Genomic DNA, 72,089 nt, shown 5'->3' on the forward strand with positions numbered 1-72,089 from the left:
CTTTCAATTTCGAAAGTAATCGGTAAGTGGTCGCTGTTTGTTGCGCAATCAACGACTGACAAAGATTAAACATTAAGGTTGGAGCTTGTAAAAGTTAAATCTAGCGCTGAAAAAGTATGACTGCATACGTATGTTGGGCTTCCCGAATTCTGACATGAAAAATAATTATCATGGACCCAATGCCACAACGGGCTGCCACACTTATCAGTTTTTACTCCCCATGTGAAATGGTGGGAGTTCAAATCAACTGCTAGTAAAACATTTCCTCCACACGTGGTTATCAAGGTATCTAATGACCGAGTGTCATGTATGCCTGAAGGAAAGTAAGCATTTACTAGTGACAAAACCTGCCCGCTCAGGAGAGTTAAGCCTACAACTAATATTTCGTATGCTGGAGAGAGTAACTTTAACATCAGTTTGTCTTTGTGGCAAAGTTTGTTCGAAATCATTGTCACTATTCCACCACCTCTCGTAGGGTGGTCTAGTCTGAACGAACGGTCATTTTTAAATTGAATATTAGTATCAGGAGCGATCCAAGATTCTTGAAGTAAGATTAAATAGGGATTTAGTTTATCACACAGAAAATGTAAAGCAGTAACAGCAGCAAATGGAGAACGACAATTCCGCTGCAGAACTCTTAGGGACGCTATTTTGGTGTAAGAATTGTTGCGGAGATTGCTTTCTCCAAAATACTTTCTCTAAGTAGTTTACTGGATAGCGTCTTTTTGGGATTTGACGGAAGGGAACTTGAGACGTCGTGGTTCAATGGGGACCGGCTGCGTTTCTGTGCCTGAGCATCAAGCTCGACATCAGTAGACACACTTAGGTCTAACACTTGATCTCGTTCAACGTTTGTTATGCACTCTGAGGAGCCCTGGTTGTTATCCGCATTATTCAGCTCATCATTACATACTGCAGTGGCATCACTGGTAGTCGGTATTTTTTTGGGCTCAGGATTACCCAAAGCAGTTGGAATTAACAGTTTAGTAATTCGATGACTGAAAACTTGTGCTATGCATTCGGAAATGCTAGCTACCAATTGGTCGATAACTGTAGCCATAGCTCTTCCTACCGCAACCTCAACTGCCTGCGCGATATTAGTATCCTGACATGAATGACGTGCTGTAACGCCAGCATAGCCATGGGCTCTCTACTTAACAGCTGTAATGGCTTCCTTTCTAGAGCATCTCCTTTTGTCTAGGATTTCTGGTCTTTGAACTTCTTCATGGCGCATTGGGCACTCTGCAAAATCAGCTGCATGATGTACACCGCACAAGCAACAGAGGTCATCTTGGGCCTTGCAATCTTGATCTGAGTGGCGTTCACCACATCTACGACATCGACCCTCCGATTTGCAGGCACGAGAGCTATGTACAAACCTCCAGCAGTTCTGACATTGCAATGGGCGGGACGCTAACTGATCTACTCGAAATACTAATGGCCATGCTTTAATTTCTGACGGACACGACGTACCTGCAAAAGTTGCAATCACTGACTATGTGGCATGTCGTTTGTCGTCAACGAGTCTATTGCACCGGTAAACTGCAACCACACCTGCCACCGACAGCTTCTCGAGCGTCTCCGCAGGGCTTAGTTGTGCGTCAACCCCACGCACAATGCCTTTAGTGCATGCGAGATGTTGTGATATATACGCACTTACCGGGATCGAAGCAAAGGAAGAACACTTGAGAAGATCCTTTACAAATTGCTGATCTGGTGTCCGACATACAATGCCACCGCGACCAAACTGCCGCACGTCGGTTATGCTCTGGTAGTTTGGGGTCACGGCATGGAGTTGTTCTTGTGTCGCCTTAGAATTATTGAGCTTAATGAAATTCCCACCCAAAGGTACCAGAGCGACGGGAATATTGCTCACGCCTCTGCGGAGAAACAAATCGAGAGGTAAGTCATCATTGTGTAGCGAGGCCGTCCACAGGGAACGCTCCTGACCCGGAGAATTCCTCGACATCAGTACAGCCTTAAGACTAGATCAAGGAAACAAAAATTATCCTGCATGAAATAATAAAAAACACACCAAATACCAGGCAAAAATAAAAACTATCTGGTACTTAGCCACTCAACCCGCACCGAGCACCGCCTAACCGCTTGTGTTCACTGCCGCAGTCAGGAACAGCGTCCGAGCAAGCCACCACGTCGCTTCGAAGGTTCGACGTAGACGTGTTCGACGTGTACTTTGAAGGTTCGACACTTCGAAGATTCGACGTGTACCAACCGCACCGACCTGCACGCTTCTGTCGCAGCTCGGCACGAGCAGACGGTAGCAAAAGATCTTCATTAGACTTTTAAGTTTATTCAAAAAGAGGCTTTTATTCACTTTATAGTCCAAAGTGTATGCACGCGTAAATATTGCTGTTTTTTTTCAGCGTCGCACGAACAGACGACAAAAAAAATGCGCGGCAACCCATGTTTTGGACGCCAGCAACCGGTGCGGATGAGGTAAGTTGCAGCGCCACAGGGCGCATAGCGGCAGGCGCCAATACCAGAAAGGGCGTGCTGGCGCTTCACTCGCTGGGCAGGTCAGTAAAATACCGTAGGTCGTGCTCCGAGATTACGCTGGTTACACTGCACTTCGGGGATCATTAAACGCAGGGTCGGAGGCGGGAGAAGGTCACCTCAATGACACAAAAGATAATATATGTATGTATACGTATATAGAAGGGGTCAGGAGTCTAATTTTTTTTTTAACTGGCGCAAGCAGCTGCAGCTGTTTCTTTTCGAGTGTGCCCAGCTGCAGTGCATGTTCACGCCATTTGTTTGTTTGTAGGACCTTTGTCGGTACCAGACGTGCCGCTTTGCTGCACTTGTCTAAGGCTGTTATCGTGAAAGATCGGCATCTGTGTCTATACGCAAATTTCAACTGTCTCTAAGATGGCCGGCCACTGCATCTGGACGGGAAGGGCACGCTTTCTACGGCTTCCGGGGGTCACTCACACAAACAATGCTGCCTACGTGCAGAGAAATTTTTGGGGCAGTGTTTGACAACAAAAAAGAACTGGACCCATCAAGGAGCGACCGCAGTGTCAAACACGAAAAAAAAGAAAGGAAAGGACAAGAAAACACGAGTACAGTAACCGCAAGGCCATAATCAAGCTTTGGTGAAGCCAGAGAACTGTATCAGTAGAACATTACCAGATTGGTCTGACTCAAAATTTGCATTTCTGGGTGTTTGTGTGTGGCTTGTTGCATTGTTTTGCCTTAATTTTTTAGTTTCCATTGTGTTTTTTGTGTTTGACACTGGCTTTTAACCATACATGCGGAGATTGTTGGGTCGCGCGTGCATTAATCGTTTTTATTGGAGTTTAACGGTAACGTAGGTTCTGTCTAGGACCACTGCATGAGCATTGATAGGCTTTTAAAGTACATTGAATACTCATACATTTTTTTTTCATTTTTGTGGTGGATTAGCAGCTATTAGCTCACGTTTGTTACATCTGTTTATTCTTCGACCACGAGTGACAATTTCTGAATTTTTCTACTACATAGTGATGTAGCAAGCATTTGTACATACAGATACACGTACGGTATTGTGCAAATAAAATCAATTTGTCAGCAAGTGGTACGTGCTGTCGAGTGTTTATTCGTGTACTATTTTATGGACGCTGCTGAAGAACTGGTGAAATTTATAGCTACGGCCTAGTAAAAATATCTGTATGCACCTGATATATATTACATATCATGTACTCAATATAACGTTGCATTAAAATTTTTTTCAATAAATCTGTTAGTGCCACATTTGCCTATGAGTCCATCAGATGTTGATAACTTTGTATGATCCACATGTCCAATTAAAAAGTTTTTTTAGATTACGATTTATCACAAATTCACAATGATGCTAACGATGATATGTATGGTTTAACATCCCAAAACCACCATATGATTATGAGAGACGCCGTAGTGGAGGGCTCCGGAAATTTCGACCACCTGGGGTTTTTTAAAGTGTACCCAAATCTGAGCACACCACAAAATCACAAGCCAAGCGATTCCACCCATGAATGATTCGCAAAGAAAAGAATCGGAAATCAGGCTTTGTTTTGTTGTTTTTTTTGTACAGAGGGGCTCGGAAGGTGGGAGTGAAGTCGCTATTATTGCTACAGTGGCAAAATAGCATTTAAACATCGTATCATTTAGCAGGTTTTTTTTTTAACTTGAATGATTTCAACTACACCTCCTGTTGCTGCCGTGGTTGTGTGTTCATCCATGCAATAGCCGCTTTGAAGATCACCCACCCTCCGTAAATCAGTCACAGGGGCAATAATTTATTCGACAAAACACAGAAATGTTGCACACGCGCTTCAGCTTTGAATTATCTTATGCGCGAACGCATTTCAAGCTGCCGGACAGCTTCACGTGATGCTGCGAGCCGCGCTGCCTGTCGGCGACGACATGAAGTGCGTCACTCTCCACCCCTCAAGAAGCACAATGCCTCATTCTATAGACCTTTTCGAAAACGCCTCCCTGGGTGCCGCCATAGTCCTCTTTGGGCTGCGCAAATTGGCGTGGCCCCTCAAAATTGCGTTGACAGGGCTCTGCCCTTGGCCTTTGTACTCGCGCGCGCCGCCCATCATGGCGATGTTTTATCCCTCCTGTGAAAAGGTGTATAAAACACTATAATCACGTGTAAACGTGTCGTTTTGTTTGACTTGGCTTAGCTCGACTTGGCTTAAGCCCCGGGAAAATGCTGCATGTAACTCCTGTGAATCAATTTAGCAAGCTAGAAAGCAGTGGTCGGGCAACAGCAGGCCTCGCGACCACAACACTATGTATCTGTACTTAGGTCTTCACTTTTCAATACTGCTGGCGTCACACAGGCGTAGAATCGCTATCGCGATCCAATTCACTGCTCTTAGCATGTCTCGTCAAGACTGCATATTCGCCGCAAGTCGAAAAATTCTGACTATAAATGTTTTACGGCATTTTCGCGTTACCATTCAGTTATTACATGCTCAGACGGGTAAGCTTTCCGTTGCACTCAAGAAAACAGACACCATCAATATTGGTTGTTAGTCTCTTAAAATGTTTTGTTTCCTATGGTGTTTTATAGAGTTAAGATAAAGGAAGATTGCCAATGCGAGGTCTAGTTTGGAGAAAACAGCGTGAAAGAATTGCAAGCTGGCAGAACATTGCAGCGCCGCCTGCGACAAGCGGTCGTTATGATTTTTTGGGATTGAAGCCAGATCCCAAATGAACCAAAGAAACAGGCTCGCATGATAAAGAAGCAACCAACTCGACACCAAATTAGTTGGCGATTTGAAGCAGATACACCAAGTTAGTGAACTCAGCTTAATGGACGGCTGCAACCACAGAGTTTCCTAAATATACACTAACGGAAACTCGGGTGGTAGTGTCTATGGGAGCTGCAACGCATGGCGCCTCAGCGAGCATGGGAGTGATGGGTGGTATACGGATTTGTTCAATTTTCGTACATCTGGCTGCGTGTGTGTTCGTGTGGCTTAGAGGTATTCGAGAAAGAAACGATAATAAGTGAATGTTTTGCGATTGCACTTCATCTCTTTATTCTTTCAGGCTTACCGTTTCAAATCAGGTCACGAACTTCAAAAAGGTTCATTTATTTCTTCAAAGCGAAACTAAAAGACCGCAATAAACGAAGCCACAAGTACTATTCTCCACCTACAAGTACGAAGAATAGGCAAAGTTATGTACTACCTATCATATTTAGGGTCACTGAACAATCGCAGCGCCAGAGTCCCCTCCGAAAAATTTTAGCAAGCTCTGACCACAACCGATCTCCTCATCAGCACAGCGGCCGGAGAAAAGCTCCGCACTCAAAAATGTAGTGCCAGAACAGGCACCCTACACTGACCAGAGGGAGCTGCATTGCTCACACCGCGCCGATCTTAGTTTGCTGATATTGGCCGTTAGGGGCACGCAGAAAGCAAATGCATGGAGCGTTTTTTTTTTTTTTTGACCGACAACATCTCAAGGTTGCTTTTTTGAGACGCCAAGTTTTGTGTTCTGGCGCTGCAGTCAGACGGGAAAATTCGACTACAGTGCACCTATCCGCCCAGTGCACTGTTGCTTTGAGCGGTACCGATGGCGCCACCATCGGCGAACGATGGCAAAAAACGGATAGCGCGGCTCAACCTTGCGCAAAGTGCTCGCTACCAACCGTTTCTTTTTGTTTCGCTTTATATTTGGCTTTGATGTTTTTACTGCCGAAACTGCTCCGATAGACAGCCATGACGTTTGTTACGTCAATGGTTCTTTTTTTGTTAGAAATTACTCATCCATTTTTTATTGCTGTGCGTGAGCGCGTGCATGCGTTTCTAACGTGCATGCGTTGAACATGTTTGCATGTACAGCTCACACACGCTAAATGAAAGCTGTTGCAACAAAGAAAGGTAGTCTTGTTTCATTGACAACTCTGCACAATACAACAATGCAGTTCATGGTCGTATGCATGCTTGTAGAAAATGTGCATAAGACATAATTTCTTCTTCATCCAGCACTTTCAACTTCGCCACTCTAATTATGAAAAAACAACAAAATAAAAGCTAAGTAGTGTTGTAACATGTGTCAATAATGCATAATAATGTATAAAAGCACTAGAGCAAATGACGAACAAATATTCACAGTTTTGTTTCTATTTCACAGAGCATAAAACAATTGTGAAGAACCCCAAACTGCATTACATACATGTACTTCTGAATATATAATCACTATCACCATTGGAGCCGCATCATCATCATCATCATCATCATCATCATCATCTGCCTGGCTACGCCCACTCCAGGTCATAGGCATCTTCCATGATCCGACAATCAATCTGGTCTTCTGCTTTCTGCTCCCACGTTATACCTGCCAACTGTCCAATCTCATCGGCCCTCTTAACTTTCTCTCTCTCCTTCGAGCGGTTGTCTTCTACAGAAATACAGTCAGTTAGGCTTAATGACCAGCGGTTATCCTGTGTGCATGCCACGTTCTAGGACCTTGTTCATTTCTTCTTGGGGATTTCAACTGTGATAGCCTTAACCATGGTTTGTTTCCTGAACCACTCTACTATCTTCTTGTCTCCTAATGTTACACCAGTCATTTTCATTTCCATCGCTCACTGCGTCGTCCTCAATTTACGCTGAACCCTCCTTGTAAGCCTCCAGGTTTCTGCTCTAGAGGTTAGTACCGGCAAGATGCAGCTGTTAAACACCTTCCTCATGAAGGTTAAAGGCAGATTACTACTCATGGTTTCAGTGTGCTTACCAAATGTGATCCACCCCATTTGTATTATTCTAGTTGTTTCACTGTCATGGTTCAGCTGCGTGTTTACTACCTGTCTAAATTGACATATTCTTTTGACCTTTGCAGCATCTCTCCACCTATCGCAAAATGCTGTTTTCTGCCGAGACTGTTGCACACTATACAGATTTGTGCATATCAATTTTCAGACCTACTCTTCTGCTTTTCGTGTCTAGTTACGTAATCATGAGCTGTAATTCTTTCCATGAGTTCCTCATCAAGGCAATGTCAACGGCGAATCGCAGGTTATGAAGATATTTCTTTATTAACTCTTATTCCCAACTCTTCCAAATTTAGGGCCCTGAAAACGTCGTTTAAACATGCGGTTAATACCACTAAAGAAATTAAGCCTCCCTGCCTTACACCCTTCTTTATGGGTATGCTGCCAATTTCTTTATGGACAACGATGGTGGCTGCAATGTCATAGTATATTTGTTCCAGTATGTCCCTGTGGGGTTCGTCGATGACCTGATTCCATAATGCTTGCATTAATGCTGATATCTCGACTGAGTAAAACGCCTTCTCGTAATCTATCAAAGCTATGTATAGGAGTTGGTTGTATTGCACGCATTTTTTCTATTACCAGGCTTATAGTATGAATATGGTCTATCGTGAAGTATCCTATACACAATTCTGCTTTATCTTTTGATTGATTGAAGCGCCAGTCTATTTTTTATTAGTTAGAAACTTTTTTGCGTTTACTTTTTCATGCAGCACAACCGCCCAAGACCTATACGCTAAACGTAAGAAGCACATCGATGGAGCCGATTAGGTCACAAAACAGGAGCATGCAGCTCGCCAGTTGACAGAAGACTTCACATTAGGAATGGGACCACTCAAAATCAGCAGAACTCTTACATTGCGGACACTTTGAGGCCACAATTCTCTATCAGATGCATTTCGAATTTAGCACAAAAAACTGAGCTTTAAACAGAAAGAATTCGCACGCGTGCCATTTCTCAGATTTAAATAGAAAATGCACACGCGTGTAGTATGAATACATCGTATGCTAGATTCACAAGCGGTTCTAAATTCGGCAGATCCTACGTACCTGGGAAACGATCTTTATGCGAAGCATGCGGAGGGAAGGTGACAGTGCTTCAATTTTTTTCATTGTGTGACACTTCATGAAATAACGCTAAATATGCGTGCAAACGTTGCACGCACAGACATACGTTGAAGAGTTGCAGATCCTATATAACCAGTTATTTGCACTTGCGCGACGATGCCAAATGGAACATACGTATTGGCAACACCAGAAGCTGATATGAAGCGCTGATGCTCGCAAGGATGCTCAGCCTGAACACTGTCACATAAATCAACTTCAGCGCATGATAACTAACCACAATTGACGTTAACCCAAAGTGGTGCATGTATGAAAGGAACACATGTGTAATGTTTATAAATTGGGTAGGCAACACTGTCACCACTATTGACCTTTCACGAGGATTAACGTCTATTTGAAAAGTAGTTCCGAGACCTGGCATAGCTCTGTGGTAAAATGCTTCATTGCCACGCATAATGCTTGGGTTTGATTCCAGCGGGAACCCTGACATTTATTTTTTGCATTCCTCGGGTTGAAGCTACCGATTTCGATTATTTTTTAACGCTTGCACGTTTAAATTGCCCTTGTGTGTTCTCGTCGTTCCTACGTACATACTAAGTGTCAGTCACCTGTGGCACATATCCGCATACCAGCGGCTCATGCCCACCAGTGGGTATGTGCCACTCTCTGGCGGGACGTGTTTGACGACGTACGTGACGGTGTCGTGACATCCTCGAGGTCTTCAGCAGCGCGTCATATTCGTCAATCATCTTACGCTCCCATACTAATTTTGGTTCACGCCACGTTAAGAGGGTGGCCACGAGAGCGCCCAAACCTAAGCGGCTAGATAGATAGATAGATAGATAGATAGATAGATAGATAGATAGATAGATAGATAGATAGATAGATAGATAGATAGATAGATAGATAGACAGACAGACAGACAGACAGACAGACAGACAGACAGACAGACAGACAGACAGACAGACAGATAGACAGATAGATAGATAGATAGATAGATAGATAGATAGATAGATAGATAGATAGATAGATAGATAGATAGATAGATACGCTCAAGGTCACCGAAGTTCGCTAAGAAATGTTTCGCATTTGTTAATATTTGTTGAATAGCGAGATTAGAAGGGCGACTTACAGCCTCACTCACCTTTGAAAAAGAGTATACTTATTGCGATTCAATATTAGCCAGCACAACAGCAATGGTGACACAATTGTTACCACACACGTGTCAAATAGACGAGCAATGCCGAGCGTGGTGTTTCAACCTTAGCACAATCGTGCTCGTACAGTACGGCCGCAAATGTTGCCGTCGTACCAGCGGTACCCAAGATGTAGCACCTGTTTGCCTCCTCGGGTCAACAACCTGCTTTGACGCCGATAACTACACAAACAGCTGACTGCCGAGGAAAACCACGGTCTTGTAGGAGGTCATCTTGCACAGCGGCCAAAGAACAAAAGTGTACGCCTGAACCTTGAAGCATTTCTGTTAGTGCAATAGCCGCTGAGCGAAACCAGGGCTAATTTTTCGAAGTGACCTCTAAACAAGAAAGCCTTGCGTGATGTGAGTGAAGCCGCGGAAATGGTCAAGCGTGTTCTGTCGTACGTAGTAAAGTTTGTTTACTTCATAATATGGTGCGTTTAAATATTTGGTTTCTGAATGGGGCATGGAGAGACTATCAAACGCTGGATTACCACGCATGCTATGGCTTGATACTGATTTGGCTGGTGTAAACCAAGTTATCTCCTTTCACGCATAATGAGGCCTACGAATAAAATCAGCAAAGTGCACCCTAGCAGTGCATCAATGCGAAATTTTCAAAAGGCCTGTTCGCTTTCCGTTGGAAGATATCTTGTCTGTGTATTTCGTATTCGAAAATCCCACGATAACAGGGGGACTCGCTCGCTGGATTCCGTGGCGACCGGTTGTGCCCTCGCGATCTCCGACGTCCGCGTAGCTCTGGCCGACTGGGCTCGCCCTACGTCATCTCCTGACGCCGACCTGCGACGACAGCGTAGCTCTGACCGACTGGACATGTTCTACGCGATCTCCTGACGCCGACAAGAGCTCTCGCAAGTGGTGCTCCGTCCTCGGACTCCTGTGACCGTGTTTCCATCTTTCTTATCTCTCCTATCCCCTCGATTTGTCGTGGCTCTCTCTGGCTCACCTGATCTCTCTTTATCTCTCTCTCTCTACATCTTTATTCCTATCCTTTTATTCCCTCCTCACCCCCATCCCTTGTGAGCAACTTCTGAGGTGTCGCTCCTTGAAGCAGACAGTTACGGGGCTCACTTTTTTTTTCTTTTCCTTTCTTATAACATAAATACTCCTTCCCTCCCCCCCCCCCCCCCCGGGAACAGTAGCACCTTACAAGCTGCGGGATGCAGGAGAACTGCATTATCAGCTAAATTTGTGAATAATTTTGTAACGTGTTTCTACTGCAGTGAAGCATTGTCCCGAACGAGCAAACAGAACGGCCTCGATCGCTGACGGCGCCCCTGACCACAGTGCCACCGCACGGCATTGAATGGCAGCCAACTTTCGCAGCCCGGTTACAGTGTACTCTAAGGGGGCAGTAGAATGAACGAGGTGGCCGCGGCGCATCTCGGCGGATTCTCCTCCGGCGGGTGGCAGTATAGCGGCGACGCTGGAGTTCCAGGGCACTGAATATCTCAGTAGCGTCTGCATCGGGAGAGCGCGCGCTGTATACCTGCGACAGCGTGTAATCGCTCGTTTTTAGCTCGTTCACAGTGTTTGTGAGCCTTTATCAGTGTAGGCACAACTGCTACGCTTCATGGTGCACTGGTGTGTGTGTGTGTGTGTGTGTGTGTGTGTGTGTGTGTGTGTGTGTGTGTGTGTGTGTGTGTTTGTGTTGAAATACAAGTTAAAAATCTGCCGGATACACTTAATAAAAAAACTACATTTATAATACAAAACATCGTCACAAATTTCCTGGCTTGCAATGGCATTATGCCGATAAATTTTCGAAAGCAGCACAATTTCAGCTGTCGATAAATAATGAGAACTGGTCACAGTGAACTTGCGCAGATTAACAGAGGCGCTATATATACAACTGGCATATTTTAATAAGTTAAAGGTAACCACTTTTGCGTAGAAATCATGAGTCGGAGGTACGCGCGTTCTTTCAGCTCGGCTCCCTGGATCGGCCTCCTGGTATTATTTATTTATTTTATTTATTTCAATGTACCTTACAGGCCCCATGGGGGGCATTGAGTAAGGGGGCTATACATATATACAAATAAACTGGAAAAAAATATACAAAACAGACAATTGAGCAAGGGGGGAATACATATAGACACCTCAAAATGAAAAAAAAAGTACAAAAGAAACAGTTGAGTAAGGGGCGCAATAATTATATACATCTCAAACTAAAACAAATACAAAAGAAACAATTGCAAAATATCAAGTCAAACAAAAAGCACCAACATGTACAAAAGTTCAACATGTACAAAAGATACACGCATAGTAACCGTGGGCGAAACACTGTATTTCCTGCGCATGCAGCGGCCACAAGGCAGAATCCTCGCGCACATGAATGTGACAATCACAAAAATGAACCAATACGGACCAATGAATTATGATACGGCATCTACTTGCTGAAGCTTGTGAAGTGGCTTGATAAGATATGACGGAATGTGTCAAAGTTTGTCTGGGATGCAATGTCGTCAGACAAACTGTTCCACAGACGGATAGCACGTGGAAGTGCGGACTGATTGAACGCGTTTGTTGAGCCGTATACACGGGAACAGCTAAGATGATTGTGTAGTCTACGTGAAGTAAGATATGGTTTTTGCAGACCAGTAACGGTGATTTGGGAAGAATGGGTAATTTTATGAAAGAATGACAGCAGGGCAATGTCGCGACGAAGAGTGGGAGTGAAAGTTCCTGTTTGATTTGTGATATACTAGAATGCGGACTGTAGTTATTGGCAATGAAGCGGCTTGCTCTATTCTGGATTCTTTCCAATGAGTCAATTAAGTATTTTTGATGGGGAGACCAAACCGAACAGGCATATTCTAGTTGAGGGCGAACCAGTGTCAAGTAAGATAATTTGCTAATGCCTGATGGTGCAGCTTTTAAGTTACGTCTCAAGAAACCTAGTGATTTCGAGGCGCTGGCAGAGATTGCCGTAATGTGGTCGGACCAGGATAGATTAGGTGTCAGTATTACGCCCAAGTACCGATATTGTGTTGCAGTCGATAGAATGGAATGATTAATACTGTAAGAGAATTCGGATATGCTAGGTTTACGTGTGAACGACATTACTTTGCATTTTGAGACATTTAGTGTCATCAGCCATGCACTACACCAACTATTAAATACGTCGAGGTCGTTTTGGAGTGACAGGTGATCTTCACTGTTCTTGATTGGACGGTAAATAATGCATTTGTCAGCGAACACCCTGATGCAAGAAGAGACATGTTGCGGAAGATCATTGATGAATATGAGGAAAAGTAATGGCGCGAGTACACTGCCCTGTGGTACACCTGAAGAAACGTCAGATAGGGAAGAAGACAAATTGTTAACTGTTGTGTATTGCTGACGATTCGACAGGAAGTTGCGAAGCCATGATAATGTACGGGAGTCTAATTTCAGGGCGGAAAGTTTCGATATCAGGCGACAGTGTGCAACCCTGTCAAACGCCTTCGAATAGTCGAGGAACACGCAATCAGTTTGATAATTATTGTCCATATTTGCATGAAGCTCTGTGGTAAATTCAAACAACTGAGTCTCACACGAAAAGCCCTTTCTGAAACCATGCTGATTTTTGAAAAAGAAATGATTGGATTCCAGATGCCTGTAAATATGTGAAGCGATGATGTGTTCTAGAATTTTACAACAAATACATGTAAGGGAAATAGGACGGTATTTTCGCATGAGGTTTTATTTCCACTTTTGAATATTGGAATTATTTTCGCCAGCTTCCAGTCAGACGGTATCATGCCTGTTTCGAGAGACAGCCGGAATATATGAAGTAGTATTTTGCTTGTGACCGTTACCGTATTCTTTAGCACCTTTGAGTTGATTCCATCCACGCCGCATGAAGACGACAACTTGAGATTATTTATGGCTGTAATTATGCCTTCTAATTGAATATCTATTGGTTCCATAAATTGGTAATCGAACTCAGCTACGTTGGGTATGTTGGTACTGGTCTCTTTCGTGAAGACAGGAGTGAAAAAGGAATTAAATGCTGTTGGACACTGGCTAGCTGCGAGAGGGACGTTGTTGCAGTCATGCAATGAGATGTGTTGGTTTTCGCTGGAGGGGTTTATGACTTTCCAAAATTTAGCTGGGTTGTTTTTCAGTAGTGTGGGTAGATCATTAGAATAATACTTTTCCTTAGCCTTACTTAAAGCTGTGCAATATGCTTTTATGCAGGTTTTATATTTAAGCCAAGAAGAAGAACTACCCGAGCACTTAGCATTATTGTAAAGCCGTTTTTTCTTATTCCGCATTCTCAGAAGCTTTTTATTGAACCATGGATTTGATTTACCATTGCTAATTTTAACCAGTGGAACATGCTTGTCAACTAACGTACACAAAACTTGCTTGAAAAGTAGCCAGTTCTCTTCTACGGATCTATTGTGGAAACACGGCAGGAGAGTGTTTTCGGAAAATAACCTTAGCTTTGTGTTAATTGCCTGATAATCGCCTTTATTATAGTCCCGATCTTGTTTTGTATGTACACCGGCTACGGGAAGGGGTATGTTTATATCTACTTGGAGTAAATTATGGTCACTGAATCCGTCCAGGTAACCTGTATTACGTATTGTTTCCGGAGCGGTCGTGAGGATAAAATCAAGGGTGTTCGTACCACGTGTAGGTTTCAGAACAGTTTGAAAGAGGTTGAAATCTAGAGTTAAGTTAAGAAATTCAGTTGACATGTGACAGGGCGATGACAGTATGGCCCAATCAATGAGCGGAAAGTTGAAGTCGCCTAGTAAGTAAATGATATCGGCTTGGAAAATTTCAGAAGCGTTGTTTATACTGTCACGTAGCATATTAATGAAGGAAGAGTCTGAGTCCGGCGCACGATAGCAGCAACCTACGAGGATTTTGGAGGAAGAGACTGTACAAGCTACCCAAACTATTTCGAGGTCAGAATTAGTGTTGATAAAAAATGAAGTAATGGTTTTCCTTATGCCGACCAGAACACCGCCTCCTCTTTTACCAGTGCGATCACACCTGTAGATTTGATAAATGCTGGCTGAGGTGAATATTTCGTCGTCACTGATAGCAGAATTTAGCCAAGTTTCCGTGAATGCAATGATATCAGATTCACTGTCATCCAGAAAAGCAGATATCAAATCCTGCTTCGACATAATGCTGCGTGTGTTAGCGATTGACAGCGACAATGAGGTATTAGCACGTTTCGGTCGTTGATTCTGCACGCGCGTGCAACGCTGTAGCTATCTGACAGATTCGATAACTGGGTTCGTCGCAGAGTCATAAATGTAAGGCTTTGAAGCGATGCGTAGCTTGTCCACAGAGAGCTTATACGCACTTTTCTGCGTTTTCGCGAATTCAATCAGCTTCTTTCGGGACAGCCGAGTTTCCAGTGAAAAATCTTCTCGTATGAAAAATGCGGAACCTTTTAGTTTGTGTGCAGACGACAGGATTTGTTCTTTATCCTTAAAGAAGGCTAATTTCGCTATTATAGGTCTCCGCTTGTCTTCTGTATATTTGCCTATTCGGTGCACACGTTCAAATTGCCGTTCCGTCACAGTGATGCCTAATTTCTCTGAGCAGAAGTCGATTATTTTCTGCTCAGATTTTGCCCAGTATTCCTTAGGTTCATCGTCCAGTCCAAAGAAAAGAAGGTTAGAGCGCCGTAATCTATTTTCAGAGTTATTACACCGCAACGAAATTTCTGTCACTTGGCTTGATACTGTACGCAGTGCATTGGCACTTGCCTCGGTTACACCTGTGTTATGTGGTGACGTGGTAGTGCTTTCCAGGGCCGCGACTCTAGCCATAAGCAACTGAATTTCCTTGGTGGCTTCAATATGCTTCTCTTTCAGAGCTTTCAATTCGGCTAGTAAGGTATCCTGGCTTTCTTCAAGCTTCCGTATGGCGTCTAGAGCTTGAGAAAATGTGTCGGCTTCAGTTTTCGTCATAGGGCCCGGGTTAGATTCCACGTCACCGGCGAGAAGTAACAATAAAGAGCAGAAAGCGCGGCACTTCACAAAAGAAACATCTTTCATACGCTGTATCTTATCTATGAATTCGGGTGGGCACGACACCGCAACTAGGACATAATTACTAGTTCTGTAGCAAATGGCACCTTTCAGGTAACTAACCTGTAAGAGCAACCATCGTAAGCTTGATATGCTTGGCGCGATGTCGTGCCCGAAGTGGACGGCTCCTGGCTGGCTTATGAATCCCGCGCCGTCTGTGCCACCACCTGGTGCCGCGATTCCAGGTTGCCAGATGGGGTAGTTTGTTCCCACCGGAACTGGCGTGCGGTTTGCCGAAGCAGGCGGCAGCTGAAGAGGGGCAGCGGGCAAGTCACAATTCGGATGGAGATGTACGGAAGGCACCATCCACGAAATGGCAGCCTGTAAGAGCAACCATCGTAAGCTTGGCATGCTTGGCGCGATGTCGTGCCCCATGCGCAAATGTTAAAACAAAACTTTTGCAAGCAAAAAAAAGTAACGAAGACTTCAATGAGGCTCAAACCACCAACCACACCAGTATATGATGGTAAATAAGATGTTGGGTAAGTTGGTGATTGGAAATCAAGATGTTTGCACACCGTAGTTACAGAGTAACTACTCGTAATCTTACACTGCGTAAATATGTTTGTATAGTACGCACTTGGAGCTTGCATAAAAAAAAACTATGGTAAGCACGAAAGCACGCGGTTAAAAGAAGATTAAGCCTCTCAGAAACCATTATTTATTATCTTCCCCAAACCTGGCATGACGAAACTGAGTCGTCACCGATATGAATGTTATGACAACGTTACTTATACTCGGGTTTCTGTGAAACAATCGAGCGCATGTGGAGTCGTATGAGGAGCAAGGCTCTGGATATCGGTGAGACTGCCGACAAAACGAGCTTATGATTTAATCGTGGTTTTGATACTTTTCCTCTCTTTGTGGTTTACCAGTAGCCACTTATGATGTAGCGCAGCTAAAAGCGCTGCTTCAGTGAGAAGGTAGGCGAAGCAATGCAAATTCCTATTGTACATGTTTTTTGTTTGTTTTTTTTTTGGCAGCGTCTCCTGCGCCGCGCAGTGTAGCAGGCAGCCCCACACAGAAGTTGCTTCTGCGCCGCACGGAAGTGACGTCACCTAAAATTATTACCTAGAGCTATTTCTATGTATAAATTATTAATTTATAATGCCTTAAACCTACAAAAAATTTGCTAAGCAGGTTTTTGACGAGTCAATCAGCCTAGATTTGTTAATTAAACGTATATTACAAGTATTTTAAATACAGGAGCCGCTTTAGGCGCTGCGGCTGCGAAATGTAAACAGCGCGAAATGGTAGTTACCTGCGATGTGTGTTGGTGGTGAAAACTCCGGCAAAATCGTGGCCTAGCCTAGATCGCCCCCCAAGGAGGACCCTGTGTCGTCACTGCTTCATGTGATTGCTGGATGTCCAGGTAAACCTGGAGGTTGGAGCTAGCGCGGCCGTCCACCGCGCCGCCGGTTCATCTGAGTGTGTGCGTAATAAAATTTCTTAGTAGGAAGTGCGGATTATTGTTGCAATAATTCACAAATCTAAGCAATAATTCGTAAAACTCTTTATCATAATAAACAAGCCACTTCTGCAAGAGTCATCGAACATCCAATATTAAACGGCCTGTGGATAGGACCACCACAAGCAGAAGCCAAGCTGACGAGAGGCCGGTAAGGAGGCGCTAATGGTAAAACAATACTAGTGCAAGCAAAAAAAAAAGTAACGAAGACTTCAATGAGGCTCAAACCGCCAACCACACCAGTATTGATTGTGCCCCTCTAACCTACTACGCCACAGCTGCCAATCGGTTTGGAGCGATTAACAAGCCGGTTTTGTATTGTCACGCTGGACCTAACTTAGATGTTGATTCACTTTTACGTTTGGACGTAACTTTGACTGCTTCTATCGTTAAGTCTAGACGTACCGCTAAACACTCAGGCTATTCAAACAAAGCGCCTAACCAAAAAGTGCATGACGTCATTTCCGTGCGGCGCAACAGCCGTTTCTCTGTGGGGGGGGGGGGGGGGGGGCTCGTCCATCGCGCGGCGCAGCCGCCTGCCTATTTTTTTTTTTGTCTTGGTTTGGCAAGTCCTTGAAAAGGTGATTGTCTCGACGAAATTTCGGCGTGCATGCATTTTTACTCGTGCACTATGGTGCGTAGCGGGCGTGCATACACCGACAAAGGCTCAGAAACGCACTAAACTCGCTAAAAACGAGCAACTGCACGCTCTTGCGGGCTACTATGCATGTGCTCTCGACGCTGACGCTCCTGAGATCTTCAATACATAGAGACTACTGTGCCTCTGCTACTGTCACCCGCCGGAGTATCAGCCGAGATGAGGCGCGGCCGCCTCGTTCATTCCACTGCCCCTTTCTAGTACACTGTACCAAGGCAGTGAAAGCGAAGAGTCTTGTTGTTGGGGTGAAAAAAATTGCCAGCATATCAACGGAGTGAATGATGGAGGGTGGGGCTAAGCATTCATCCGTCCATCCGTTCTTGCATCCGTCTGTCCATGCGTCCGTCTGTGTGACCGGCCATGCGTCCATCTGCCCGTCCGTGCATGGGTCTGTTCGTGCGTCCGTTCCTGAGTTCGTCCATGCATCCGCCCCTGCGTCCGTTCATGCGTCCATCCATGCATCTGTCTGTGTGTCCATTCGACCATCTATTCAACACTCCAAGTACCATCACCTTGCAACTTTTCATCGTATGTTCTCCACATAGAAGCACCACCATCGAGCGGACATTTCAAGAACTAAACGAGAGGTGCCACACGCACACTTTCTTATGGCTTACGCTTCGGGTCTACTTCCCACCTTTAACCACCTCGAGTTCATGGTATATACATTGTATTCATGGCACTGCGGCTCAATGCTCGCTAAACCTTTCCAAAACTAAGGAGGTTACACCCAGAGAGTATAACGTAACAACCCTTTCTTGTCAGATAGTGCTCAATGTAAATGCCAATGGCTGCTAATGGGGATTGCAGCGATCGCGTTAACTAAAAGCCGAATGCTCCTGTACCTCATTCCCCATTAGCAGACATTGACATGTACATTGAGCACTATTTTTTATTTTTCATGAACGCACAGAAGAAATCTCTCACCGGCACAACCTTGGAGGTCAAAATGTTATACTTGTTACACACTACAACAGCTACGAGGGACGAACGGGGGCCGCTATAAGGAGCTTCGCCCCTAAAACGAACGAGAGATTGCGCTCGCTTGTTCTTTAGGCAGAGAATATGCAAATTTATTTAGAGTGAGGGATCCTTAGGGGGGGGGGGAAGGGTTGGGAGAGTGTGCAACTGCTTTATCTGCACTAGTCGAGCGGCAAGCTGAACGGTGACGCCACCATACCGGCGCATGTATCGGTTGCTCTCTCAACGCTTTCAACTATTTTATTTCTTCAAATCATGAAATCAGAGCGTGAAGAGACCCAACTGAAACCAAGGTATGAGCTAGCCTGCAAACACCGACCAAAGCAAAAATTATGCCTTGAACGTGAGCCGCGAACACGCTGCCCTACCCTCTGATTCAATCTCCTCCTTCGGTACGAAGCCGAGTGTCTCCGACGGCCGCCCCTTGCGAACACAGCAATACTCTCACGGTTGCCTCCGATCAGCCGTGATGTCACGTGACAGAACGTACGATTATGTCACGTGACTGAGCGGCACGGAGGCGAGCTGTCTCATGCGGCAGCCGGTCACAAGGAAAGGCAGGAGGCATGGCCTCTGAGATTGCATGCTGGCAGGAGGCTCCCAATTGAAAAGAGAGTGACGTTTTCCAGAGCATGAGGTCGCCGTGTTCGTCACAGCGTAACTCAAAAGGTTTGTAACCATCGGCAAGAGATGGCGCTTCGGCCGCGACAGCAATTCGGCGAGAAGTTTTTGGTTTTAGAGACACCCTTTTTCGAGCTACTTTAACTCCGAGAGAGCCGTGGAAGCCTCATGAGCTTTCTTGTGTGATCTATGTGCTGCTGGAGCTCAGACAACGTTTGCGACGCCGAAGTCACCGCCTGTGAGCCATTTTCGGTTGACTGCTGACGGTACGCGTCCACGCCGCAAATCGCCCAAGCGAGAGTGACAAAGCCATTTCTTCAAGATATCGACGCTTCGTTTCGGGCCGCTGTCAGTGACGCAGTAAGTAATCTCTTATTAAGAAAAAAAAACAATTATTTGGAAATGTTTAGAGTGCTGCTGCGAGAGCGCAACAAAATAGGGTGGTTCTTTGCACACTAGGCACTAGTCGAGTAAGGATTCCGAACCCAAATGCATGCTGCAACTGCATCGTTAAAGGGGCTCTGTGACACTGTTGCGGCAGCCTTATTTAGCACCGCAACGTGTGTATCAATGAATGCCGAGATGAATGCAACGACTATGATGCAAATTAGTGCATGAAAAGGGATGTTAAATGACTGCTCGGAGTTAAAAATTCAAGCACACGAAAACGGGAAACGTTTTCTTTCGTTTCTTACTCGCCGGCTGACGTCAAACACCGTTTCCAGTCACAGCGCATGTCCCATAAGGGTAAACCTGAACTGTCACTTTACAGGGCCCATAACCACGGCCGCTGGATAAAAAACAACCTTTTTTTTTTATTCAACATGTGGCTGTGTCTTAACACAGCACCTTGTTAGTGCTCTTTCTGACGGTCTCGCTAGCACAGTTACGACGAACCCCGTGCGTCAGGTAGCACACTCTCTCTCAGTCACACTGTGTAAGAATATGCTTAGCCGACAACACTTCTCTGCATTGAGATGAAACTCTACGCTTTTCGGCTTGCTTGCAGCACTGGTCCTACCGCATGCCGGCGCCCACTACATGTCGCATTTTCGGCTCAATTAAAACCCCGCATGCGTTGCCGCCTTTAGTTTTTTACGTACCATTTAGGTACAGTGAACAATGCCCCATAACCGCGTTCACCGACTAACACCCGCATTCGAAATCGCTCCTTGACTTGAACCCCCCCCCCCCCCCCTCCGCGCACTCACTTTCAACGCAGGAAAAACACGACTTGAACGCCCTGTATTGAGGTGGTTTTTAGGCGGCAACAAAGCACAAACGCATTTCAAACGCTCTGCAATGAAGGCGGTAACAAGTCGGCAGGTCAAGTCATGGAGCATTTCCGAATATGGGGGCAAGTGTCTTGTTCGTTGCCCTGAAAATACTTCATTTGAAAACGTAAGTTAATAAATGCGAAGCATTTCTTGGCGAACTTCGGCGACTTCGAGCATATCTATCTATCTATCTATCTATCTATCTATCTATCTATCTATCTATCTATCTATCTATCTATCTATCTATCTATCTATATATCTATCTATCTATCTATCTATCTATCTATCTATCTATCTATCTATCTATCTATCTATCTATCTATCTATCTATCTATCTATCTATCTATCTATCTATCTATCTATCTATCTATCTATCTATCTATCTATCTATCTATCTATCTTTCTATCTATCTATCTATCTATCTATCTATCTATCTATCTATCTATCTATCTATCTATCTATCTATCTATCTATCTATCTATCTATCTATCTATCCGCCCATGACTTTAAGCTCTCCTGGCTGTTTCGATGATGGTATCGATACCAAACTTGGTATGACATAACATGATTGTATGAAGAACATATTTAACTACTTATTACATAAAAATCGTGATATGTATGTCATGAATGTCATGATTTACATTTCATGGCCCTGCGGTTCTTGCGGTGATTTTGTTCACATGGCATGTTGCAAAACTGGTATGGTATGGCAAAGTTGTGTGGCGATCACAAGCGACAGACCCTCAAATGAAAATCATGACATGCGTGTTATGTCACGCTCATGATGCGCTCACGGCCGTTTCGCTTGCGCCACATATATTAAAGTTAGTATTTTGGTACGTGAATGATGGACGAAGGTATGTGACTGGTGCAAACATGATAGTTATGAGATGCGTGTCATGTAACAACATGACTACATGTCACGCTCATGGTGCGCTGGCGGCCGTTTCACCAGCTTAACTTATACCGAATTTGGTATTACGGGACGTTAATGGATGGCAATGATATGATACTGCTGCAAACATGATAAATATGAGATGCATGTAATGTCACAACAAGACTACATGCTACGCTCATGATGCGCTCGCGGCCATTTCGCTAGCTTCAACTGTACCAAACTCGGTATTACGCGACACGAACAAATGATCGAGGTAAGTAAATGACACATCAAAACCTAATAATCACGACATGTGTGTTACGTAGCACCATGACTACATGTCACACTCATGATGCGCTCGCGGCTGTTTCTCTAGCTTCACTTATGCCAAATTTGGTATTACGTGGCGCCAATGGATGACGAAGGTATGTGACTGGTGCAAACATAATTATAAGATGCGTGTCATGTGAGAACATGATTACATGCCACAGTTAATGCGCCAATGCATTTCGACATGACGCAGTGCGCTTGCTCACGGGCGTTCACTTCGTCGCGTCACGCTCGCGTTGCCACGTCAGGCGCCGGTCCTGCCATATATATACTCGCAGGCGTGCGCCTCTCCGCGTTGCTTTGACACATGCGCGTTTGAGCGCGTCCAGCCTCCCTCTGTCACGAAAAGAGGGAGACGCAGTGTTGTCTGGGTAACGCGTCGGCTTCAGTACCGTTACTCAGTAGCATTGGCGTGAAATGCAGCATGTCGCATATCGCGCCTTTTGCCATCGGGCCGTGCTGGCGGACGCTGGTCGCACCTGGCGTCAGACTATAGAGTTCTCGCGTTTTGCTAACGTAGCGTCACTGTGCCCAGCGTGCGCGCGCGTCAACGCTACATTTGAGTATATCGGGCCCTTCATAATGCGCTCGCAGCCGTTTTGATGGCTTTACATATACGAAATTTGGTGTAACGTGACATCAATGGATGACGAAATAGAAATGTATGATTGGTGCAAACATGATAATCCTGACACGCGTGTCATGTAAGAACATGACGGACTACTACGCAGCGTGCTCGCAGCCGTTTCGCTAGCTCCGCATATACTAAATTTGGTATCACGTGACGTGAATAGATGACGAAAAAAAACGACACATCCGAACATGATATTCATGACACGGAAGCCATGGACGGCATCTTTTACGTCCAACTCGTAACATCGTGCTGTTTTTTAGGTGACGTATCAACATTCCTCATTCATGCTTCGCATATCATCGTTTCCCACTCTACGTGGAATCTGCCAATTTTTTTTTTTTTTTTACTGTTTGACAGCCTTCCGCTGTTTGGCCCACAGTTACCACTATATAAATATTGCACGCAAATTATTGCGTGAAGGCAATAAAAAACGAACGCCATTTTTCGTCCCTGTGACAAGTTATGATGTCTTTTGGCATAACAAAAACATAAAAGTATGTCCCCATAGCTTGAAAAATAATAATAATGGTTTACCTGTTGAATTACCACTATAACAGCTTCGGTTTCGGCGTTGCGAATTGCGCAACGATATCAGCGCAATCCAGACGTCCAGAAGAATTGATGAAAAAGACATGCTGAAATTGTGTTTCAGGACTCTTTGCGATGGATAACTTCAAGAAGTTGGGCGCAAAGGATACTATCTCAGTTGGTGACAACAGATTATTTTTTCTCGGGTGGACGAGGCTACCAAAAGTACTAGTGCAAGAAAGAGGTTTGTCGCGAGTGCATCAAAACACCCGACTACAGGAAAGCGCTGTATCTCTTCTGATAAGGCTTCTGCTGTGTCATTCCAGATCACCGAGGTATCGTCAAAGTCAAGTTCGACTCGGGAAAGGCGCATCATGGCAACAAATGAGCAAGAGGATGGCCAAATGCTGAACTGCTTGCTTCAGCAGCCATTAGATCTCAGCCCAGAGTTACTTTCAAAGTTGAATAGGCCTGAATGGTGCGGCTGCTGCATAGAAAATTGGGCAACTTTCGCGGCAAGCAACGGGCGACCCTGCATCCGAAGCGAGCTTTACTCTTACAATTACGTGCTCATTCCAGACGTGAGAATCACGAATGGAAGCAGTGCTGTTCACTTCAACCTTTTTGCGTACGAAAGCTTCTCAAGGTCACCGTTCGACGTCCCCCCAGAAAAACACTTGGAACTCTGTTTTGTTCATGCGAGCGATTCGACGAGAGACATGGAGTTTTGCGTGGATGTCTCTTGGAATAAATTGTATCCTCCGATGAAAATTAACGGCGAGGAAGTGTATTTCATGGGAACTATTAATTTTTGCGTGGACGTTCGAATTTTCGAAGCAGGCAGTTTCGTCAAAGACGACAGGCTACACCTGCTCTTCAAAGCGAAACCCTAGCTGGCAAGTTACTATGAGAGTCACCTCACCAAAAATAAAGTGCATTTGCCAGTCAAGCTATTATGTTTTCTCTTTCGTGTGTGCTAGATTTAAAGTCTGAGCATAGGTTATATGTGACCCCAGATATTTTTGTAGGTGATTTTTTGAATTCTGGTGACCTGCTGGAGCACGCAGGAATGCAGCCCTTTTCTGAGCCAGCTACACCAGATGTGGAAGACGGATAATAATCGTTTTTTGATTTTTTTTTCTGATGGCCCAGCCAAAGATATGTGTAAGCTAGCATGTTCAAAATATACTGATGTAATACAAGCTACATCGTGATGGACCTCTTATTTTTCGCCGGAATATTGTTCACGCAATGGCTGCGTACACAGACCCATCTTCTCAATTTTACACGCTCTCTATAAATACCTACTTTTCTACCATATGTCACAATTTTTGTCTGGAACATTTGAGAAAGGCATCTGGACACCAACCGAAATTATTTTGAGAACGAATATATTTGGACGCTTGGGTTGCAGCACGAGAAACATATTCACAATGAAAAAGTTGTTTAAGCTGTTCGTCTTTCTTTGGGCGTGGCGTATAACGTGACTAAAAGACCTAACATACAGTGGAGGAAGAATACCCTCATTTTTTGTCGATGTCCATTCGGTACCGGTAAATCATTTTGGTTGGTGTCCGGATCCCTTCTGAAACGTTTTATTCTGGCCAGACGAGCTTCCAGCGTTCCCTGAACTTCATCCACTTGGGACTACAGTGGCGCCTCCTGCTGGAGAGAACACGGGAGTGCTCGGTGGAGTGCTTACTGCGGCCGAGATTGGGAAACGTGGCGCTTGCGCATTGGCTTATGAAGGCGTAGCGTTCCCCGCGTCATGTGCTTCTTTTCTGTGCATGCGTTCGACGTGCGCTAGTGAGCCCTGACTCAAGGTCGGCTTCTAAGGTCTCAAGGGCCACTTAAGAATTTCGCTGCAATAAGCGTCAATAGCCTTATGTGTGGTTAAATATGGCTACTGGCAGCAAGTAGTATGCCAAAAATATAATTGGCTTGTTGGTGACAGCTTGAAGAAAATTTCAGCAATAAATAAAAAAGATACATGTTTTGTAAAGGATGTAAATTATATATACAGCAGGCAGAAGGATGTCACGTACGTGCACACTATGGCGGAATTTTTCCGCGTGAGTGCTCAGGCGACAAGGGGCCACCTGTATGGCACTCTGAATATTTCTGTGGGCAGTCTACTGTGTTTTCTAAGGGCCAGGCAAAATTGTTGGTAAAGCTGGACCAAGCCGATCCTCTTAGACACCTTTTGCGTCTTGCAGAGGTATGAGTAATTGCTTAAAGGGTAGCAAAGATTCGAATATAGTTTTGAGTACAAAACCTGGCATGTAAGCAACTAGTTTCAAGTAAATGCAGGTGAGTCACCGCACGCTCGTGCCATGAGAAAACGGCAAGCTGTTTAACCCATGCCCACGACTTAATATTGGCGTGTAATGTATTCGTGGTGCTTATCTGTATTATTCATAAATGCCTAAATTGGCGCAACCCTCTGTCGCTGAGCTGTTGCAACGCGTTCACAGGCATCCCTCACAATTTTCAGACTGTATTGCTGTTAAACAAACCGTTTTCTTCCGGCATCACAAAATACGCAGATAACTCCTACACATGTAGCCGAAACGATAAGTGAATCACTGGTGCACACGATATAGCTCGCCGCTTTGCCCGACAAGATGAAGCGGTTGAACACTTTTGTTCAAACTTCGTTTGTCATAGGAACCTTTTTTTAGGAGGCGTTGGTCATAGTCGCCGCAAGTAGTGGGCCAATACAGTTTGACGCCACACAGCGACTACCGTTACTGCAGTCCCGACTCCCGCTCGGGGCTTTGAATTATATTATGACTGTTAATTAGGCGTGGTCTTTCCTTGACTCTGAGAAAATGTGGCTTCCAAAAAGTGTGGAGCCCTGCACTTGTAGTGCTTGGCTACTAATAGCTGTTGATGTTTGACGTCCCCAAATAACCACGTGATTTTGAGAGATGTGGTTGTGGAAGGTTCCGGAAATTCAGACAGACATAGGTTGTTTAACGTGCACTAAATAGAAGAGCCTGTAGCATTTTCGCCTACATCGCAACAGCAGCCGCCGCGGCCGCGATTCCATTCTGCGACCTACGGGTCAGCAGCGGAGCACAATGACCACTACATCAGACCACCGGGGCGGATTGCGCTCGAGTACTGAACTAAGGTCACTGAAACGAATTGCAGCCGTGATGGCAGCGTTTCAATGAAGCGGAAATGCTAGAGGCCTGCTGTGTACTATTGTGGTGGTGTAAATCTTCGTGCTGTACTGCGGTTGAAATAGCGGTTTCCTTTCATGAATTCAAAAAGACACAGAATGTCTAAACATGCATGACGCCGAAGTGTGACGTGAACCTTAAGCCTATAACAAAAAGTTAATTAACAATATGTTGTTAATTCCATTCTTCAAAGTTTCTCCAGAAGCAGCACAATGTGTTAACCCGGAAGCAGATTTTCTCTAAGATTACCATTGGTGTCGGCTATCTCACCATTTTTTAAATCGTTATTTGCCTAAAAATGCATCCCTATCATAACAAGCGTGTCTAAAAACACTAGGCTGCCGTTTCGCATACATATGACGTTCGTCTCCCCACTTTTTTCTTGTTTTCTCATTCAGTACAAACACTTGTAACAGTCCGTAAAACTGGGAAGGACGACAGAGACGGGCGTCTTGAAAGCGCTGCCTGAGTGCATGTCACCGTTTCGAGTTTAAGCATTGTTACTTGAGTTGAAGTCAAGCACCTATATCCCAGTTAAGCAACCATGAAACCTTATTAGGCATGTTCGTGAGCAACACAGGACTGACTGCTTTAAGACATTTTGTCTCCGTAAGGCTCCTCCCGGGTTCCCCTTGTTGACCTCGTTGTCAAACATCACCGTGAAAAAATTATCTTAATTTCACGACTGCCATCCAGATTTCACTGATTTTTTCGGTATAATGGTACACTCTAAGCCGAAAGAGAGCAACGAGAGTATAGGGGTTGCTCCTTTCAGGGAGCAATTGCCTTGCCACTCCCATTACTTCCGAAAAAGGAGTAACTGCAGAGGGACGAACCGTTGCTCTCCTTTCAGTTCTTCCTTGGGAGGATGAACAGTTACTCTCTCCAGTTGCTCCCTGCGGACCAACAGTTACTCCCACCAGTTGCTCCCTGCAGACCAACCATTACTCTCACCAGTTGCTGCCCTAAGATCAACGGTTACTCTTTACTGTTCCTCCCGCGTGTTCGCAGTTACTCTCTGAGGACCAACTGCACATACTTACAGTTACTCCTTGTGGAAATGAATATTTATCTCGAGTATAACACATATAACGCTTAACACATGGTGAAAGCTCCTTGGAAGAGTACTGCTTGGGTGCTTCTAACACAAAAAGTGGAGAATATTGAAAGGAACAAAATGCTTTACTGTTTTTTTTTAGGCAGCGTGTGAGTACACGTAGAAGTAGACTTCGCCGCACCACTGCCAGCAGTAACCAAGCGCCATAATGTATCAAAAGTTTTCTGCGTCTTCCGTGGAAAAACAATCTTGTATTTCTCGCACAGGGCAGTCTGTGTCACCATTGGAGAGAGAAGGGCTACTTCTCCAATTCTCAAGGACTCGAGTTTCGCAGGACTAGTAATTCAATCATGCTAGCGCAGCGGAATTTCACCGCAGGCATATGTGAAGCATCTCATTACTGCAAGAAAAAATAGAATTGTGAGGTTTAACATGCCAGAATCCGTACATGACAATGAGCCACACACACTGCAGCAGCGCTTACATTCTAGGATGTCTCCTGCAAAATGAGATGTGAAAAAAAAAATGGTAGGTTCGGCCAAACGTTACTTGGCTAGCCATATAAATGCTGATGTGGTATACGCTCTTCACACGATGTCTCAAATAGCAATATTCTGGAAGAAAGTGTGCAGCACCTCAGGAAGGCATATTTGTAGCAGTTAAAAATACTCTTAGGCTCAGTTAACTTGTTTCCTATACAGAGTTGAGTGACATTCCCATGAGCCCATTCACCAATGGGCATTCTAAGCGAGATCATGTGTGTGGCAAATAACACGTACCGTCCGCTCATGCTAAAATTCATATTTAGCTCGTGCACATAGTTGCTCTCGATTCTAGTGTTTTATCATACGCTGCTGCTTCATGAATTGTGCAATACCTGTAGGCACAAGCCAAGCATGCAAAGCCTGCTTGAAAGCAACCATTAGCAGATGCTACATAATAATCTTCGGTATATTTCCTTGTACCTGACGTAAACAGCTGGACAAAAACTATAGACAAATAAATTTAGACAGTGCTACCTTCAAAAAAATTTAGGAAACTGCTTTGAATTTAGGAAACTAGGGTGCACTTGTTCACTTGGATGACGAGTCACAGCCACGAGATACGTGAACGAAGCAATATATCTCAAGGCATGCACTGATATTCTGATTCTTTGTTTGACGGTGTAACAAATAGCTTGCCGATACACATATATCTGAGCGCAACAATATGTGAAGCTTTTATTAGTTCAACGTCTTGTTGGTTCACAGCTGAACAGGTTACTGCTCTGTTGGACGAATTGGAGCAAGCGCCTCATGGTTAAAAAAAAGCATTATTAAAAGTTAGCGCCCGTTGGGAATGTCTGCCTATTTATTTTGTACTGGCTTCTACATGTGCCACAAAGATATTTGTTAAGGATGTGCTAGCATTCAAGGCAACATTGCATACTTGGTCAACGTGATGGAAATACAAACATTAGGAACACTGCCACCTTAGTGAGAGCATAACACTTCAGGATCTTGGAACAGCAAGGAGGTGCACAAGAAAGCTAAGCCCAATCCTGCAGAACTTTGAACGAAAATTTTTCAGAGCGGGAGAGGTCAACATGCTGTGGCACTTTTAAAGCCATGAAACATCTGTAGAAAACAGGGTAAAGGCGAGTCAAGAAACGCTGCTATGAAGGCCTGCACCGGACAGCTTTGTGAATCTAGGCCTAAGTGTTATGCTTTGTGCAAACCAAAACGCGTTTAAATAGGAAAAGCGTACTTTCAGTAGCACGAGCGTAAACATATCTTGGCAGTTGGCTTTCCAGTACAAACAGCAATTCCTGCAATAAAAACAAACATTTTATGTTAACGGTAACAGTGTAAGCACATACACGGGCCAGAGGAGCCATGTCAAATTGTCAGTGCCAGTGTAACCATGTGGCATGATAAACTATTCGCTGGCCAACACATGCGCAGTTTGCCCCGGAAAAAGCGATGCTTTCATATACGTGGTACAAAAAGCCTGCACTTACCAAAATTCACTTGCTTTCTGTACTTTATATCATTGGAGGAATAATTCTCTGCAGTATAATCAAATTTGTGTCATACACGTGAAAAAAGTAGTAAAAGACATTCATCAAGCATTGTTTTATATGGTAGCAGGGAAGTCTGGTTAAGAACAGCCAAGTGGGAATCGACCTAATTATGTGTATGCGGCAAATCCCAAACGGCGTTATTGAGGTTGTCGAAATTTTCGTCGATTGGTATTAACATCAAGGTGTGACTTCAACGGCTTTCCAAGTTTTCACAGCGAATAAAGATTTCACGATGCAGAACAATGACAACGCTAACGTGAACGTACAGCATTTATGATTGTCTTTCACAATATTCAGTTTTGCGAAGGTTTTGCATCACTGAAGAAATCTGAAAGATTTGGATCATCCCTCCTCCCATTGCTCTGTCCATATGTAAAGTGCTCGCTTGATGGTGCGCTTATGAAATAATACGTTCAGCGTAGAGGTGAAGCAATTGACTCAATGATGTAGGCAGATTTTTTTTTAGGTGAGCGGGGAGGGGGAGGGGGATCCGCTTATCTGGATAGGAGGCCAGGCAATCAAATATGATCGTCAAATTGGGCTCCCTACGCCCAGCCAAAAATATCCTTGCGCCACCACCTGGCTATGCCAGTTAACTGATGCGAAAATGATTTGTTCACTTACTGGTTTACATACAATTTAGAGCTTTAAAAAATACGGCCAAAGGCCCCAACACCCAGCCGTAAACGTCACATAAAGCCAATGATAGACAAGTACCAGCATGAAAGCAGCTACAACCCCGCCCCAATGTTTTTTTTTTTTCTTTTCAAACGATGTATTGTTGCGGAAAGCAACTTTTAACTGCAAAAGTACACTGGCACTGCATTGGTGACAAAAGCAGCAAGACGGTATGCAGGCGGTATTAATAGAAGTAATTTATTCCGATACGGCTTGCAATGAACACGATGTATATATATGCAAGAGCAAGAGCAAATCATTTGTCCTTTGATAGCGGAACCACTCAACAATGTATTTGGAGAAAAAACAATGAGCCAGCTTTTCGATAACTCAACATTTTTCACCAGCTGTGAACAAGCAAAAATTTCCAGGGGTTGAAAATGCCCCAACCAATTTTGGAGTGTAATTATCCACACTGTAAGAGCAATAAATGTTACTGGAAATGCCAGTCTTTTGTCCGACGAGCGAACAGGCTTGCAGATAGCTGAAGACGTGTTTCCGTTGTGTTTGTCCCATTCAGCAGCAAAATCCACAACAACATTGTGCTCTCTAAAGACAAATATACACTAACCTTCATTACGATTAGGTAGAAACGCAAACCTGCGACACACACGAACGATCAAAACATATCACACAAGCTCGCATGTTCACGTGCTCGCCGACTGCAAACCATGTGAATATGAGTCGTGCGAACGCGAACCTAGTTGCGCAGAAAAAAAAAAACGTCGATCAGTGGCAGCACAGGCGTCAGCGCAATGCTTTCAATGTGTTATCCTATACACTTATATAGAAATTTAGGTATTCTAAAGCTCATAATTTTTATGAAGATTGAGTTCAATTTTCATTTAGTGCTAGTACATATAAACATTTATAATGATCACTTTGTAAATTACATCACTTGCTATACTAGCGCCACACTTTTCGTGCGGGCACAGGTGGCGCAGATTTGTCATTCTGCCCTTAAACTACACGTTGAAGCGTGCTACTGAGTTTTACGGCTGATGAAAAGTGCGCCTGGGTCTGCGTTTTTTTTTCTACAATATATTAGGGGGGGGGGGGGGCGCTCCTAATGCACGTGTTTTGGTGCTTGATCGGCTTTGACGCCCTGCCCTAGCAGACGAACGGCGTGTCTAGGCTTCTTTTTTTACATCTTTGTTTTGAACGTGTTTCGGCGTTTGGTCCGCTTTGACGTGCAAACTCTCCAAACTGCTGCTGCGTGTGTTAGGCACTTGCGGTAGCTGTATTCTCGAACTTTCTGTGTTCAGCCAGCACTGCTATTTTATTATCTGCGAATGCTAAAATAAACGTCTATTTTGGTTTGGTGAAGTTTGGCACACAGAACAAACAATAATCTGGCCCATGAATATCAATGTGGGCGGCATGCATATTTGTGTGCGGTGTCCTTCAGGGGAGTAAGCGTTGCGTGACGAGAGCATTTACAGTGGTTCCTCCTTCCGTTCCTCCTTTAGAAACTTAAGACTAATAGTTGCTCCCCCGTTTTCGAACATGTCAGCCATCTTGTTCCACTTGGTCCTTTCGGGGAGTAACAGAGTGTCCTTCAAAAATTATCTGTACGTGATGTGGAAATTTTTTCTATAAAAAGTCAGTGTTTAAAACTTCCTTCTGCCCCCTCACTCTGCACTCGGGTCCCTGCGGTACCGAATTGCGTGACTGCAACCCGCTGCCTGAAGTAGTTTTAGGCGCCGACTTTACGTATAGCCCAGGGTTTAAGAAAGCACAATGGACCCGTACGCGTTCAACTTCGTTTTATATGCATACGCAGTACAGTGCTGTTAGTTGAACTCGCTCGAAGAAACGTGCTATTGTGTAGCAACAAAACCGCAACTTCTTCATTTTCGGGCAAAGTCGTGAAGGATTGATGTGGTCATGGGGTGCAAAGACAGCTAGTGAGACCAAGCAGAGTGCTTCTTCTGGGAACATGAACGATGCTGCGCTTTCGTTGTGACTAATCAGGCCGAGACAAATGTGGTTCACCACTTGGTCTCTTGCCAGTCTAGGTTCCAAAACGGGCTGTTTTGTGATGGCAGCCTGACTATAGGCTCAGCAAATGCTCAAAATATACACGCACAGGTAAGAAGAGGGGGGATCAAAATTTTTTTCAGGCTACGCTGCCTTACGAAAACATTGGACCTGGAAACGTTTGACCTGCCCTGTGCGTGACGCAGTCGCCACCTGTAAGGGCACTCTGCCTGGCGAGGTCTGCCTGCATGCGACTAAGTGAACTCGGCGAATTTCGCAGCTCGTCGGGAAAATAGGCTTAGCACTTGAATCACAGCACTTGCCCCAATGCAACCAGCGCTTCATGGCACGAGCAAGGTTTTGACAGAGTAGGCGCATATCTCACTCACTGTGTAAGCGCCGCCACACCGTTGGAAGGGATATGCGACTATATAATTTTTATGGTACCACATGAGTCCTCAATACAATACTACAATAATAGAGAGTGAAGGCACGTCCTCGGTAGCATATATTGTAAAAACAGACAGTAATGATTGTGGACCTCGCTAAGCACGAACAGCAACACAGCAACAAGGTCCAGCATTAAATCCTGGGTAGCGCTGACGATACGCCTGCGGAGCTCTGCAGGGTGCATTTCTTCATTATATTTATAAATATGTATATATATATATATAATTATATATATATATATATATATAATTATATATATATATATATATAATTATATATATATATATATATATATATATATATATATATATATATATATATATATATATATATATATATATGCGTGTGTGTGTGTATGATTGTGTGTGTTTTTCTCACTTCTTATATCTACTTCTCATAACCATCCCTGCCTTCTTACGTCACAGGATTGCCCCTCCCCCCGAAAGAAGTAGCGTCAGAAGAACAGAAATGAAAACTGAACATGCAAGGCTTAGAAGTGAACACTGTCGTTCCACGTCTCGTTCCATGTCTCACGAGGTTTCCGTAAAGGTGGGCGAGGCTGAATGTTGCATGCTGGAAAACATAAGTACACCTTGAACGTGGAAGCTGCAAATGATGAAAGTGCTTGTATACTTGCGAAGAATCAACGTGGTGTGAAGTCTTTGGAACACCAGCAGCATGACTTGAGTAGGCGTCGTGCTCTTTGCCTTGATTGGTACACATGCAGCGCCACCCGTCTGCGTGTTTGTCGACCAAGAATGATGCAGTGGTTTCTGCGTCCTTCCAGAATACAGGGTGTGCTTTTGTGCCTTCTTCGTCACTTTGTGTCCTGTTGTCTCAACAGCTCTGATTGTAGACTTATACTTGATCTCTTCTGTAGAAAGCTTGTGCCATGTTCCTTTTTTGCGAAAATGTCTTGAATTAGATGACTCATTTGTCTTAAACGAGACATATTCAATTTGTTTTCGCTTCACTTGACCCGCTTGTAGACGCCTTTGTTTATTCCTTGAGTGTTCTTCTAAAGATGTTTCCATTCGTCGTCGAACTTGTTGGTGTAGCCCTTAGAGACTGTGTAGTTCTTGGGCTTGCTTTTGCTGGCATCGATAGCGTTGCTGCGGAAAGAGCTTAGCTGGCAGCCGTTTTTGACCATGGCACTGATTTTCTGGGCAACTTGATGTGGTGTCCAGGAGAAAGATGGTAGTCTGTGGACTGTTATGCTGCATTTCGGGTAATGAAGGTTGTGCGCCAGAAATGACTGGAGGATCTTCGGAGGCTCCTGTGATGCCGTTCCTAATGGACACTTCTGGCTCTCGGCAACGTGTGTGATTTCATGCTTCCGAGCCTCCTGTGTTGTTAAGACTCTCAGGTGTCCGTGCACTGGATGGTGACACCGCAGCAGGAGTGGTTTGGCCAGATTTCAATCGAAAATGTTCGTAATTCTGTGTAACTAACAAGTTGAGCTGTTCTGACACATGCATCTCACAAAAGGGCCAGAGGCTGGCTGAGTATCTTCCGAGTTCCTCACCTCTATATCAACCGTAGTGAGCATGTGAGATGCGAGGTGAGCGTTGTGAGCAACTGAAGAGCCAAGCGACGGAAAAGCAGGAGGTGGTTGAAGTGCACGAGAACGAGAGTACAACGCACAGGGTCGCTCCCTACAGACATCCCCTAGACGTCACGTTCAACAATATTTTATATGAATTAAATTGGCTTTACTTTAACCTTACTTTTACAACAGTTAATGGCTGAAGTACCATTATAGTTTCCATTTATCGATTGCCTTCATCTTCGCATTCCGACTTTTTCTCTCCGTTAAACAGCATTGCAACCTAGTGAAAGGCGGGCACGCCAGGTGGCGAAGAGTTTCGGACTCTTTGTCTCGGCGTGGGACATGCTCTGTACACCTGGCATCTAGCCGAGTGTCCTTCAGGACCCCTTTTTTGGGCAATAAAGTTTCACCAGCACCACCACGAACCTAGTGAAAGAAAATAAGAACGTTGTCTTATCTGGTAGTTTTAACCTCTGTAGCATTGATCCTATAGACCAGCAACCCTCAAATTTTCGAACTGTTTATGCTGTGCCAGATTTACTTCGCATATTTCAGCACCCACTAGAAGCAACTTACAGGTTCAAATACATCATTAGATCTTATATTCTCGATTATTTCAACTGAAGACACCGCTGGTGTGATAGATAATCGTATTCGAGATCATAAACCTTTTTTATCTTAGTTTCAAATACACCAAGGGTAGTTACATTTTCGCAAGCCGCCGATTTGGTACACATAAATTGATGCAAATTATTAGTGCGTTCTACTGGAATTTGGTGACTGATGACGACTTAATAGAAAAAGCTTTTTAATCTTTCTTGGAAATTATTTCTTAAGGTATACAGGTGTGCACCATTTCCACTGATGTCATGAAGTAATATCGTTCACCTGGAAATTCACGTACAAGCAACGCATTGCTAAAGTTCAATAATAAAGAGAATAACCTTCGTAATACACCAAAATCACTGGCTCTTAACTAGCTTGCAATGAAATTCAGCGTTGAAACTTATTCAGTGATATAATATTCTTGGTAATGCGTGTTAAGGGCAATCACTGCCTGGATATTATGGTAATGAATATGGGAAACACGAGACCTGGCTGGCCAATTATCAAATAATTTCTTAACAAAAGGAGTCCTCTGCACACACAATAAAAATAAAGCAAGGTGCAAAGATGTATACCGACCCTGCAAAACTGGCCATGGCGTTAAGTCCACATTTCAGCGCATCTGCGGATAAGGAGCAATGAGCAGATCATGGGTGGTATGTACCACGGTGTGGTCATTCTTTTTTTTTTTACAGTGAAAGCTGTTGTGAGAAGACAACTCAAATCACGGGCAGTTTTCCGCCGCCGCTACAACCAGTGTCTATAACCACCTCATGCGAGATTTGAAAAAAAAAAGCCTAGCACCAACGACACAGTGAGGCTCTAACCCGGGTCCGCTGGGTGCCAGCCCCGTATTCTACCCCTGAGTTACGGCGTTGCTTGTAATTTGTGAAACGTGCTTTAGGCAAGCTTGACTTAGCACCAATGACACAGTGGAGCTCGAACCCGGGTCCGCTGTGTGCCAGCCAAGTAATCTACCAGATAGTTACGCCGGTGCTTGTAATTTGTCAAACTTGCTTTAGGCAGACTTGACCTAGCACCAAAGACACAGTGGGTCTCGAACCTGGGTCCACTGGGCGCCAGCCCAGTATTCTAACACTGAGTTTCGGCAGTGCTTGATACGTCAAACTTGCCTTAGGCAGGCTTGGCCTAGCACCAATCAAACAGTGTGGCTCGAAACCGGGTTTGCTAGGCGCCAGCCCAGTATTCTGCCACTGAGTTACGTCGGTGCTTATAATTTGTCAAACTTGCCTTAGGTAGGCTTTACCTAGCACCAATGGCACAGTGGGGCTTGAACCCGTGTCCGCTGGTTGCCAGGCCAGTATTCTACCACTGAGTTACGCCGGTGCTTGTAATTTGTCAAGCTTGCCTTAGGCAGGCTTGACCTAGCACCAATGACACAGTGGGGCTTGAACCCGGGTCCGCTTTGTGCCAGCCTAATATTCTACCTCTGAGTTACGGTGGTGCTTGTAATTTGTCAAGCTTGCCTTAGGCAGGCTTGACCTAGCACCAATGACACAGTGGGGCTCGAACCCGGGTCCGCTGGTTGCCAGGCCAGTATTCTACCACTGAGTTACGCCGGTGCTTGTAATTTGTCAAACTTGCTTTAGGCAGGCTTAACCTTGCACCAATGACACAGTAGGACTCGAATCTGGGTGCGCTGGGTGTCAGCCCAGTATCCTACTAATTATTGAATTACGCCAGTGCTTGTAATTTGTCAATTTTGCCTTAGGCAGGCTTCCACCACTGAGCTACACTGGTGCTTGTGACTTGTCAAACTTGCCTTAGGCAGTTTTGATGTCGGGAAAGCAATCGCCTTAACGACTTACAAAGCGTTTAGCGAAAGAACAACATGTCGTCGCACAATGTAAATAGCGTAACGAGTGGGCCATCCAATGATCAATGCGCTATGTCCAATGCGCACCAGAGTCACAGCGATAGCTAGAAGAGCGGCCTTTCAGAGTCTCTCCTGAACACTCATTGGGCAAATACTGCAAGAACACATGCTTGATGCCCACTAGGTCAATATAAGAAACTTATTTGTGTAGTAGGCCGGTATTCGCTATTCTATTTCGGTCGTTCTTCCGAGAAGCATTGTATCCGCTAAACACTTGCAAAGAGTTTTGCGCCAATCGCTCATGCAGTGGCTGACGATGATGAGAAGTTATGGCTGAAGTGGGTATGCGCCACAGTTATTCCTCTATTTACGGTGGCGCTCACCCACTTCAGCCATAATTCCTAAGCGTTGTCAGCAACTGCATGAACAATTGGCGCAAAATTTTTTGCGAGTGTTTAGTGGATATCGCATTTTTTTCGCAAAAATTCCTTGCAAGTGTTTAGCGGATAACCCATTTCTTACAATGACGAAAAATAGCATAGCGGCGGACAACTGCGCGTGGCCGGAGTGGTGATTCTACATACTAAGTCCACAGATAAAGTCTATCGAGTCATCGATTAGTTTGTATTAGGTATGGAGAGCGGAGGTTCGGGCTCCTTCCATCCACGATAGGATGGAGTACAGAAGTGGGGCAAGCTACTCGCTGATGTGCGGCGTCAGGTGAAAGAGGGGTCGCACGTAAAAGAAACTGATGGTGGGTTATGCTATCATAAAAAGCAGTTAGACGGGAAGTAGTTCCGCCTGTCGGTAGTATCAAAATCGCGCCGAGCTGACGTTTTAGCGCACGACAACACTTGAGGTGGTAACTTTTCAGGAAAGAAAACAAAACACGCATTAAAACATATTTTGCGATAAAGCGGTCAGCATTGTGGTTCCGAGGTCGACCGAGTGGGTTGTACGTCTTGATTGATTGATTGATTTGTGGGGTTTAACGTCCCAAAACCACCATACGATTATGAGAGACGCCGTAGTGGAGGGCTCCGGAAATTTCGACCACCTGGGTTTCTTTAACGTTCACCCAAATCTGAGCACACGGGCATACAACATTTCCGCCTCCATCGGAAATGCAGCCGCCGCAGCCGGGAATTGAACCCGCCACCTGCGGGTCAGCAGCCGAGTACCTTAGCCACTAGACCACCGCAGCGGGGCGGTTGTACGTCTTGCGTATTCCCCATTCAAAAAAAAATACTCAGGACAAAACCATCGCGTGCTGTTATGCCTGCGAGTCCGCAGCAAACGTCCATGCCTCGGAAAAAAAGAAATCTGTGTCAAGGCCAGCACGCGAGTCCGCCTGACGCGGTGAACAACTCAACGGCGTCAAAACGCGACGGTGCCTTTCTGTCGCCCACGTGCAGTGAGTCACCTCAGCCAGCGAGCCGGCGCCTTCCTGTCTGGGGAGTCTGACGCAATGCGTGGCGATGTCACTCGTCCTTGAGTGCAGCCACGAGCACCGCAGTGGCTCCAGATTTGATGAGAACGACGCGGCCCAGCGGTGACCCCAATCGAGGATTCTGACCTCACGACCAGTGGCGCTTCTCGTTGGACATTTGTTTATTCAAAGAATCCACCCGGTATATATAAAAGAAGCCCAGTGCGTCGCGAGCAGCAAACCTATGGGTTAGATAGGAGATCTCGGCTCTTCGGGTTTCTACGCTGTCGGCCCCAGTGCCGAATTCGTAACGCCTCTATATATATGCTGTACATGAACCTTGTTTAACTCACCGTCGTCTCGTCCGCTCGTCTACCAGCTCTGCGCAGAAGCAGTCGCGAGCTGAGAAACCTACGCTACCAACGGATGGTGACCTTCCCGGCGGAGTAGGAAGCAGTGGCGCTTTCGGAACCGTGTTGGCGTTGCCGTTTTTCAAAACAATAGTTGCACCGGTGAGATTCGTGGCGCCCTTCGTAACGTCGTCGGAGGCGCGCTTCGCAACAGTGCTTGGCAGCTGCTGGATCGGCCGGCGTCAGCGACATCGATGCGGTGAGTGCCTGATGTTTTCCCCTCAAATCACCAGACTACTCTAGTTCAGGTTGTAGTAGTTTAGAGAAGGGCAGTGTGAAGCATTGAAGTGAGCTTTGATCGTTTCAGGCAAAGTCGAAGTGCTTTGAAACCAAAGTAAATGCGGAGGGCGTAAACACAGGAGTGTGAAAAATTGCTTGCGCGTCTTGCTAGTTGACTTATAGTGGGTACGGCAAGTAAATTGTTAACAGGGGCAAGCAGAAAGAGGCTAGTGTGAACGATGGATAACCTTAAAGTGAAGGAACTCATCGAAATTTGTGAGGAACTCGGCATTACTTTGCGCCGTGCAAAACGAAAGTAAGCGATCCTTGAGATCATGAAGGATGAGAGAGTGTCGGCTGAGGAAGTCGATGGGGCCTGGGCGGATATCAAAGCACGCCGCGAGGAAGCTGAAAGGCGTGAACGCCGTGAGGAGGCCGAGAGACAGGAGCGCCTCGAGTTGAAACGAAAAGAATTGGCAATCCTACAGTGTTCGCAGGCGCCTAGCGTAGCTTCTCCGACAATTCAGGTCAGCGGTTATAGAATTCAGGACCAATTGCTACCGTTCGTAGTAGGCGAGGACATGGCGAAGTATCTCGTCAAGTTTGAACACGTCTGTGAGCAAAACGCTTTGGAGCGGTCTCTTTGGGTGCAGAACCTGTTAGCTCTTCTTCCCGGCGAAGTGTCCGACGCGATAACTTGCTTGTAGAGGGAAGCGTTTGAGAGCTATGACGAGGTTAAGGAAGTGCTCTTGAGACGTTATAAGTTGTCACCCGAGGCTTTCAGGCAAAGGTTCCGGTATGCTAAAAAGGGGAATGAGTCACACGTTGACTTCGCGTTTCGTCTTAAAGCCGATTTAATTGAATGGCTCAAGGGCGAAGGTGTTTATGACGACCGCGATAAAGTGGTGCAATGCGTTGCATTGGAGCGATTCTACCACTGCATCGAGGAGGATGACAAACTTTGGCTGCAGGACAAATTTGGTGAAGTACAGCTAAACAAGTCAGCAGAGTTAGGTGAAAAGTATTATACTCGCTGAAAGTTGCATAGCAGGGCAGTGCGCGTAGAAAAGAATGAAAGCAAAAAGGAAGGGCACATCGCGATAAACTGTAAGCAACAGTTTGCAACTATCCGAGAATCGGAAAACAAACAGAAGCCGCGAATCTGCTACAACTGCAGAAAGGAAGGGCACATCGCGATAAACTGCCAGCAAAAGTTTGCAACTATCCTAGAATCAGAAAACAAACGGAAGCCGCTAATTTGCTACAACTGCAAAAAGGAAGGGCACATCGCGATAAACTGTAAGCAAAAGTTGGCTTTGCAACAATCCGAGAATCGGAAAAGAACATGCGGTTGTTAAAGCCGTATCTCCAAGAAATTAGTGTGAACGGGCAAACGTGTCGAGCACTTCGTGACTCAGCGGCAACCATCGATGTTGTCCATCCTTCATTGGTGTCTCCGGATGACTACAGGAGAATGCACGTGGATGAGGCAAGTCGCCGAGGAGCAGAGTGCTTGCTTACCAATCGCCACGGTTGTCATTGAAGGCCCGTTCGGTAAGCTTCGCACCGAAGCGGCTGTGTCTGCTGCGCTTCCCGATCGTTTTCCTTATCTTTTCTCCAACAACTCAAAGCAGCTTCTCAAAGAGCAGGGTAAATCGTTCTTCCCCAACTTAGCGTACATGGCCCTCACGCGATTGCAAGCGCGGAAGCTTTCGCAGAAGCTTGATCTTGTTCAATGCGGTGAACTTTCAAGTGACCTTGTCGGCGGGTCGACAGAACCTCAGAGAAGAAATTTTCCGCGTGAGTCATGTGAGCAGTCACGCGAGCGGCGCGTCGCCGAAGCGACCGGCGCGGTTTCCGTAGCAAGGGGAGACGACATGGCGCCATTGAATCAGAGCGAGAGGGCTGCAACGCTCTCGCCTGTAGTGGAAAGTTGGAGTGAGCTTTCGAGGGTTTTTTGAATTTGAATTTTTGAATTTTTATTCATCAAGCGTGAACATGGAAAAGTGCATGGGTACAGATTCACTGGGAGGTCCCAAGGTAAGAACCGCAGGCGGGACCTCCTATGATGGAAAAAAAAGGTAATCATCAAGCAACACTGAAATACATTGTCAGCAAATGAACACAGCATAAAAAAGAGAAAGATGAATAAAAAACAAAAGAAAACAGAAAAACCATTAGATTAATAAGCAGGAACACTAGAAAACAGGGAATACATCGTCAATCTAAAAAAAAATGTAGATATGAATACCACAACAAAAAAGACATGATAATACAGTTACAATTCAATCAAACAGAAGGGCCTAACAAGAAAGTCTTTAGTTTGGAGTTAAATATGCAAAGTGATTTAGAAGATTTAACATCAGAGGTTAGTGAATTCCAGAGCGAAATGGCCGAGAATAGAATCGTTTGTTTGCCGTAGTTAGTGTGTATACACGGAAGTAAGAGATCGAGAAACGCTCATTCGAGAGCAGCGTGAGGACCTCTCGATTAAAGCGCTAATGGAAAGCATGAACTTGGTAAAAAAGAAAAAGAATGTTTCTTTTTTTGAGAAAGCAGGGCTTTTGTGTCGGAGCTACACAAATGCGCAAGGTCGCAAGTATGAGCATCTCTTGGTGCCACAAAAGGATCGTCGCCAACTATTGGAACTGGCGCATGGCAGGGCATCTCGGCATGGGCAGGGCATCTCGGCATAAAAAAAAACGAAGGCTAGACTTTCCATTGAGTTTTATTGGCCGAAATGCTGGAAGGATATCGACAACTTTGTACGCTCATGCCACACTTGTCAGAGAGCGGGGAAATTCACGGACAAGGGGAAGGCACCCATGAAGCTTGTGCCAAATATCACAGAACCTTTTCGGCGCCTAGTAATTGATATAGTCGGGCCATTGCCAGAGTCAAGGCAAGGTTATCGGTGCATCTTGACGGCTCTCTGTGTAGCCACAAAATTGCCGGAAGCGATACCACTTAAGGAGCTCAATTCTTATGTCGTGGATGCACTGCTATCTATCATTGCACGCGTCGGATTTCCTTCTGAAATCCAATGCGACAATGGTAGTGTCTTCACCAGCTGCCTAACCTCTACCCTTATGGATAAATGTGCTATAAAAGTAGTGCACAGCTCGATCCATCACCCGCAATCTAATCCGGTAGAGCGTATGCATTCCGTTCTAAAACGGATACTGAGAGCTCTCTGACTACGAGCACAAATGCGACTGGGAATCGTGTATTCCTCCCGCTATGTTCGCTTTGAGATCAGCTCCTCATGAGAGCACTGGTTTTAGCCCTGCAGAGCTTGTGTATGGCAGAAGTTTGAGAACACCATTGCGAATGCTACGCGAGTCCTGGGAGGGATTTGATGAGGACCCTAATGTAGTTTCGTATGTTTTAGACCTCCTTCAGAGGCTTGGAAAAACGAAAGATCTTGTGGAAAGCCACATGAAGGCTGCACAAGTGTTGTCGAAGGAGTACTACGACGAATCGGCGAAGAAGCGCACATTTGAAGTTGGTAGTCAAGTAATGCTGCTGCGGCCGTCCAAAAAGAACAAGCTTGGTATTCTTTGGGAAGGGCCCACCAAAGTAATATCAAAGCTTTCTGATACCAATTATTAAGTGAAATTAGGAAGGCGGCCGAACAAAATTTACCACAGTAACTTGATGAAACCATACGTTAAACGTCAAACGGTCGTAAATCTGCTGTTGAATGCTTCAGGGGAAGAGGGAGAAGAACGTTTGAGTTCTAGTTATGTAATCGAAAAGGGATCGGAGGTAATCTTGGAGCGGTAGAACCTAGAGCCTAGGTTAAGTGAAGTCCAGAAGGAGGATTTGAGAAGGATTGTTTCCGAGTTTCAGGACGTGTTTTCGGACCGTCCCGGAAACACGAAGGTGGTTGAGCACGATATCGAGCTAACATGTGAGGAGCCAATCCGTAGCAAGCCGTATCGTTGTTCCCCCGTGCAAAAGCAGATCATGAAAGAAGAGATCGATAAAATGCTGGAGTTGGGAGTCATAGTACCGGGCGAGATTGACTATACATCCCCTCTAATATTGGTTCAGGTGCCAGGAAAAGATCCGAGGCCATGCATCGATTACCGGCGTCTTAACGCAATAACTCGAGACCAAACTTACGCGATAACAAACCTAGAGGAGAGGGTGGAAACTGTGTCACAGTCCAGCTATATTTCCACGTTAGATCTCGTGCGAGGGTATTGGCAAGTCGCCTTACAGAGCGTGCTAGCCGCTATACCACATTTGTTTCTCCATTTGAAACGTATCGTCCACTTAAGCTGAGCTTTGGATTGAAAAATGCACCCTTTTGTTTTTCAGGCCTAATGGACCGCGTTCTTAAAGGCCTCTCTGATTTCGCTCTGCCGTATCTTGACGATGTCGCTGTCATCTCCAACAACTGGGAAGAACAAGTCGAGCATTTACGCGTCGTGCTGAACATGTTCAGAGAGGCTGGCCTCACCGTGAATCCTACTAAATGTCACCTAGGGTGTGGCGAGGTGTCTTACCTGGGGCACGTCGTGGGGCGTGGCCGGCGTAGACCTTCAGAAATTAAGGTAGCCACTGTCGCGAACTATCCACGACCAACCACAAAATCTGAGATAAGGGCATTCTTGGGCCTGGCTGTATACTATCAGCATTACGTGCCAAATTACTCTAGCATTGCCAGCCCTCTAACTGACGCACTTCGAAAATCCGAGCCGGTTAAAGTAGTATGGGACTCAGAAAAGGAGAATGCGTTTTGCCAGCTAAAACAGGCCCTAAGCGAAAAGCCTGTTTTCATGGCACCCGATTTCTCTAAAAGATTTGTGATTCAATGCGACGCGAGTAATCGGGGCATGGGAGCTGTATTGTGCCAGGAAAACAGTGCTGGTAACGAAAGGCCAGTTTTGTATTTACGTCGAAAACTCAGCGGCAGGGAAGAGGCGTACAGTACCTCTCAAAAGGAATGCGCTTGCCTCTTGTGGGCCGTTCAAAAGCTAGCTTGTTATGTCTCCGGTTCGAGGTTTGTGGTTGAAACGGACCACTGTCCTCTAACCTGGGTAAATAACATGTCGCCTAAATGTGGCCGGTTACTGAGGTAGAGCATGACACTCCAACAGCACAACTATGACGTTCGCTGCAAAAAAGGAAAGCTAAACGCTAATGCAGACGCATTGAGCCGTGCGTTTAGTTAGTACCTTCCCCACCTTTCAGTTTCTCGCTGGTGATTCGGGGCAAAATTTTGTCCTCATCACGGCCTTAGCTGAGCGCACTCGTCCAGAATGGGCTCAAGGATCCTACTTTATGTTCTATTCTATTTCGTTACGTTGTTGCACGTGCAAAAAAATTGAGTTCTCTTTTAAGAGTCTTGTGTCCCACATGTGCCTCTTGATGTAGAGGGAACAAAATTCCGATAGACGCGTAGCTAGGTCTATGTTGTACTATACTTTGTCTGGTGTTCTGTCGGGTGACCGAGGGCACTTGCTTGTATCGTGTGTGGTCTGTTGTCGATCCGTTCTTGACAAGTTGCAAAACCATCGACAAGTGCTGAAACCAAGGATCGTCAGAGACGAGCGAAGCGGGCCGGCAAGTTGTGGCGACAAGCCAGTGGAGCTGGATCCGTCCTCAAGAATGGGATGTGTTCCCGGATCAGAGTCTGGAGCTGCATTCTCCCCATGGCCCTGGAGGCGAACCTGGAGGGACCTGGCGAACGAGCGAACCTGACATCCGAGCCCCGTGGAAGCAGCGCGTCTTTCCGGCGCATTGTCTGGCGGCGGGGGTGCTGTTATGCCTGTCAGTCCGCAGCAAACGTCCATGCCTCGGAAAAAAAGAAATCTGTGTCAAGGCCAGCACGTGAGCCCGCCTGACGCGGTGAACAACTCAACGGTGTCAAAACGCGATGGCGCCTTTCTGTCGCCCACGTGCAGTGAGTCACCTCAACAAGCGAGCCGTCGAGCAAGCAATCGGCGTCTTCCTGTCTGGGGGGGGGGGGGGGTTGACGCAATGCCTGGCGACGTCACTCGTCCTTGGGTGCAGCCACGTGCAGTGCAGCGGCTCCGGATTCGATGAGGATGACGCGGCCCAGCGGCGACCTCATTGGAGTATTCTGGCCTCACGACCAGCGGCGCTTCTCGTTTGACATTTGGTTACTCAAAGAATTCACCCGGTGCATATAAAAGAGCACTGCGGCGCGTGGAGTAGATCTATGTGTCAGAGGAGAGAGCTCGGCTGTCCGAGTCTCTAAGCTGTCGGCCACAGTGCCGTATTTGTAACGCCTCTATGTCTTTGCTGTACATAAGCCTTGTTAACTCACCGTCATCTCGTCCGCTCGTCTATCAGCTCTGCGCAGAAGCAGTCGCGCGCTGAGAAACCTACGCTACCAAACGGCTGGTGACCTTCCCGGTGGAATTCGAAGCAGTGGCGCCTTCGGGACCGTGTTGGCGTCGCCGTCTTTCCAAACAGTGGATGAAGCGGTGAGATTCGCAGCGCCCTTCGTAACGTCGTCGGAGGCGCGCTTCGCAACAGTGTGCAGTTGAAGTGTGAATTGGAGCCATAAGCTCTTTAAATGATCTAACTACCGAATCTGTGGAAGGTAATCTTCTTTTGGGTTGTCCATTTAGCTTATAAACAGTTTTCATTGCGTTATCTCCGTGAATAATAGGTGCTCTTAAGAACAAGTTGTTTTTGTTTTTTTTTAGCATTTGGTATGGCGTGTCACTTCTGGCTGGTGACGTTGTAAAAGGCTTTTAGTGGAAAGTCGGGTGTTAATAGAAACGGCCATTTGAGTGTGTCTACCATACGGTTTTCAAACAAAGAGGCGTCAAACGTTAAGGCACAGCTTGCATTTGATTGAGTTAAAAAGGCTTTCACTTCCATTCCTGGGTTGGCAGTACCGGACCTAGCCCATAGTTCTTTTTTTGGGGGGTAGGGGGAGGGCGGGGGGCTACGAACGCATCGGAAACGGCAATTAAAGCTTGGGTTTTCAATAACGACAGCTGAACGCGAATGATCAGTCGCGTTCCTAAGTAAGAGGCTCAACCATTCGCAACAGGAGGAGTCCACACTTGAATAAAAGACGAAAGTGACACTCAAATTGTTCGTAATAAAGGGGCGCTGGACAAGGCTGCTGATGGTTTTTCGCGTGTCGAATGGTCATCGGGCTGTGTGGTCGTAACTGTATAGCAGCTGTGCCTTTTTGTGGCTGCCTCATAAGGTTGTATTTCATGTTGTGGTTATGTAGCCATGCACTGAAGCAGCTTACGTGAATAGAATGACCATAAAAGAGGTTGCGTCGCACGTTCAGATAAATGTAATGCGTGATGATAAGTGCTTTGAAGAGACTAGTAATTTTTGCTTGATGCGCAAATGTCTCGTCAATCATATCAGGCATTTTCTCTTTTATTGTTGTGGTTGTTGCAACACGAACTTGCGCCTCATCGATAAAACTGTTTTAGGTGCAGTATATGTGTCTGTAGAAACAATGTTGAAGATGAAGGAACGCAGAATTCAGGAAATGAGTTTCTTTTTGTCCTTTGTGCTTGGTGCGATCTGTTGAGACTGAGATATAAATGGCACTGGTTCCGTTACTCTTTTTGAGGGTGTTACGCAAGGCCGGGGGTTGCGTAATATAAGTGCATAACTCACGTTTTGTGACAATGACCGTGTGTTGTGAATATGAAAGACAACCTATACCGCAGGACTCTACACGGTGCGCGTGCCCTGTTTCGAGCTAATGCGAACCTATTAGCACTGTTGATTTTATTCAGAGTTCGTCTAAATTGTTGTTCATTGCGAGATTCTTGAAGGTGACCATTTTGAGTAATATTGTTACGGGGAAGATTTACTCACCGATCTCGGCTGCGGCGGCTGCATTTCCGATGGAGCCGGAAACGTCGTAGGCCCATGTACTCAGATTTGGGTGCACGTTAAAGAAACCCAGGTGGTCGAAATTTCCAGAGCTCTCCACTACGGCTTCTCTCCTAATCATATGCTGTTTTGGGACGTGAAACCCCACAAATCAATCAATCAATCAATCAATCAAGATTTATTCACCAACAGAAGGTTTTGCTAACGGCTTAAAGAGCGCAGAGTCATGCAGGCCAACTAGGGAAGCTCGTGAGACCAACCCACAACAACCACGCTGTCGTCTTCCTCCTTTCGGGTGCCACTTCAGCTGTGACGAAGCGACAGTTCCATACACGTATCATCACCCCGGCCGGTAAGGCGCCGTCTTGGTGCCTGCTAACTGAGCGAGTCCGCGTCGTAAAGCTTGAGACGGGAAACGTGGACTATTTCCGTTCTAGATGCAGCCGCCGATGAGTTTATGGTAGCGGCAATCTCGTGGGTCACAGGTTTGACCTTACGAAGGACTTGGTAGGGCCCAGCTTATCGCGATAATAGTTTTTCGCAGAGGCCGACACGTTGAGATGGGAGCCACAGGAGAACAAGAGATCCGGCAGAAAAAAAAATTGCCCGCAGCTTCCCTCGGGGGAACACTGAGGAGGATGCGGACCATATAAATGGTTAACGGGGTGTTAAAGTGCGACTTACTTGGGTCGATGGCTAAATTGGTTAACGTGGCTGTGAAATGGGGTGTTAAATTGCGACTTACTTGGGTCGATGGCTAAAGTGGTTAACGTGGTTGTAGGAGGGGGTGTTAAATGAATGAACACGTACACACGTATGCGAAAGGGCGGCGCTGGTCGAAGGGACGTCGATCATTGTGTTTGTGGATTCGTTGGAATTCATTTCACCGCGAGCTTGGACGTCGACGTGCCGTACAAACCAACCGACGAGCGGCAACTGTGCGAGCGAGCGCCGACCTTGAGTATATATACAGCACGACGGCGCATGCACTGTCAGCTGTTGAATGTTCTCGAAGCGCGACGTTACATGCGCGTCCACTGGAGAATCAGGAGAATTGTAGATGTCGAACGCGGTGTGTAGAGGAGGAAGGGTGCACAGATGGTGGAGGAGTGAAGCGCGCGCGGTGTGTAGAGGAGGAAGGGATGCACAGATGGTGGAAGAGTGGGCGACGGCGCGACGGCGCTTGCGCGCGCGTCAGCTGTCGAATGTTCGTGAAGCGGTGCGGACGGCGCGGACGGCGCACTACAAGGCGCGAGTATAAGATGCTCCGCATCTAAAAAACGGCATCCCTATGTCGATGGTCGTAAAGGGACTTTTGTGCTGTCAGCGATGACAAACGAGCGCGGGCTACCGCGCGTGCCATGAGAGCATGGGTGATCGCATCCTGAGCGTACGAAGTGGAGGATGGTTGGTCTGATGAAAGCAGTGTGTCGACGGGAAGTAATGGATGACGTACGAAGAGTAGATAAAATGGAGAGTAGCCTGCTGTTTCATGACGCGATGAGTTATAGGCGAAGGTGACGAACGGCCGAGCTAAGTCCCAATCAGTGTGGTCGGTAGATACGTATGTCTGTCAATGTGCGGTTTCGGTGCTCCTTAAGGCCGTTAGTCTGAGGGTGGTAAGATGTGGTGAAGTTGTGACGGGTAGCACAAGATCGGAGTAGATCATCAACAACACGAGATAGAAAGTAGCAACCATGGTCTGTGAGCAGGTGAGACGGAGCACCATGCTGGAGATTAATGTCGTTGAGCAGGAATTCGGCAACGTCTGTAGCGCAGCTGGTTGGTAGCGCTCGAGTGATTGCATACCGAGTAGCATAATCTGTGGCCACTGCTGTTTATTTATTTAAAGTTGTAGAAGCAGAAAACGGCCCCAGCAAGTCCAACCCCACTCGATAAAACGGCTCGGCTTGAACTTCAATAGGTTGAAGAAGACTGGCAGGGGGAGTCGTAGGCTTCTTTCGGCGCTGGCAGAGGTCGCTAGATGCGACGTAACGGTGAACGGAGCGGTAGAGACCCTCCCAGAATACTCGTCGTCGAACGCGGTCGTAAGTTCTGGAGAATCCTAGATGTCCAGAAGTTGGAGCATCGTGGAATTGTCGCAGAGCATCCTTTCGCAGGTGATGTGGTACGACGAGTAAAAGTTCCACGCCGTCGGAGTGTAAGTAGCGGCGGTACAAAACGTTGTGTTGCAGCAGGAAGCCGCTAAGGGGAGGGTAAGTAGGACGCGATCAAAGGTGGTCAATGATAGCGAGCAGCAATGGATCTCGGCGCTGTTCGTCGGCCACGTTCAGAAAGTCAGTGATGGCTAAATCGCCGGCATCAGATTCCAAATCAGTGGAGTTAGGCTGATCAACGGGATTCCGGGACAAACAGTAACCATCGCTGTGCAGCTTTCCAGATTTGTACACAACCGAGAACGTGTACTTCTGTAATCGAAGTGCCCATCGGCCGAGTCTTCCTGTAGGGTCCTTAAGCGTCGACAGCCAGCAAAGCGCATGATGGTCCGTGATGACTGCGAACGGACGTCTGTATTAATACGAACGAAATTTTGCAATGGCCCAAACGAGGGCTGAGCATTCCCGCTCAGTGATGAAATAACTTTTTTCCGCTTGCGACTGAAGGCGGCTAGCGTAGGCTATCACACGATAGGTGTCATTCTGTAACAGTGCGAGTAAAGCACCAATGCCATGACCGCTTGCATCGGTGTGAAGATCTGTTCGAGCAGCAGGATTAAAATGAACCAACACAGGTGGTGATGCGAGGGGGTAATCAACGACGCGAAGGGATGATCTTGGAATGTTTCCCCAAGAAAAGGCCACGTTCTTTTTGAGAAGATCCGTGAGGGGCCTAGCAATATCCACGAAGTTATAGACAAAGCGGCGGAAGTATGAGCAAAGCCCAATAAAACTGCAAACTTCTTGTGTGGAACGCGGAACCGGGAATTATCGGGCGGCACAGACTTTCTCAGGGTCGATTTGAACACCAGTGGCGTCAACAAAGTGGCCGAGTAGTTTAATCTGCTGGCGTCCAATTGAGCATTTCGACGAATTCAGGTGGACACCAGTGCAACGAAAAACGTCAAGAATCGCCGAGAGACGAGACAGGTGGCTTTCGAAGGAGGGTTCAGATAGTAAAGGCAGGTCGACCATTTGAAACCGCGGAAAAGAGAGTCCATCATACGTTCAAAAGTAGCCGGGGCATTGCATAACCCAAAAAGCATGACCTTAAATAGGTAAAGGCCGTAAGGTGTGACGAATGCATTCTTCTCGCGGTTTCGGTCGTCGACCGAAATCTGCCAGTATTTGGATCGAAGGTCAAGGGACGAAATATAGTGTGTGACGTGGAGGCAGTCGAACGCATCATCGATTCGGGGTGGAGAATAAACGTCCTTCTTGGTGATTCGATTCAGTTGGCGATAGTCGACGCAAAAGTGCCAGGTATTGTCCTTCTTTTTAACTAAGACCACAGGAGATGCCCAAGGACTCGATGAAGGCTCAATGACGTCTTTGCTCAGCATTTTCTCGACCTCGGTCTGTATAACTTGGCACTCAGCATGTGACACGCGATAAGGGTGTTTGTGGAGTGGACTGGCGTCGCTGGTGTCGATGCGGTGGGTTACGGCACTTTTGCGCTCAGGGGACGGTCACCGACATCAAAGATATCCAGGTAAGCAAATAGAACACCCCGGAGCGCTGCAACTTGGGAAGGTAAGAGGTCGCTGGATATCATTTTGTCGAGGAACGCCTTATACTGCGAGGCGTTGACAGGTGTTGCCATGGTCTTAGTGTCAGGGGTAAAAGAAGAAATCGAACGTTCATCAAAGGTGGAAAGTTCGGCTAAGGTGATGCCTTGAGAAAGAACTTGGGTCGACGTTTCAGTACTGGAAGTAGCGCCATGTTGTTAGCAAAAACCACTATAGTATACAGCAGTGTGAAGTGGTGCATAAGGGTCAAATCAAAGAGGGGAGCCACCTGATAGTCTCCATCAGGAACGAGCGGAAAGGGCAACACGGGATTGTACATAGCAGCCTGGGGCGTTAGCCGTATTGACTCCACAGATCGTAGCCGAATGCGACTTGGAGGAGTGAAATCGGTGCAAAAAGATAACTCGAGCCGTAAGATACCTGTCGAACAATCGATGAGGGTGGAGTGGGTGGTTAAGAAATGAATTCTAATGATGACGTCATGTGGGCAAGCATCAAGAACTGCAAAGAGAACGGAAGTGTGGTGGCCGGCAACAGTAACGCGAGCACTGCACATGCCAAGCACCAAGGTTCAACTTCCGTTGGCTGCTCGAATAGTAGAGAACATAGCAGTTGTGAGAGCCTTTTTCAGGCAAAATCGAAGTGTTGAACTCATAACACTTAGGCATCAGTGTCAATCAGAGCAGTAACAGCGTGACCATCAACGAACACTCGAAGTAAATTGCGTCTTGAAGTTGTAGCCGGTTGAGGATTTTTGTTCCGAGTCGTCAACGCAGCGCCACCTCTAGGAGCTGCACTCGTCAGTTTGCCGGGGGATGACCAGAATAAGCCGGTGACGGAGAGCGGCTGCGTTTTGGGGAGCGTGACGGCCGACCCTGAGGTGACGGCGAGCGGCTAGACCAGCTTCTTTGGGCGACGACGTCTGTGTAGGATGGTTCAGAGCGTGGAGATGAACGGCGAGGTGAAGGGTCCTGAAGATGGTGATCCGGAAAAGCAGGTTGCGAATAGTGTCCACGGTCCTGACGGCAGTCGACACAAGGAAAGCTTGGCCGGAAATACCGCCTTTTGTGGCAATGGCGGTAGATGTGCCCAACTCGAGAGGAAGAAAAGCAGATGGGTCGATCATCGTGCGTGTGCCACTCTGATGGGTTTCGGTAGCGTGGTGGAAACCGAGGAGTCGAAGCTGCCGCAGCAACAAGTGGGGCAAAGTGGTGGTCAGCGTTGTTAACGAGAGTGTTCATGGGCTGCGGCATTATCCTGGCGGGCTGGGGAACATGGACGCTTAGGTTAGCAACCTTGTTACGTACGACGGCTTGAATAAGCGAGACTGTTGCTCAGTTGTCTAGCGCTGGGGGATGATAGGAAGCGGGCGCCATAACCTCCAGCTCCTGGCGAACAATTCTTGCAATATTGGCAGAAGGCGCAAGTGGGTGGGGCGCTGCGGAATCCTCTCGAGATGAATTCGCAGCGGTGTTTGGTAGTCTCGTGAAGTGGTGGGTTATGTGCCTTCTTTTAGCTTGTTCAAATCGTCAGCATTCGGATATGATAAAGTACACAGTGGTGCAGTTCTTACGCATCAGTATGTTGAAAGCATCCTCACCATTGCCTTTCAACACGTTGCTGGTCTTGTCCGCCTCGGACTTGTTTTTGTCAGTCTTTCGGCACAATGTAAGTTCGTCATAGATGTATGTGACGTATGACTCCGTCGATGATTGAACATGCGACGCGAGTTCCTGCCTCGATGCATTATAATGAGCAACTGACCGACCAAACAAGTCGCGAAGCTTTTGCTTTATGTGTCCCATCTGCTTAATTCTTCATGCGTCTCATACCAGGCACGTGCCATACCCCATAGGTAGAATAGAATATTTGCCAGCATAAGCGTCCCATCGCTCCTGTAGTGCTTGCTGATGCGCTCGAATAATGCGAGCCATTCTTCGATGTCCATGCTCTCCATCCCGGAAAACGAGCCAGGGTAAAGAAGATGGGGGAGAATTACAGGTGATGGAGCCGGCGCGGATGGCGAGCCCTGAGTGCTGGTTTCAGGCTTCGCGGCTGGAGAAAGCTGGCGTCCACTGCCGAGTCCCAGAGCCGGGTTGTGTGAAGACCCCGCATATTCCATCAAAAGATGTTACGGAGAAGATTTATTCACCGACAGCAGGCCTTGCTAACGGCTTAAACAGCGCACAGTCATGCAGGCAACGACAAAGCTTGTCTTGTCTTGTCACCAAGGAGATCTTCACTCATACCCACATGACGGATTGGCCACACTGTACCTTATAATAATATTTTTTTACAACGCTTGCTAAAAAATGAAAGAGAAATGAGATAGGAACAATAATATTGTTCCTTTGAAAAACCGTGAAAAAAGTGCAGAAGAATTCGATAAACCAGAATATACAAAGCAGATTAACAAGAATGAGAAAGCGGCACAAAGAATTGGATATATCTGGCAGTACCACTAGCAGCGTATCCTCCCGGTCGCCTGAATGAATGTATGTAGCGCTGACAGAATAGCACTGCGGCCCACACCCAACTGACTGGCTCCAAACGATAATAGGGTGGATGTATTGACGGGCAATCCGAGCATACCAATCGGTCTATCAAGAATTATTTGGCACAGTGAGGCGAAGCGGCGACATGTGAGAAGAAAGTGATCTATTGTTTCTGGTTCATTGCCGGGGGAAGCTCGAGAGACCAACCCACAACAACCACGTTGTCGTCTTCTTCCTTTCGGGTGCCATTCAGCTGTGCCGAAGCGACAGTTTCATTCACGTATCAATGTGTATATGTGTTTTTGTGTCTATTTTGCAGTAGGACGCGAAAGCTCACCCTTTGAGATAGAAGTGAAAATTCGCTCACGCATGTGTGCGCACCGAGAGTGAGTTACTCATATTTATTGATCTTTTTGTTGTTGTTGTTGCTGCTGCTGTTGTTGTTGCTGTTGTTATTGTTATTATTGTTGTTGTTAATTTTGTTCTTGTTGTTGTGGTGTTTGTTGTTGTTGTTGTATAGTGACAGTCACCAGACATCGAGTTTCCAGTAACACTTTTGAGGGGCGAAGAATAAGTATGAGGCATAGAGAGCGGAGCTTTGGGCTATGACCTGAGCAGACGTCTGAGTGCTGCATTAAAGCATCTCTTCTCTCGACTGCGGCTCTTCAATCGTGCTGCCAGTGAGAACTCGAGTCATCGAGGGGCACCCAATCCGAACTACAAACACCTTCCCTCCTTAGGTAGTGCAGAATGCAGCCGAAGAGTAGGAAACTGAAGGCTTTATTGAAGACAACCAGCGCTGGGTGAGATCATAATGACCCTTTTAAAAGATAACTAGTTTCAAGTATAAATTTTCAACCTTTGGGACATGCTGCTAACAAGCTGCTTTCTGAGGGTGCGTTTCCGAGTTGCCTGAAGGTTGGTAAAACAGTTCCTGCTTTCATCAAGGGCGCTGGAACTTCTGTCCAGACCTCTAAGTATATCTGTATCCTACTTCTTTGTCTTGGTGAGGTAATTGAACAACTATTCCACATTAGATCATAGCGATGTTTCAAAAAATGACCCATTTTCTCCACGACAATCTAGATTTTGTCCAGTATATTAAAGTAAGCTGGCACGAGCTAATTTTACTGAACAAACTAAATAAGCTATTGACAGCGGATTGCTAGTGCATCTGTTTTTTAGTGAGTTGACGATAGCGTTTGAAAAAATAAATCATTGTGCAGTGCTTGAGAAACTGCAATCATTTGGGATGTCTCGCTATCTGAGCTTCGTTAAAAGCTATCTCAGTAATCAGTCTCAAATCGCACGCAATAACGGCCATCTTTAATCACCCGAATTCACTAACGTACGCGTGCCACATTAATTAGAGTTAGGCCCACTTTTATTTTTGATGTTTATAATGAACTACCTACCATTTCTAATAGGACGTTGTGCAAACTGTACGCTGACGACACAACCATTTTTACTTCATCTAATTTAGTTTCTACTCTCCAGACTGACCTCAACTTATATATAGTACTATACCCCGCTGCGGTAATCTAGTGGCTATGGTACTCGGCTGCTGACCCTCAGGTCGCGGGATCGAATCCGAGATGCGGCAGCTGCATGTTCGATGAAGGCGGAAAGGCTGTCGGCCCGTGTGCTCAGATTTGGGTGCTTGTTAAAAACCTCAAGTGGTCGAAATTTCTAGAGCCCTCTACTACAACGTCTCTTATATTCACATGGTAGTTTTGGGGCATTAAACCCCACATATTATACAAATATATTACCGTGACCTTAAGGTGTGAGGGCAGTCAGCTGCATATCTATGCTCCTAAAACATCTTCAAGATGTTTCATTTCCCGCGAATTTCCTTTGATATAACACCTTCTGTTCACATTGGCAATAGCGTAGTTATTCTTTACAGTGAAGCATTATTTCTTGCGGTCCCACCACATCTTAAACACTGAACTAAAATTTCATGAATATGACACTTCACTCGTCAAAAAGATAGCATTTCGAATCAATGTTAACATGAAGAGACGTACGTATTTATCGCCTCACAACATATTTTTTTTGCCTACATATTAGCAGTCGTATATCCCATTGTGTATCTTCAGCGACCATAGAATCACGTGGTTAGACTAGTGATTTTGGCCCTTTTTACTCGTCCTGTAGCTCATTGTTTCGAAACCTTAACATACTATCATTAAGACAATTATTTTGTCACAGACTGTCCATAGCTGCCTATAGGCTCCTCACACATGAAGTCAGTCATCGATCCACATCACTTTACTAATAGCCGTCCACAACTCCAGAAAACACTCCTTATGCTGAACACACTGGCCCCCCCCAAAAAAAAGATGGCGGCGCCTTACAGAATTAACGCGGCACTTTTGTTTGGCGCTGTTCTGAAGTTTCTTCATTGTGGCGTCGGAACATGTTGCTTTTTCAAAAGAGAAAGGCAGCTGGTCGCGGAGCACCTCATTTTCATCGGCATACAGTATTTTACTCGCCAAACAGCGGAAATTGTGGCGCTGTGGGCGTAAACATCTGGCGTCTTCGACCAACCGCATCAGATATATTTCAAGTTGCAGAACTTTTCTAGCAAGCTAGCAAGCCCGAGGTTGAAGAAGGATCTTGTGTAACAGGACCGTTAAAAAGTGCTAGCACGTTTTGCTCTGCATTGCTACACTGTTACAGCCAAAGGCTTAACAAGTAACTATACGCTTCGACTCGTGCAATCGATTGCACGTTTTCTATTGAGTTCTGTCGGCCTATAAAAAGCTGAATATGCGTGCTTTTCACTTGATTATGCAAAGAGTCATGCCTGGGCCAGTGCATCTCGAGGTAAGGCGAATCGTAAAATCGACTTCAAAAGGAGTGCTGCCGTCTTTTCATTCGTTATCCATGTTAAAAAATAAGTTTCTAATGAATAAGGCGTGCTTCCATACACTCGCTTATTTGAGTTGGCAGTGTATTTCATTTTCAAGGCAGATATATGCACACCCACTACTCACGCTATCAATGCACGGACACACGAGCATACATACACACATGCGTTTGTGTGCGTGTATTGCAAAGACAGGCTCAATTTTGCGCAGCGCCGTTGGCCACCCTAGCGGCAAAGCTGAGATGGGCTGCGGTTGCTGGGTTTTCCCGTTGCGTGCACGGAAAACGTGTTCCTTGGGGCACTTAATCTCGTGTCTTGTGTGCTGTAGGCAGTGCTCTTTCGTCATTCTGGAAAGCTGGCCGGTGCTATACCGCTGCACTGTTAGCTGCTGCAAAATTTTAAACATGACGAACACCTGAAAACTCCTTGTCAAGTTCCACCGTTTTCAATGCAAGCATTGCAAGAATTAACCACCAAGAGTAGATTAGGGAAGTTCACCGATACTCAGCGGTCTCCTTACTTGGAAATATACAGGTGATGGCCGGATTCATACTACAAGAAATCGCGTTTGTAAGCTGAAACTACACCAAATAGGCAACCGCTGTAACTACGCGATTCGGCTCTGGCTTTCCGAGACAACAGCTGGTAGCATGAAAGCGCTGGACCTTGCTAGCCTAATACATCACTGTTAAAATACCATACTAGGAGCCCTGCAAGTGTTTTATTCAGCTGATGGCAGTAGCTCTCTCGTCACAGCTCAGTGTAAACAGATTTAAGCAGCGGCTTCTCGCTAAGCGCCTTGCAAGACACTCACCGATAAATTAGCATAGTGAGGTGTTGAGATGCTAGGTTCGAAGTGATGAATTCGATCCCCGCATACTCCAGCTTCAATTTCATGGGAGCGAAAAGAAGTAACAATGCGTCCAGATTTCGGCGCAAGAATAGAAGACAGGGCACAATGGTGTTGCATATTTGACGCGTATGGTCGTATGACGCTCAATGTAAACAGGAGGGACGCTCGGTGTGCGTGCACCCTCTGCCCATTGTTGTCGCGCCTTACACTTTTAAGCGATTTAGGTGCACGTTAAAAAAGATTAGGTTGGGCGGAATCAATCTAGAATCTCACTCCATGGCGTGCCTCCTAAGGATATTGCTACATGCATGTATATTGATATTCTAGGGGGCGACCCGCCTGTGTGCCTAACGAGGAAGACAAAGAGTTGTGTCCGCTTGATCACTGGTGAACCGGTTACGCCAATACCGCTGGTTTTGAGTATATCTCATCCCCAGCCTCTTCGTTACGGCGTATCTTGTTTTCCGTAACATTTTTCGTGGAAGTGGAACGTTCCCCGTCTTCATCACGAAGCTTCGCAGTGGCCGCACCGTTCAGTCTCCGGCCATGGCTACCAATGACAACAGCCCGTCAGCGTCTCCATCTGTAGCTCCAGCCACTACATACCTGATGATGCCCACCCCACGTGATCCGGGTATATTCTCCGCACAACCTGGGCTTAACGTTGACTACTGGCTCCGTGTGTACGAGCGTGTTAGCGAGACACACCGATGGGACCCTACCATGATGCTCGCCAACGTCAGATTTTACATGGACCACACCCCACGGGTCTGGTTCGACGCCCATGAGACCGAGCTCACCAGCTGGGATACCTTTAAGGAGTGACTACACGACATTTTTGGGAACCCTTCCGGTCGCCAAATGGAAGTGCGAAAGGAACTCGCCACTCGTGTGCAGTCCTCAACAGAGTTGTATGTCTCGTACGCAGAGGACGTGCTGGCGTTGTGCCAAAAAGTCGACAAACAAATGACAGAGAGTGACAAGGTGGGCCACATACTAAAGGGCATCGCGGATGACGCCTTCGATTTGCTTGTCTACACTAACGTCACGACCATAGATATGACATTCAAGGAATGCCACCGTTTCGAAACGGCCAAAACCCACCGTGTTCTGCCTCAATTTACGCGACTACCAAAGACGGCTGTTACATCCACCTGCACCGATCTCAGTGCCACAACACCCATGCAGGACAGCGTGACATGTTCGACGGGAGCTTGAGGCGTCAAGTCTGGCACCATTTCCTCCACATCCGCTCGACCATGGCGCCGCACAAACGTCTTCGGTGGTCTCCGTTATTCAAGCCTTCGTGAGGCAGAAAATTGCAAAGCTCGGTTTTCCTGTGGCCTGCTCTGTCTCCCGACCCGTCTCCAGACCAATGACAACAAATACACCGTGCCATACCTTTTATTCCGCGATCCCGTAATCCAATGGAATAGAGGACTGCAGATGACAAGCTGATCTGCTTCCGCTGCCACCGAGTTGGCCATATCTCCCGCTACTGCCGCAGCAGTTGGACGCCCTCAAACTGGAGCCCATTTTCCTCTACTCAACCATATGAGGACTCCCTTCGGTGTTCGCTCTGTCGTGTGTACCCTTCTCCTGACGTCCCTAACAGCCGCTCCACTGCTCGTTCACCGTCACCTCAAAGCCAGCGTTCCTCATCGCCCAACCACGCCGCTATCCGTCGCCGGTCAATTACGGATCCTCTCGGACGAAAAACTAGATCATGCAACTCCGGGAGTTAGTGTTGCATCACTTGCAACTCATCCAAATCCTCCGTTAACGCTCCCCGCTAATATGAACTTGATTGAGGTGTATGTCGATGGCATTTTTTTGACGGCGTTAGTCGATACCGGAGCTCAAGTGTCCATAATGAGTGCACATCTGCGTCGCCTGCTCAAAAAAGTCCTCATGCCTGCAGCAACTAAAGCCCTCCGTGCCGCTGATGGTGGAACTCTGGCCATCACAGGAATGTGTACCACTCGTGTTAGTATATATATATATATATATATATATATATATATATATATATATATATATATTTATTTATTTATATATATATTTATATATATATATATATACAAACGTTTGTTTGAAAAAAAACAAGGAAAAAATTGATACTGGGCTCATGTGGACGGGGTCCCCTATTCCAGGGCTCCACTGGCTTTAGCGGCCCGCTGCACCTGGTCGAGGAGCGCTAGCTGCACTCCCAGATCCTCGCTGGCGGCCAAAGCCTCCCACTGCTCGCTTGCGGATATTTTCCCGAATATTTGCGGCGAGTTAATTACGGTTGGCCTTTTCCGACAATCCCACGTTATGTGGGCGAGAGTGGGCCTGCCTCCGCACCACGGAACACTATCGCTGTGCATCGCAGGGTGAATAGCATGCTTCAACGAAAGATTTGGATATGTGTTAGTTTTTACACGGCGCCAGTCATAAGAATTCCGGCCGGGTAAAGCTGTGTGTGGTACACTGTACCTTCGTCGCTCAAGCCGTTGGTTTTCAAGGATATCTCGCGGTAAAAAGGGGCTGTCATCGGAGTGGCAGGCCGCTCGGTTGGTTAAAGCACGAGCTGCGTCGCACGAGCTGCGCCGCACGAGCCGTCCGCTCTCTCATTGCCATCAAATCCTGCGTGACCCGGGCACCAGATGATAGCATGGTCCTGCGTTAGGTCCAGTCCTAGTAGGCGAATGGTGTTGTGTGGTTTCTTCCCGTGAGAAGGAGTCTACATGCGACCATGGAATCGGCGAGAACAAGGGACGATCGTCCCAGAATATCCTTAGCTTTAATAGCAAGCGCGATAGCTAAAATCTCAGTGTGATTTGCGGATGCGGCTCGTGCCGTGGCGCAAGTCATAAGGCCTTGACCCGGGGCCGCTCCTACGACTGCGAGCACGTACTTGTTCGTGCCGAATAGGGCGACATCTGTGTACACCATGTCCGGATTGTTCCCGAATTGCCGCTGTACCTTTAGAGCTCGTGCACTCCTATGACCTTTGTGATATCGGGGGCTCATGTTTTAGGGGATAGGGGATACTAGAATCTTTTCACGTAGCTGTTTAGCCATGGACTTCAGTTCCTCTCCCGAATACTGAGGGCGAGCTGGGTAACCTACTCGGCGGAGCAATTTTCTCCCTGTAGTGGTTAAGTTAAGCCTCTCCCGTTGAGAAATGAGCACCGCTGCGCGTAACTCCTCATAGTGATTGTGTATACCGAGGGCTTCGAGACGTTCTGTGGACATTCCAAGTGGTATGCCGAGAGCCGCCTTCTACGATGTTCGTATCAACGCATCTAGTGCAATTAAATCAGTTTTATTTATCTCCTGGAAAGGAAGACTATATGTTATACGACTGAGGACAAAAGCCTGAACCAGCCGGAGCGTCTCAGCTTCCTTGAACCTTTTCGGTGATACGTGACTCTATAAATCAAACGGGAGATTGGCTTCACGGTTGTTCTGAGGGTTTTTATTGTGTGGTACACTCGCTTGTTGCTTTGTAGCCACAGTCTGAGGACTCGGATTTTCTGTACCTCTTTTATCTTGTGGTCTCCTAGAAAGAGGATGACCGGCTCTTGAATGCGGCGGCCTCTGCCTCGGATTCTAATAAATTCACATTTATCAGGAGCACAGCTCATTCCGCTCTGATAAGCGAAGTCGTCAACAGCGGTCACTGCGTCTTGTAGGATTTGCTATTTTTGTGCTAAAGAGCCACTGTTGGCCCATAGAGTAATATAATCCGCTTAGAACGCGTACCCTAGCCCTGAAACGCTGTCTGGTCTTCTTGCTAAGCGTCTCATGCCGACGTTGAAGAGCAGAGGAGATAGTATCGCCCCTTGTGGTGTTCCTCTTTTGGGTAAAGGAAACGGATCTGTGCGTCTATTGACTAGCCCTATTGTAGCAGTGCGAGAGGTTAGAAAAGGGCGAACGTATTCATAAATTGCCGCGAACTATGCATTGGGTTTGTTTATTTGTGTTTTGTTTTTTCGGCCTTGCTGCGCCGGCCTGTGCTATCACTGTTTTCACAGCGTTTTGAACAAACGCTATCACAGCGTTTCGAACAAACACTATCGAACAGCGTTTCGAGCGTTCCGAACGAACAGCGTTTCGAACAAACGCTATCACGGCGTTCTCGATACAATTCGACTACTCGAGAAACCCTCGCGCCGATGGATATAAATTCCCGCACAGCCGGTGCCGTGACATTCGATCGCCGATGCTCACTAGCGTGCCCGTCGTTTTGCCGGCCGCTGCTTCGCCGCCTGTGTATTCTTTCAGTATTTAGGGGAGCACAGGTTCGCTCCAATAAACTTGTTTTCCTTATAGACAACTGTGTCGTCCTTTGCTGCGTGACATCTGGTGGAGGTGCGGGGTACATGAACCCTATGCCATTGCCAAGCCGACAAGCAAGCGCAACACGACAAGCACGCCCAACTCGTGTCAGCCGCTGACAGCAAGGCCTTCAGCCAGAGTTTGGACTGCTTCCGGATAACAAAAGGAAAGAAGACGTAAAAACCACGATGATCAACGCAGGCACCATGACCAGCACTACCAACCCTCCCGTCGTTCTGCAACGACCTCGTGAGCCCCCATCATTCCGAGGATCTCCTGGTGAAAACCCGGAAGAGTGGCTGAAGAAGCTGAAGCGCGTCCGCATCTTTAACAGGTGGGATGACGAAGAAACGTTTCGTCATGGCTTCTTCTATTTGGACGACGCAGCTCGAACGTGTTTTTTGAGAACCATGAAGGCTCCCTAACCGACTGGACTGTCTTTAAGAGCGAATTCCTCAAAATATTCGCTATGGTTGTGCGGAAAGAACGAGCCGCCCTTTTGTTGGAGAAGCGAATGCAACACCCTAACAAAGGTGTGGTACTGTTCGCTGAGGAGATGAAGATGCTGTTCCGCAGAGCTGACCTCGAAATGGCAGAAGAGAAGAAGGTACGCTTTCTGATGCGGGGAGTTAAACAAGAGCTCTTCGCTGGACTCATCCGCAACCCCCCTAAGACTGTCGCTGAGTTCGTCAACAAGGCTTTGATGATCGAGAGGATCTTGGATATGCGTTCACGGATATACGATAGACCACTCAACACCCTTTCGGTGAACGCGGTAAACGCCCTTGGATTGGCGACGAAAGACTTGCGGGAGACCATCCGCGCCGTCGTTCGCGAGGAACTGAGGAAATTGTTTCCAGCAACGCCGCAGCCCCAAGGCGCCTCCCTCACTGACGTCGTCCGCGAGGAGGTTCAGCAAGCACTGGGGAATTCCACGCAGCCGGAAGCATCTTGCGAACCACAAGCGATGACCTACTCCGCTGCTGCTCGTCGACCCCGACCCGTCCCAACCCGTTATCAAGAGGCCCCGCCGTACCGCCGCCCAATGTCGCACGCCCGACCCCCTGTAACCCGAAACCAGGCGCCCAGGAAGACCGAGGTGTGGCGAACGCCAGATAATCGTCCGCTGTGCTACCACTGCGGAGAGGCCGACCACGTCTACCGCCGCTGCCCGTACAAGAAGCTGGGTTTGCGTGGGTTCTCTGTCGACGCACCCCACCCGCGAGCCGGCCAGCGCCCATGTGAGATCGAAGAATACCTGTCGAACACCAGCCGTGGACCATCCCGTTTCAACCGTTCGCCGTCGCCCTACCCGTACCGATTCCCCAACCGTCGCACCAATGCTGACTCCGCCCGCGGGAGGTCCCCCAGCCCACGAGGGGGAAACTAAAAGCAGCGACTTCTGGAGGTGAAGTTGCACAACGGCGAGAAATTGAAAACCCTCCAACGACGCAAGACCGTGATTCACGACAAGCCCTCATCCCGACGACCCGACGACACCCTGACGAGACCCCCGAAAACGACGGCAGCTACGCTGCGCGACGCGTACCCGAAATGACGAAGCCTGCCGCTGAGAAGACGATGATGACGACGCATAGTGTCCGACCATCAACACGCGGAGGCCGCGATACAACGCCCCGCCGCCCCCGAAATTCAAGGAAAGCGGCATCCGACGTCCAGTTCTCCAACGACGGCCTTGACGTAGTCACCCTCATCGACACGGGAGCCGACTACTCGGTCATAAGCGGGTCATTCGCGTTAAAGCTAAAGAAAGTTACGACCAGATGGGACGGTCCGCACATACGCACAGCAGGAGGCCACCTCGTGACCCCAAGGGGAATGTGCACATCGCGCGTCACCATAGACGGCACTACGTACCCTTCGGAGTTCGTCATTTTGCCTAACTGCTCCCGCGACATAATTCTCGGAATGAACTTTTTGACGGACAATAGCTAAATAATTGATCTGCAGACAAGGTCTATAACGTTTTGTTCTGATCACTCCACGACGCCGCAGCCGAACCTCGGACACCGTGCTGCTGTAAGGATCGCCGACGATCACGTCACCCTGCCACCCCACGCAAGCTTGATGATCGCCGTCTACTGTGAAGGTGCTGCTCCTGACGCCGATGCTATCGTGGTGACTGACCAAAGGTTGCTTCTACACCACGGTGTGTCTGTCGCAAGAGGCATTGCGTGGTTTAAGCAACGCAGATCCCATGTTTTGGTCACCAATTTCACCGAGGAGTACCAGCATCTAAACAAGGCGCTGCGATTGCGTTCCTCAAAGAAACGCAAGAAGCGAGTCAAGTGATCGCGGTCTCCACCTTTGAACGCGCACGCGCAGATGCTTCCAGGCTGCCACATCCTTTCGACGTGAACCCGGCGCTGTCGCAAGAAAATCGGGACAGATTACTGGAGTTGCTCCGTCGCTACAGCGAGTGTTTTTCCTCGAACTCGAAGTTACGTCAGACACCTTTGGCGAAGCACCAGATAATAACCGAAGATGGAGCCCGACCTACCAGACAGTCATCGTACCGCGTTTCTTCACACGAGCGTGAAGCCATCCGGACTCAAGTAGATGACATGATCAGCGACGACATAATACAGCCATCGAAAAGTCCGTGGGCTGCGCCGGTTGTACTTGTGAAGAAAAAAGATGGCACTTTAAGATTCTGCGTTGACTACCGGAGACTAAACAAAATCACCAAAAAGGACGTGTACCCCCTGCCACGAATCGACGACGCCCTCGAGCACCTCTGCCACGTCAAGTACTTCTCATCCATGGATCTGAAGACCGGCTACTGCAAATTGAAGTGAACGAGAGAGACCGAGAGAAGACTGCATTTATAACCCCGGACGGTCTATACGAGTTCAAGATGATGCCGTTTGGGCTGTGCACGGCGCCCGCAACGTTTCAGAGAGTCATGCACACTGTGCTAGCAGGCCTGATGTGGCACACTTGCCTCGTATACCTCGACGACGTTGTCGTATTCGCCCGGACTTTCGACGAACACCTCACAAGGTTGGAATCTGTACTCGAGGCCATTCGTACGTCGGGGTTAACGCTGAATCCTGAGAAGTGCTGTTTCGCGTACGAGGAACTCAAGTTCTTGGGTCACGTCGTGAACGCCGCGGGCGTCCTACCTGACCCGGCAAAAACATCAGCCATTGCGAACTTCCCAAGGCCGAAAGATAAGAAGGGTGTGCGAAGGTTTCTCGGACTGCGCGCATACTACCGGCGCTTCGTCGCAAACTTCGCACGCATTGCAGAGCCACTCACGCGGCTGACGAAAGAAAGCACCCGTTTCAGCTGGGAAAACGACCAAGAAAAGGCAATCTGCGAGCTGCAACAACGCCTGCAAAACCCGCCCCTGCTCGCTCATTTCGACGAAAACGCCTAAACGGAAATGCACACGGACGCCAGTGATATTGGTTTGGGTGCCGTCCTCGTCCAAAAGCAAAGCGGTTACGAAAAGGTAATCGCCTATGCAAGCCGTGGTCTGTCGAAGGAGGAGAGAAACTACTCTGCCTCCGAGAAAGAGTGCCTGGCTATCATATGGGCCATTTCAAAATTTCGCCCATACGTCTATGGTAGACCGTTTAAGTTTGTGACAGACCATCATGCACTGTGTTTAAAGGACCCCTCTGGCCGTCTTGGGCGGTGGAGCTTGCGCCTGCAAGAGTTCGACGTTACAATATTCTACAAATCCGGCAGGAAACACTCCGACGCCGACTGCCTGTCCCACGCCCCCGTCGACCCACCACCACAGGACTCCGATGAAGACAGCGCGTTCTTCGGAGTCGTGACAGAGAGCGACCCAGCCGCCCAGCAGCGTGCCGACCCTGACCTCCGCGCCATGATCGATTACCTCGAACGACGCAACGTCGCCGTGCCTAGGGCGTTCAAGCGCAACTTACCAGCATTCAGCCTCAAAAACTCCATCCTAATGAAGAAGAATTTCAACCCCGGAACGAGAACGAATTATCTACTTGTCATCCCCGCAGACCTTCATGACGAAATTTTGGAAGCGTGCCACGACGACCCGTCTTCCGGACATCTTGGAACAGCTCGCACGATTACAAAAATCAAGGCGAAATACTTCTGGCCCCGCCTTACACCCAATGTCACCCACTACGTGAGGAGCTGCCGTGACTGCCAGCGACGAAAACACCACCCACGAGACCCGCCGGACTTCTGCAGCCAATCGCCGTCCCAACGAGGCCCTTCCAACAGATCGGAATGGACCTTCTGGGCCCGTTCCCTACATCCCGATCCGCGAACAAATGAATTGTCGTAGCGACAGACTACATGACGCGCTACGCAGAAACCACCGCTCTTCCTTGGGGAACTGCACAAGAGGTTGCAAAGTTCTTTATTAACCAAATTGTGCTGCGACATGGAGCCCCTGAGGTCCTATTCACGGACCACAGAACGACCTTCACTGCGGAGCTCATGCAAGGAATCTTACGCTACAGCAACACAGATCACCAAAGAACGACGGCGTACCACCCCCAAACGAACCGACTAACGGAACGGCTGAATAAGACAATCGTGGATATGCTGTCTATGTACGTCGACGTTGAACATAAGACGTGGGACGAAGTCCTCTCGTACGTCACGTTTGCGTACAACACGGCTATCCAAGAAACCACGCAGATGACACCGTTCGAGCTCGTCCACGGAAGACGGCCGACTACGATGCTTGACGCCATGCTTCCGCACGTAGAAGACGGCGACCTCAACGCCGACGTCCAAGGATACCTCCAACGTGCGGAGGAGGCCCGCCAGCTCGCTCGAGTTCGTATAACGGACCAGCAACTGGTGGATGCCGGACGCTACAATCTCCGACGCCGAGACGCCGAGTACCATCCTGGAGATCGTGTGTGGGTTTGGACTCCCTTTCGACGACGTGGACTCAGTGAGAAACTTCTACGACGCTATTTCGGACCCTACCGGATTCCACGACGTGTTGGCGAACTAACGTAAGAAGTGATCCCCGATGGTGATTCCTGTACATCACGACGACGCACGTGGCCCGAAGTCGTCCATGTGGTTTGCTTAAAACCTTTCTACGGACGATGACGAACTTTTATTTTAATTTGTTTGGACACTCCCTTATGTTAGCATCTGGTCGATGCACTCTTAGATGGGGGGGGGGGTAAAGCCGTGAACCATGCATTAGGTTTGTTTATTTGTGTTTTGTTTTTTTTTTTTGCCTGGCTGCGCCGGCCTGTGCTATCACTGTTTTCACAGCGTTTCGAAGAAACGCTATCAAAGCGTTTCGAACAAACGCTATCAGAGCGTTTCGAACAAACGCTATCGAACAGCGCTTCAAGCGTTCTGAACGAACAGCGTTTCGAACAAACGCTATCACGGCGTTCTCGATACAATTCGACTATTCTAGAAACCCTCGCGCCGAGGGATATAAATTCCCGCACAGCCGATGCCGCGACATTCGATCGCCGACGCTCACTAGCACGCCCGTCGTTTTGCCGGCCGCTGCTTTGCCGCCTGTGTATTCTTTCAGTTGTTAGGGGAGCACAGGTTCGCTCCAATAAACTTGGAAGGCTTAGGCGAGAGCATGCGACGGACGCGAATCACATCGGCTCCGGCTCAGGTTCAATTTCAAGAAGAATTTCTTCCTGGCGACCTGTTGCAACGATAGGAACTTGTTCCTAGCGTCACCACTGTCAAGCCTATACCGGACTTCAACCTGTGAGTGCACTTTTAAACGTTTTAACGCTTTCGAAAGTTCTTGAAGAGGTCTACCTCGCTAACCCTAACAATCCGGAGACGCGGCTTGGACAGAACGCCGCCCCGCTTTACAACGGATGGCGAGCGTCTCTGGGAGCGTCGCAGCTGACGAGAAGCACTCATTGCCCTCTCGCTCCACGGACCACATGATGGATACGCAGACCAGTCAAGACGCCGATACGCAGGTGAGCGATGAGCACAACGCAAATCCATGGATCACTGTTACCAAGAGAGCGAACAAACGCCGACAGCTGCAACCCCATACCGTACCGACTCAACAGCTGCCCAGCACGCCGTCTGAGCCCGCTCTACGCCAGAGCCGGCCTAAGACGCGTCTACCAAGACTCCCACCACTCCCTGCTGAGGACTACAAGCTAGCAATCCGTCCCCATGGTGGATTAAATCTCAGCAAGGTTAGCCCCAAGACATTACTTCTCGCCGTAGTTCATGCCGCAAATATACGCAGTGAGAAGCCTGATATCAAGCTTCGAGTTGACGAAAATCAAAATGTGCTAACAATAAGCAACTCATCTGAACACATCGCCATGGCACTTGGACAAATCACCAAAATTACAGTGCACGCAGCAACCTACGACATCACCTCTTATGGTATGGCGCCTGATAATTCGTGCAAAGGGGTGGTCAACGGAATAGGCCATGAAATCACACCAGACGACTTCCTGACAGAAGTTGAAGTACCGGGCTACGAGGTCCTTACGTGCAGACGCCTCGGCAACTCCGGAGCAATGGTGCTCACATTTTGTGGCAAGCGAGTCCCTTTCTTCGTGAACGCGTACGGACAGGCTCTCCGCTGCTACCTCTACAAAAGTACTATTACCCACTGTAGAAAGTGCAACAAAACTGGACACCGCGAGGATGTGTGTCCACAGCCTCCTGACACACCGAAATGTCGAGTGTGCGGGGATTCACTATCACCCAACAACCATGAGTGCCGCCCTTCTTGCATGCTTTGTGGTGGCGACCACCCGACGGCTGCCAAACCATGCCCAAAGCGGTTTTTGCCACCTGTCGACCGACGCAAACCACCCCGGTCAGCTACTCCCACAAAGAAGGCCCAGTCACCATCTCCCAGCCCCGGACGGAGGAGCAGTGCGTCCGGGAGTGCAGCCAGGCGAAGGAGCCATTCCAGGGATAAGTCGGGGCCCAAGCGAGGAAAGTCGTCATCGCGGAGTGGTTTCGCTGGCTAGGCGGGATCTCAAGGCTGGCACACGGACGGGACAACGCATCATCATGGCCAGCAAAGCGGTTCCCACAAGAAAGCACAAACGGTAAGCTGGGCAGGGCAGTTCCCTCCTCTCCCTCCCTCTCCACACCAGTCCCACTCCCTCACACAAACATCAACGCCGGAAAGAACACCACAACCAACGCCACCTAGACTACCACAACCCATGTCAGTAGACACTCAGCTTCACCCTGACATGTCGTCAACTACGGCACGATCAGACTATTGCACACGAGAGGCGTTGAACGAAATGGCTACTTCTTTAAGGAACGAATTCGCAACTATGATGCAGGTAGAAATGCAGAAAATGAAGGATAGCATTATGGCTGAACTAACAGCTCCACTCCAACAATTGATCCAGCAGGCCCTGCAACCTGCTGTCCAGCAGATTGTAACGGATGTTAAACAGCAGATATTGGCTGCACTTGGCCAACTTGATATTTCGCCATCTGCACCAAAACGCACCACGTCTCCGACACGTGAAACACAGCGATCGCATCCTTACATACGCCCCTCCCGTTTCCTATCACCGTCCCGAAAAACCGTCCCGAAAAACCGTCCCAACAGCCGCAGCTGCTGCAGTCCCGCTTCCCACCACCCTCCACCAAGATTTAGCACAGTCCGAAATGCCTCCGCATACTACCGAGGCCCTGCTATTGCATGATCATGGCGAGAAACCGTAGGTCAACGCGTGACGCCCCTCAATTCCTACGTGTGTGGCAGTGGAATTTCAGGGGGTATAGTAGAAAACGCGGAGCTGTAATGCAATTCATTGCGATGCAGCAGATTACTCCCGATGTCATAGCGTTACAAGAAGTACAATGCACCCCTACGCTTCCGGGGTACACCACATACACGGACGTAACGAACAATACACCACATCGCACAGCTACATTAGTTTCTAAGCATGTCACTGTCATAGAACACACCCTTCAAAGCACCTCCATCTCACACGTACTTCTCGAATTAGTCCCGTGCTCTCGTTCCAGTAGCAGCCTGTACGTGCTTAACGTTTACAGTGCACCTAACGCCAGGAACGATGACTTCGGTAATCTATTCGCACAAATCTGCAAGTTGGGTAAACAAATAGTTATTGTAGGAGATTTCAATGCCCCCCATCCGGCTTGGGGCTACGCAGCAGAAACGCCTAAAGGCCGACGGCTCGCACAGGTTCTCGCGATTCATCGCATGACCCTGCTGACAGAACCTGATCAACCCACTCGCCTAGGTAATAGTGTGAGCAGGGACACATGCCCCGACCTCACGATAGTCAAGGGCGTTAGTCACCATTCCTGGTGCAACCTCATGATGAATCTAGGCAGTAATCACCATATACTACCTAGAGAGCTCCAAGTAGCAGCCACGCGTGCCCCAGAGCGCATCATAAAACTAACAAATTGGGACGCACTTAGGCGTAATCATACAACTACACATCAGGACTCTCCTTCCCTAGAGGCTTGGATATTACAACTTCACTCCGATTTTCAAAGAGCTACCAAACTCATCGCTGCGACGACCGAAATGCCGGATGTAGACCCGCATCTGCTACACCTCTGGGATGCCCACAGAGGCTTGACACGGCGGTGGCGGCGACAGAAACATAACCGAAAACTTCGTCTCCGAATTGCCAAACTAGCTACTGAGGCACAGGACTATGCGAACATCCTCACTAGCAACAATTGGCATAACTTCTGTGATCGACTCAACGGCTCACTAAGTACACCTCGAACGTGGCGTATACTCCGTGCTCTTTTAAATCCCACGCATACAAAATCACACACTGCTAACGCAATCCGCACCATTCTCCACAAATCAGGGCTCGACGATAACACTCTGCTGCACACCTTAAAGCAACACTATGTATCCACGGGCCCCCGTCCCGCCTACCGTGATTATCCACACGTACACGATACGCCTATGGATGAGGACATTACAGAAGCAGAGGTTAGGGTAGCTTTGCAAAGCATTAAGCGCAACACAGCACCTGGTACAGACGGGATTACGTACACACTTCTGCGTAATTTAGATGACCAGTCCATCGAATATTTAACCGCTTTTTACAACGAACATCGGAAAAACGGCACGCTACCACAGGAGTGGCGACACGCAGAAATCATACTTATTCCAAAGCCTGGCAAGCCGATATCCCTCCAGAATCTTCGCCCTATATCCTTAACTTCATGTGTAGCTAAACTCTTTGAACGCATTGTTCTCTCTCGACTACAACCATTTCTCGAAGACAATCACTTTTTTCCTGATACACTATTCGGCTACCATCCTGGTATCTCTACACAGGACGTATTATTACAGCTTAAGGAGGACGTGTTGGATAGCCCCACTTCAAACCAGGTCCGAGCTATTCTGGCCCTAGATCTGAAGGGTGCTTTTGACAACGTCTCCCACGACGTTATTCTTGACAATCTCGCTTCATCTCAGTGTGGCTCACGTATCTACAATTACGTCAGGTCCTTTCTTTCTGACCGCACGGCCACTATTGGGATTGGAGACCTCCGTTCGGACGTCATTCGTCTCGCAGGCAGAGGAACACCACAGGGCTCGGTTCTCTCGCCCACTTTGTTCAACGTGGCTATGGCTAAACTCCCTTCCCAATTACAACAGGTTCCCAACATCCAGCATGCCATCTATGCAGATGACATTACAATTTGGGTGACCAAAGGATCAGACGGAACCATTCAGGACGCCCTACAGGAAGCTGTGTCTGTGGTACAAGACTATGCTGCTGCCGGCAGCCTTACGTGCTCAGTGGATAAGTCGGAGTTGTTATTAGTATACAAGCGGCGCCGCAAAACCGCTGATTCTCCTGACATTTCGCTGTTTCTTGATGGCCATCCTATCCCTCTGGTACCACGAATTCGCATTTTAGGCCTCTACCTTCAGTCCGACGGCAAGGCCTCGTACACTAAACACCTTCTGGCTCAGCAGATAACTCAATTTACACACATGATCCAACGCATCACCAATCGCAGGAGAGGCCTCTGTGAAAAGGTTGTCCTCCGCTTAGTACAAGCACTCATAGTTACTCGGCTCACCTATCATCTTGCCTTTCACAATCTCACTCTAGCTCAAATAAAAAAGATGGACATCCTTCTACGGACAGCTGTGAAGGCGGCTATCGGCTTGCCTCCACACGCATCTACACAACGCCTCCTTCAAATAGGAGTCCACAACACCATAACCAAACTCATCGAAGCCCAGCACAACAGTCAGCCCCAACGGCTCAGGGTGACCCGTCAGGACTGCGCCATCCTGTATCGTCTTGGCTACCCGATTCTTAAAAAACCGCACAAGTACCGCGATATAAACTTGCTTCTACTGTCCGCGCACTCATCAAAGTGCTTCCGATTCCACGCGATATGAATCCCTCCCGCCACGCCGGTCGTCGACGTGCCCGAGTTCAGGCTATGACACGCGTCTTTAGTGATGGTACATCAGACTTACAAGTACTTTACACTGATGCAGCACGCTACCCAGAGAAGTCAGCCATGTGTTTAGCCGTGACAGATGACACAGACGCCCTTGTGGCGTCTGCCACACTTCGCACTACAGACAGTGGTCTGGCAGAGGAGGGAGCTCTCGCTCTGGCAATTGTTTACGCTATGACACTGTCACATGACTCCCCTGTCACTATTGTAACAGATTCACAAGCTGCTTGCCGTGCTTTCGCTCAAGGACTTGTGGCTGCACATACACACAATATCCACTCTTCTGTCTCACCGTCCGCATTACGTCCTGTGCGTATCGTCTGGACTCCTGGACACGCCTCTCTCCGTGGTAATGAACGCGTTCATGCGGTTGCCCGAGAGCTGACCGGCCGGGCTCCATTGAAAGAGCTGTCCAATCCAGACGACGCATCGACAGAACCACTAAACTACAACGCTACGCTGCAGTACTATCGACAGAGCCGTTATACGTATCCTCCCCTTCATCCTTCACTTAACAGAGCAGACGCTGTCGCTTGGCGGCAACTACAGACCAATTCATTTCCTTGCCTTTATATGCTAAATCGCTTTCATCCGACTCTCTACCCCTCCTACTGCCCCTTCTGTGGATCCGTACCGACGGTGTACCACTCCACGTGGGAATGCTCTGCCCCATACGGCGTGCCTTCCATTCCCAATCCCACCCCTTCCTCTTGGGAGTCTGCACTGCTCAGCTTACGCCGGCAGGAACAGCAGCAGCTGGTCCAGCGGGCTCGCAGGGTCGCGCAAGGCAATGGAGCCCTGGACTGAGGGCACCACCCAAAGAAGGCTCAGTGTGCATTTGTTAATAATAAATGTTTATTCTCTCTCTCTCTCTCTCTCTAATAAACTTGTTTTCCTTATAGACAACTGTGTCGTCCTTTGCTGCGTGACAATATATTTTGCCCACAACCGATGTCATTTACCTCGAATAGGATGAGCTCAAGGGACATAGTGTCAAATTCACTTTTCAAATCAAGAGCAACGACGAGATGTTCTGCACCAACCATGGTATTGCAGAGTACCTCTTCCCGAAGTAGAAGGAAGACGTCCTGCGTTGACAAAT

The sequence above is a fragment of the Rhipicephalus microplus genome, chromosome 7 (genome assembly GCF_043290135.1).
Source record: "Rhipicephalus microplus isolate Deutch F79 chromosome 7, USDA_Rmic, whole genome shotgun sequence".
In the NCBI taxonomy this organism is placed as follows: Eukaryota; Metazoa; Arthropoda; class Arachnida; order Ixodida; family Ixodidae; genus Rhipicephalus; species Rhipicephalus microplus.